Source organism: Peromyscus californicus, unplaced genomic scaffold, assembly GCF_007827085.1.
Source record: "Peromyscus californicus insignis strain IS unplaced genomic scaffold, ASM782708v3 Scaffold_5__1_contigs__length_169319896, whole genome shotgun sequence".
NCBI lineage: Eukaryota > Metazoa > Chordata > Mammalia > Rodentia > Cricetidae > Peromyscus > Peromyscus californicus.
This window is the reverse complement of record NW_026294573.1, coordinates 97541020-97613108: the sequence shown is the minus strand read 5'-3', so window position 1 is coordinate 97613108 and position 72089 is coordinate 97541020. Positions and strand designations below refer to the sequence as shown.

At 37.6% G+C, this 72089-nt stretch overlaps 1 pseudogene; it reads left to right on the top strand.

Annotated features, from left to right (window-relative positions):
- The first annotated feature begins 43673 nt into the window (after positions 1 to 43673).
- LOC128097026 (triosephosphate isomerase-like) lies at positions 43674 to 54904 on the top strand (annotated as a pseudogene).
- The last annotated feature ends 17185 nt before the right edge of the window (positions 54905 to 72089 follow it).

Sequence of the window (72089 nt, the reverse complement as noted above, 5' to 3'; positions counted from 1 at the left end):
TTTTGTTGAAGGCTTTTTCAGTATCTAATAGGATGATCATGTAGTTTTTCTCTTTCAGTTTGTTTTTATTGTGTATTTCATTGACAGATTTTCATATGTTGAACCATCCTTGCATCTCTGGGATGAAGCCTACTTGGTCACGGTGGATAATTTCTTTGGTGTGTTCTTGAATTCAGTTTGCCAGTATTTTCTTGAGTATTTTTGTATCAATGTTTGTGAGGAAGATTGGTCTCTAATTCTCTTTCTTTGTTGCATCTTTGTGTGGTTTGGGTATCAGGGTAGCTGTAGCCTCATAGAAATAGTTTGGTAATGTTCCTTCTGTTTCAATTGTGTGGAACAATGGGAAGAGTACTGGTATTAGCACTCCTTTGAAATTCTGGTAGAAGTCTCTGCTGACTCCCCATGGAAGACCTTGACTTGGAGGAAGTGGGAATGGGAGGAGGTTTGCGGGGGAACACTGGGGGGTGGGAAGAAGGAGGAGGGGTGATCTGTGGTTGGTATATAAATGAATAGAAAATTTCTTAATAATTAGGAAAAAGGGAAAAAAATTCTGGTAGAATTCTGAGCTGAAACCATCTGGTCCTGGCCTTTTTTTGGTTGGGAGACTTATAATGACTATTTCTATTTCCTTGGGGCTTATTAGTCTATTTAAATCATTTATCTGATCTTGGTTTAATTTTGCATGTGGTACCTATCCAGAAAATTGTTCATTTCTTTTACATTTTCCAATTTTGTGGAGTACAGGTTTTTTGAAGTATGACCTGATGATTCTCTGGATTCTTCATTGTCTGTTGTTATATCTCCCTTTTCGTTTCTGATTTTGTTAATTTGGATGTTCTCTCTCTTTGCCTTTTGGTTAGTTTGGAAAAGGGCTTGTCTATCTTGTTGATTTTCTCAAGGAACCACCTCTTTGTTTCATGATTCTTTGTATTGTTCTCCTTATTTCTATTTTATTGATTTCAACTCTCAATATAATTATTTCCCTGGCATTCATTCTTCCTGGTTGAGTTTACTTCTCTTTGTTCTAGAGCTTTCAGGTGTGCTGTTAAGTCACTAGTGTGAGATTTCTCCAACTTCTTTATGTGGGCATTTGGTGCTATAAATTTTCCTCTTAGCACTGCTTTCATAGTGTCCCATAAGTTTGGGTATGTTGTACATTCATTTCATTGAATTCCAGGAAGTCTTTAATTTCTTTCTTTATTTCTTTCTTGACTCATTGGTGATTCAGTTGACCATTATTCAGTTTCCATGAGATTGTAGGCTTTCTGTAATTTTTGCTGTTTTGAAATCTAACTTTAAGCCACAGTGGTCCAATAAAATACAGGAGGTTTTTCCATTTTTTAAACATATCTGTTGAGATTTGCTTTGTGACCAAGTATGTGGTTGTTTTTAGAGAAGGTTCCATAGGATGCTGAGAAGAAGGTATATTCTTTTGTGTTAGGGTGGAATGTTCTGTAAATAACTATTAAGTCCATTTGAGTCATAACATCTGTCAGTTCCCTTATTTCTCTTTTAAGTTTCTGTCTGTCAGATCTGTCCATTGGTGAGAGTGGGGTGTTGAAGTCTTCCACTGTTAATGTGTGGGGTTTGATGTGTGATTTATGCTTTAGTAATGTTTCTTTTACATATGTGGTTGTCCTTGTATGAATATGTAATGTCTCCCCTAATCTCTCTTGACTGATTTTAGTTTAAAGTCTATTTTGTTAGATATTAGGACAGCTACACCAGCTTGCTTCTTAAGTCCATTTGATTGGAAAGTCTTTTCCCAGCCTTCTACTCTAGTTAGTGTCTGTCTTTGAGATTGAGGTGTGTTTCTTGTATGCAGAAGAAGGCTGGATCCTGTTCTCATAACCATTCTGTTAGTCTATGTCTTTTTATAGATTAATTGAGTCCATTGATATCAAGGGATGTTAATGACCAGTGATTATTAATTCCTGTTATCTTTTGGTGGTAGTGTGTGCATTTCCCTTCCTTGGATTTGCTGCTATGGGGTTACCTCTTGCCTGTGTATTTGTGGGTACATCTGACTTTCTTAGGTTGGAGTTTTCCTTCTAGTGCTTTCTGTACTGCTGGATTTGTGAATATGTAATGTTTAAATCTGGTTTTGTCTTGTTCACTCTGTCTATGGTGATTGAAAGTTTTGCTGGGTATAGCAGTCTGGGCTGGCACCTGTGGTCTCTTAGTGTCTGCATTACATCTGCCCAGGACCTTCTGGCTTTCAGCGTCTCCACTGAGAAGTCAGGTGTTATTCTGTTGGGTCTGCCTTTATAAGTCACTTGGCTTTTTTCCTTTGCTGCTCTTAATATTCTTTTTTATTCTGTATGTTTAGTGCTTTAATTTTTATGTGGTGATTTTTTAAGCTTCTTGTATCTTCATAGATATTTCCTTCTTTAAGTTGGGAAAGTTTCCTTCCATGATTTTGTTGAATATATTTTCTGTTCCTTTGAGCTAGTATTCTTCTCCTCGTTCAATTCCTATTATTTTTAGGTTTGGCCTTTTCATGGTGTCCTGGACATTTTGTGTTATGTCTTTTTTGGCTTTGGTGTTTTCTTTGACTGATGAATCTATTTCCTCTATTTTATCCTCTATGCCAGAGATTCTCTCTTCCATCTCTTGTATTCTGTTGATTATGCTTGCATCTGTAGTTCCTGTTCACTTACTCAGATGTTCTATTTCCAGCATTCCCTCTGTTTGTGTCTTCTTCATTTTTTCTATTTCAATTTTCAGGTCTTGAAATCTTTCCTTCACATGTTTAATTGCTTTTCCATGGTTTTCTTGGCTTTCTTTAAGTGATTTATTGATTACTTCCAATTTTTCTTTATATTTTTCTCAATTTCTTTAAGTGAATTTTTCATTTCTTCTTTAAAGGCCTGTATCATCTTCATAAAGTTATTTTAAGGTCACTTTCTTCTGCTTCTTCTACATTGTGATGTTCATGTCTTGCTGTTGTAGAAGGGCTAGGTTCTGGTGATGCCATATTGCTCTTTATGCTGTTGTATTTATTTTTGCACTGGTGTCTACCCATCTCTTCCTTCAATAGGTGCAAGAGGTGCCTGTGTCTGGGCTAGCTTCTCTTGGTCCAATCTGTGCTTGCTGTGTCTTTGTCTTGGGGGTCCACTCTGGGTCCAATCTCAGCGCTTGGTCCAATTGGAAGGGACAGATTGATTCTGTGTCTCAAGGAGTTCCTCTTGGTCCAATCCGATCTGGCTGATTTTGTGTCTCAGGGAGCCACTCTTGGTCATATTAAGGCTCTTGGTCCAATCAGAGCTGGAGGATTCTGTGTCTCAGGATGCCGCTGGGGTCACAAGGGGATGGGTAGGCTTGAGGTAGGGCATGGGTCTTGTAGATTGCAGGGTTCGATGGGAAGTTTTGGTGGAGGAGCTTGCCTGCAGGAGTCCTTCTTGCTCGCCTGTAACTGGGGTAGAGGTGGGTGGTTGTTCCCCATGATTGGTTGTGTCCCAAGGTTTAGGTCCAGAGGCAGGACTCTCTCGGTGGAAGGAGTCACTCACCTCTCCGTTCAAACCTAGAAATATTTTTTATGATTTTTTTCTTTTTCTTTTTTTTTTTTTTGAGACAGAGTTTCTCTCTGTAGCTCTGCAGCTTGTCCTGGAACTCTCTGTGTAGCTCAGGCTGGTCCCGAACTCACAGAGTTCTCTGTCTCTGCCTCCTGAGTGCTGGGATTAAAAGTATGCACCTGTTCTATAAGAGAACTAATCCTTTAACAGGGATCTTCCTTTTAGACACAATCACCTCCCATGCATATGATGTGTGTGTGTGTGTGTGTGTGTGTGTGTGTGTGTGTGTGTGTGTGTATGAAATCATTCATTTCACTTTGAGGACCAAGAAGAAAAAAAACTTAACAAAATTAACAAGATATCATATAGCTTTGGATTAATGGCCAAATTTATAAAATGCATCTACATGGGTGAAGATTGACACAAATAAATGATTGCGATAAATGATGGAGGAGGAGACCAATCTTCCTCACAGTAGTCCATGTAATTTTTGGTGATATTTGACCTCCAGGGGATGAATTGACTCTCTCCTTCTTTGTCCATGCTCCCCAGTGAGAGCTGTCTTTAGTATCTTGTTTCCAAAGAATAGAGAATGAAATAAGTGAAATGAACTATTGAGAAACCTGGAAAATTCTACCTTTGCCATGTGAAAAAATTTAACACCATCATGTTAAGTCATGAGTTATCTCATACAATTTAACACATACTAAGTACAGTTACAACTACTAAACACATACCAGTGAATAGTACCTGAGTTTCTTGTGTGCTTAAATTCTGGTACAAGGAGACAAACAATGCTATTTTACTTAATTAACATTCTTTTACATTATTACTTATGAAAGGGAGAGAGGGGGGCTATCACTTTGCTTATGTGGAGGCCAGAGTACAGTCTCAAGTGTTGTTCTTCAGGTGCCTGCAACCTTTTAAGTTTTTGAGATGGGGGTCTCTCACTGATTACCAAAAAGATTGGAATGGCTGATCAGTGCACACCAGGTGTTCATCTGTCTCTGCCTTCTCAGTATCAGCATTACAGCTCAGCACCATCAGGCCCAGTTTGTCTGTTTGCTTGTGTTTTTTGGTATGTGCAGGTTCTGGAGATCAAAATCTTCCCCATGCTTGCAAATCAAGCAGCTTACTGACAGAGTCATGTCCCCAGCCTCTCTCTTGCTTTGTTCACCAAGTTTGAAGTGCTAAGTTATTGAAAATTTTAGTTTAACTTTTCAGAAGATTTATTTACTTATTTTTAACTATGTGTATGTGTGGGTAGATGTGCTCATGAGTGCAGGTGTCCATAGAGTCCAGAAGCATCAAGTCCCCCCCCTGCCAGAGGTAGAGTTACAGGTGGTTGTGAGATGTCTGTCAGAAACAAGGGAGGGGTGAGGACTGAAGTGGGGGGGTGAGGGAGGGCTGGAAACAAATATTGGATCCTCTGTAAGAGCAGTACATGTTCTTAACCAGTGAATCATGTCCCTAGTCCTCTTAAAATGTGTGTGTGTGTGTGTGTGTGTGTGTGTGTGTGTGTGTGTGTGTGTGTGTGTGTGTGTAACTTCTTGGCTATTTTTGAGGGGCTTATCAATCATTTATCTGTGCAATGCCTTGTCTTTTCTTTGATCCTAATAACTACTTATCTTTTATTATCTGATAATTACATGTAGAAAATCTCTTTTTTTGCTTACATCCCTTTATTCTTTATTTGGTGAGTTATTTTATTGTAAAAAACTATTTTCCTTTTACCTATCTTTAGAAAACCTATACATGAGAATTCTAGCGATGTAGGCTTTCTCACTAGGGAAGACTTGTGCTGGCTTCTGCCAATTACCTGACTTGAAAACTGCAGTTATTACCTTGCCACTTTTATAGTCATCATATTATCTCTATTTGTAACTCAAAAAAGCCTATGTCTAAACTAGTGTCTACAGAGTTTAGCAGAAGGGGGTGTCTTCATATAAGGGCCTTGAATGTCTAGCCCCTTTTTTTTCCTTTTTTGTGTTCCTATTTTCTCTAGTTCTTGCTATGACCTTGAATTATTCAGCCCACATTTCTAGTTTGTCTGCAGTTCTGAAGCATGGTAGTTGGAATCCTTCCTATTTTACAGTACTAGACATCTAACCAATTGCTTTTCTCCAGGGTTTCTCTGTGTCTTTAATGCCTCTTTCTTCCATGACTCTGTTTTTCACTTCATTCCCAACTTCCTTTATTTTCCCCAAATTTGTGTAGGGTAGTCGCATTCTTAAGAATCCCTCCCTAACCCTTTTAAATTTCAGCAAGAATTTTTAGGTGTTAGGGGCTTTATCACAATTTTTCTATTGCTGTGACAAAATACCATGACCAAGGCAATGTATAGAAGGAAGATTTTATTTGGTCTTAAGGTTCCAGAGCAATAAGAGTCCACCATGGCAGGGGAAGGGTTGGTAGTAGCAAGCTAAGAGATTACATCTTGAACCACAAGGACAAAGTGAAGAGAGTAAACTGGAAATAATACTGTCTTTAAATTCTCAAAACCAGTATTCAGTGACATACTTACTCCAGCAAGGATTCAGCTCCTAAATCTACCCAAACAGCACCACCAACTGGGGACCAAGTATTCAATTGCCCAAGACTTTGATGGACATTTATAATTTGAAAACATCTCAGGGATAGAACATATTTAGCACCTATATAGTGCCCAATAACCAATAAATGGAAGTACCATTTATTTTCCCCCAGTCATGTTTTAATAGAAATCTCAAACATTCAATAATAAAAAAGAAATCTTTTAAGGCAGGGAGCAGCAAAGCAGGTCCATTGGCCAGATTGAATTCACAGCTTTTTTTCATGTAGCTTGTGAAACAAGAATGATTTCAATATTTTAAAAGGTAACAACAGCAAAAAATCAAGGAATAATAACATTTACATTGTGAGAATTATGCTAAATTCAAAGTTCAGCACCCATAATGTTTTACTTGGACACATTCAAAGCTCTACTAGAATGCAGCCTAGCTTATTTCCTGACATGTCTATGGCTGCTTTGATGACATTTTGGTGGAACTATATGTTGATGTAACAAAGGCAGAGTGCTCCACCAAAAACTCAAAATGTTCACTATTTGGCCTTTATTGCGAAGACCTCTGACTTACAACAACATCTTCCAGGATTGCCCAAATGGGGAATGAAGAGAGACCATTGTTCAGAGAAGGCTATCTCCCTTGTAATTCAGAAGTGTAGATTTCTATTTTTCTGGTTTCAACCCTCTTCGGTCTCTTTTTGGCAGCAGTGATCAAGACTTTCATGCTGCAAAGCCCACGATTTTAAACTGCTTCCCCTCCATTTGTGTTTCTGAGATAACCTTTGCTATATCACAACCAGAAAGTCTTGAAATGTCTAACTCCACATGCATCTCCCATTTATGTTTGCCTTAAAACACACATATACACACACACACACACACACACACACACACACACACACAGACACACACAGACACAGACACAGACACAGACACACACACACACACACACACACACACACACACACACACACACACACATACACACACACCACAAACCCAGAAAGTGTTTTAATTCTGTATTGTGGAGTTTTCCACTTCCTGGCAGAAGCACATGGAATAAGAAGGAAATGAAGTCTGTAGCTAACACATGTAAATGCAGTTTTCTTGTTTCCAGATGTTTTGTCAAATGACTTAAAATAACCCCTCTTGTCTGGCTGAATGTCGATGTCCAGCAGCTGATGGCAAAGCTGTTATGAAGGGTAGGGCACACTGTGTGTTCACTGTGTGACTCACCATCATTAGCCCTTTTGCAAATGTGCCCTGGATCATATTCTATGTGCCATTGTTTTTACTCTCACTCAGCCCAGTGAGATTCCTAAGTCAACTTGTGTGAAGAAAGTTCAATTGGAAAAGTTAAATAACTTCTGATCTCACACATTTTGGCTTTTCCATTAAACTGTAGTTGTGGTAACTTTACCAGATCTTCTGCTGCTGAGACAAGATTTGTGGGGTTCTGAACTGCTGCTGATTAGTGAGGATCCCACCTTTCCCTGCACTTTGATTTAGAATCCTGTGAGAAAGGTTAGTTGGAAGAGGTTCATTTCTGGGGTGGATGAGAGATAGTTAGCAGTAGATCTATATTGCAAGAATCAAGGACGGTGATTTTTGCAAAACGTTGAGCAACATCACAGATCCATGTAAGAAGATTAAAACAAACAGACAAAAGCAAACAACAACAAAACCCCAAATCTTAACCTATGGATCTTCACTGGATTATGGGTAAAGGATGTCTATCTGGAATTGATATCTCTGAGATATTTTGTATGTGGGTGGGGTTCTCTTTTCTGATTTTTTGAGTCTGATTTAGGCAGAATATTGTTTTAGAACAGTATTAATAAAAAATGAAATATAATGGAACCTCTAGTAAAAGTTAGCTTCTCTCCCAGTACAGTTAGAGATTGAGCAGTGGAGTCTTTTTTTAAGGTAAAAGTGCAGTGAGAATTTCCTCTAATTGCAGTCATCTTTTCAATTTCTTTATTAAACTAGTTGGCTTTATTTAACAGTCCATTGCCTTAGCCATTTGGCCACCTTGTATACAAGTTAGTTTCATTTAAAGCAATGGTCCACAACCCTCAATGCACAGTACATTAGAATCAACTAGAGAAGTGTGTGTGTGTGTGTGTGTGTGTGTGTGTGTGTGTGTGTGTGTGTGTGTGTGTGTGTGTGTTCATGTGCATGCACAGGTCAAAACCCACTCAAGACTACTTAGTTCAAATTTTAGGACTGGTTGTTCCCAAAAATTGGCATTAAAAAATGTTTTCCATGTAATTCTGAAGTTCTACCAGAAATAAGAACTCCTGAGTAGATCCAATGCCACAACTGCATAGCTAGTGATATTTGGAGCAAATATTCTTTGTTCTAGACACTGTCCTGTGCACCAGTGGATGCTGACTGCTGGTTTTTTGTTGTTTTTGTTTTGTTTCTGTCCACTAGATGCAAGAAAGAAGTTCCATCTCCTGAGTTGTGTCCACCAAACAATTCTCCAGACATTCCCAAATTTTCACCAGTTTTCAGCAGTTTTGAGAACGACCGACCTAGGTTAAACAAACCTAGCAGCAACCATGTGGGCTAATGCTTTTAGTTAATTAGCTGTCTCTTCAACACTGTGACCTGTTGGTTTTGACAAGGGCCATATGTGTGACTGGGCTTTTGGAAGAAATTTTGCAACCTGGTGGGATCACCTGTGGCTGTACAACTGTCTTTCCTTCTGAAACCATCAGTAATTGATGGTTCAAGAGGAGGAAATAGAGCTCCATGAGACCCTCTCTAATCTGTAATTGATTATTGACAGATCTAGTCTTGAACAGACCCAGTGCTGACAACCACTAAACAACCAACTGCTAAAAATTGATCTACAAGATCCAACTATACCCCTCCTGAGCATACACTTAAGAGATTCTTCATTTTAACTATGGAGATGCTTGCTCATCCATGTTTATGATGCTCTATTCATAATAGCCCCAAATTGTGTCCATCAAATGACCAATGGGTAATGAAAATGTGATACACACATACAATGGAATATTGTTAGCTGTTAAGAAAAATGAAATTATGAAATTTGTAGGTAAATGGACAGAGTTCTACATAATGAGTGAGGTAACCAAGACTCCAAAGGACAAATATTACATGTTTCCTTTTATAAGTAGATGCTAACTTTTAAGCTTTACATATGTATGTTTCAATCCAAAGAGCCAAAGAAGTAAGGTAGCTAGAAAGGGACTGGTGGTGGGGAGGAGGATAGCTTTCAAAGAAGGATAAATAGGGTATAGTGTTATAAAGAGATAAAGGAAAAATTAGAATATAAGGATTAAGTGAGGAGGAGAATGGGAGGTTAGAGTGAAAGAAGGAATATAGGAAAGGACAATTAACAGTAAAAGCCTTTTGAAAAGCTATATGGGAACTACTATAGTAAAATATATACATGTATGAAATGAATTTAAATAAGGTAAACATATATGGGGGAGATAATGCTCAGATTGGACATCTTATGCTCCAAAATAAAACCTCCAGTTTCCAGGGATATCTTTCAACTTGTTGAGTCATTGACCAAAGTGGTCCTAATCATCACATGCCTTTGCTGGGATCATGTTTGAAATGATTTTGTCATGTCCTGAAGGTATCATTCCACAGACCTTCACCCTATTTTCCAGATCTCTGATGGCTATTCTTGTTTGTCAACTTGACTATATCTGGAATGAACTACAATCCAGAAATGGAGGGAACACTTATGATCTGGATCTTGAGGAGGGAAGATACAGACTTTTGATCTGCATCTTGAGGCAGGATGACACATGCCTTTACAGATCTTGAGGGGAGAAGACACATTTAATCTGGACCACACTTTCTGCTGGAAGTCTATATAAGGACAATGGAAGAAGGAAGGGTTGTTCATTAATTCTTCACTTGTTTGCCCTCACCTTGTCGGCACATCCATTCCTTTACTGGCATTGGAGTCTACTTCTTTTGGATTCTAGCCTGTACAGAATAGCTGACACACACACACACACACACACACACACACACACACACACACACACACACACACACACACACAGAGAGAGAGAGAGAGAGAGAGAGAGAGAGAGAGAGAGAGAGAGAGAGAGAGAGAGAGAGAGAGAGATTCAACCTATAAGTTCTCTGACTCTGGAGAACCCTGACTAATACAGACTCTTACCACTTTCTCTTTCATAATGCTCCCTGAGACTTAGGGGTTTGATACTGATGGACTCATAGGGTGAGCACACACCCCTCACTTCTTGTTAGAACCCTGAACACCCATGAATCTCTTCATTTACCATTGTTCAGTGCAAAGAGAATAATCTCTTCCATATATTTGTCAAAGTGATAAAATGTCTGAGTCTTGCATCCCCCTAGGCTTGAATTGTTTGATGTAGCATGGTAATAAGAGGTACATGAATATTTGGTAAAATAAATGAAATACTAAGATCAAATCATGAATTTTATTTTATTTCTGATATGTTGTATGGCATAAATATAGAATGAGAATTCCAACTTGTGTATCCTGTGGGTCAAAAGATTAACTTTGATATATTTTTAAAAAGAAAGCTTAGTAGAGAATGATTAATATAGGTATGGAAGGTAGACTTTCATACTCCACAGGATCAAAATGGAACATTGCAACAAAGATGAAGACAATGGCAGATGCTTTATGTGTGTCAAGCACTGTTTAAATTGTTTTTTTTTATGTTCTATATTTCAAAACTCTTCACAAGTAACCTGAGAATGGCTATTGACATGTATTAAACTAAGTTAACATTTGTAAGTAATTTGTCATGTTTAAAAGATACTATAGTGTAGTAAAGAGAAAACTTCCAAGTTAGAAAGACCTGGGCTGGAATCCTAATTACCCAAATTGCTAGACACATACCTTTGGATCAGTTATGCAATGGAGCTTTAGTTTCTCATCTTCAAGATGGAAGCATCACACCTCCTATGTGTGAGAATTAGTTATTATGCACAGAGGATTCATAACTAACATCTGGCTTAGTTGACATACAAGTAATAGATTTCTGTCTTCTTTGTTTGTACTAAGTGATGATTACATGTTCTATTATTTAATACTAACAACAGCTGGATGAAGAAAGAAAGTATTATCATTTTTCTATACTTGAGGAAACCAAGACTTAGAAAAATTATGTAAGTTTTCCAAAGACAAATACTAAATCACAAGGGCAGGATTTAAAGTCTGACAACCACTTGTGTGAGATGACTGTGTACTTAGAAGAGTGGCATCCTTTAGCCCCTTTAAACATACACAGATATTTTGCTTGATGTCCCCTTGCAGGTTGTTAAACAGAGAAAAACTGAGATAAGTATGGGAATTAAAGATGATTCCAAATTTCACATCTTAATCCATTACAGACTCCATATAATATCAAACTGAATTTTCTGTAGTCTCATTTCTTCACTGAATTCTTTTAGTATATTCACTGAAAAATCCACCAGATAAGTATTAATATAATTATTCTTGAAGAAGGCAGAAAGAACTCAACTTCTCCCCATTTTCATTTTTTTCCCACTAAATGTTTCTGGGTTCTCAAAGAGAGAATAATAAATATGAAATTAATTGCACTTAAGGACAGGTTCCATGTTTGATCAAAGGTCTACTTTTCTTTCAATTTCTGTGAGAGAAAGAATTAGTCCTGATGGGTCAATAACGGTGATCAAATTAGTCTAAGTCTTGAGAATAAATCAAGATGTTGCATAAAGAGAGAGAAATTCCCAAGCAATCATATCTCATTATTATGATATTTAATGATATAGTTCATGAAATGCATACCATAAAAGAAAAGGGAAGGCAGTCAAATATTTCCATAAAAATTCCAAACAAATGCTAAAGGAGAATAATTTACCAGAAACTACACACAGAAAGAGGGCTGAAAAGTAAGCAAATAGAAGGAGTTCAAAGATGCCATAACCTCATAGTTGATTCCATTGTAGTTTTATGAGATGCAACTTCATTTTAACCTGATAATCCAGATGTGACATCCTTGTCAACGACCCTGGACCTTTTCTGAGCTTTCTTAATAGGTATGAACTTACTTAAGTGATTACCACTAAGTCTTACACGTCCTCATTTCTTTTACTTTTATCAGAGGACTCTATATTTTGACCTAAGCACAGTGTCTTAGTTTAGTTTTTTATTGCTGTGAAGAGACACCATGACCATGGCAACTCTTATAAAGAAAACATTTAATTGAGTGGTTCACTTATACTTTCAGAGGTTAAGTCCATTATCATCTTGTCAGGGAGCATGGCAGTGTGCAGGCAGATGTGGTGCTGGAGTAGTAGCTGAGAGTCCTACATCTTGTGCCAACAGGAAGTTGACTGAGACATTGGGCAGTATCCTGAGCATAGGAAACATCAAAGCCCACTCCAACAGTGACCCACTTGCTCTAACAAGGCCATACCCACCCCAACAAAGCCACATCTCTTAATAGTGCCACTCCCTTTGAGATTATGGGGGCCAATTGCATTCAAACTACTACACATAGGTACTTGGCTTTTTGTGTTACTACACTATGTCTGTTCATTTTAACAATAATATCATGGAAAATAATTGAATTAAATTGAATTAGTGGTAGCAACCAGAATGTATATGATGATATAATATCTTTAAATTGTTTTAAAAATAATGAAAACATTTCACTAAAATTTAAGAAGAAAATTTCTTTATATCTCTGTCTAAATAGCTCTATCTCTTTTTCTAAGCATAAAAGGAAACTAATTATAATTACCTTTTGGGGGAAGCATTGAAAGCTTAGAATTTGAGGGAAGGGAAGAACAGAATGGTGCTTAAGGCTTTTGAACTTAACTTTACTCCTTGAAAATGTTTTACATTCATGGGTGAGTTAATTGCTTCTCATAAATCAACAAGACAGTGTAATTCTGAAACACTGTTTAGTCTCTAACTTTTTTTTTGTTAAAACAACTAATTAGTGTCGTCTTGGTATTATTTCATGGCTATACTCAAACAACCTTTAGAAATATTTCATTTGCATATAATAGAATCTGCCTGAAGTCATGAAATTTCATAGACTTTTGGTATGTTATACCTGTGGAAGAGATGGAATGCTTTGACAATAGTTACAATATCAAATGGAGAAATATCTGATGAGTTACTTAGGGCAGTGATCTCACATGTGGTACTAATCAGTTAGTCTTCATCTTGTTTAGTTGCAAGGAACTGACAGCTTCAGGAAACCATTCCTTTTGCCAGTACCAAAGCTGGCACCATCCTACCCATAGACATGCTAACATTCTCATAATTGAATCTGCTTGGCTCTGAGGGGAGTAAGCACTCTTATTAAACTTGTAATTCTCCTCTGGTAGGACATCAAATTCAAAAACACTAGATTAATACCAATATCTTCACACATACTTGTAGACATGGGTGTCTGGGGGAATAGTTTGAAAACCCACAAGGACACTGAAGCACAGTTTTATTCCATTTCTTTCCAAACCTTTTTAGGTCTATAAGGCTTTATCACAATTTTTCTATTGCTGTGACAAAATACCATGACCAAGGCAATGTATAGAAGGAAGATTTTATTTGGTCTTAAGGTTCCAGAGCAATAAGAGTCCACCATGGCAGGGGAAGGGTTGGTAGTAGCAAGCTAAGAGATTACATCTTGAACCACAAGGACAAAGTGAAGAGAGTAAACTGGAAATAATACTGTCTTTAAATTCTCAAAACCAGTATTCAGTGACATACTTACTCCAGCAAGGATTCAGCTCCTAAATCTACCCAAACAGCACCACCAACTGGGGACCAAGTATTCAATTGCCCAAGACTTTGATGGACATTTATAATTTGAAAACATCTCAGGGATAGAACATATTTAGCACCTATATAGTGCCCAATAACCAATAAATGGAAGTACCATTTATTTTCCCCCAGTCATGTTTTAATAGAAATCTCAAACATTCAATAATAAAAAAGAAATCTTTTAAGGCAGGGAGCAGCAAAGCAGGTCCATTGGCCAGATTGAATTCACAGCTTTTTTTCATGTAGCTTGTGAAACAAGAATGATTTCAATATTTTAAAAGGTAACAACAGCAAAAAATCAAGGAATAATAACATTTACATTGTGAGAATTATGCTAAATTCAAAGTTCAGCACCCATAATGTTTTACTTGGACACATTCAAAGCTCTACTAGAATGCAGCCTAGCTTATTTCCTGACATGTCTATGGCTGCTTTGATGACATTTTGGTGGAACTATATGTTGATGTAACAAAGGCAGAGTGCTCCACCAAAAACTCAAAATGTTCACTATTTGGCCTTTATTGCGAAGACCTCTGACTTACAACAACATCTTCCAGGATTGCCCAAATGGGGAATGAAGAGAGACCATTGTTCAGAGAAGGCTATCTCCCTTGTAATTCAGAAGTGTAGATTTCTATTTTTCTGGTTTCAACCCTCTTCGGTCTCTTTTTGGCAGCAGTGATCAAGACTTTCATGCTGCAAAGCCCACGATTTTAAACTGCTTCCCCTCCATTTGTGTTTCTGAGATAACCTTTGCTATATCACAACCAGAAAGTCTTGAAATGTCTAACTCCACATGCATCTCCCATTTATGTTTGCCTTAAAACACACATATACACACACACACACACACACACACACACACACACACACACAGACACACACAGACACAGACACAGACACAGACACACACACACACACACACACACACACACACACACACACACACACATACACACACACCACAAACCCAGAAAGTGTTTTAATTCTGTATTGTGGAGTTTTCCACTTCCTGGCAGAAGCACATGGAATAAGAAGGAAATGAAGTCTGTAGCTAACACATGTAAATGCAGTTTTCTTGTTTCCAGATGTTTTGTCAAATGACTTAAAATAACCCCTCTTGTCTGGCTGAATGTCGATGTCCAGCAGCTGATGGCAAAGCTGTTATGAAGGGTAGGGCACACTGTGTGTTCACTGTGTGACTCACCATCATTAGCCCTTTTGCAAATGTGCCCTGGATCATATTCTATGTGCCATTGTTTTTACTCTCACTCAGCCCAGTGAGATTCCTAAGTCAACTTGTGTGAAGAAAGTTCAATTGGAAAAGTTAAATAACTTCTGATCTCACACATTTTGGCTTTTCCATTAAACTGTAGTTGTGGTAACTTTACCAGATCTTCTGCTGCTGAGACAAGATTTGTGGGGTTCTGAACTGCTGCTGATTAGTGAGGATCCCACCTTTCCCTGCACTTTGATTTAGAATCCTGTGAGAAAGGTTAGTTGGAAGAGGTTCATTTCTGGGGTGGATGAGAGATAGTTAGCAGTAGATCTATATTGCAAGAATCAAGGACGGTGATTTTTGCAAAACGTTGAGCAACATCACAGATCCATGTAAGAAGATTAAAACAAACAGACAAAAGCAAACAACAACAAAACCCCAAATCTTAACCTATGGATCTTCACTGGATTATGGGTAAAGGATGTCTATCTGGAATTGATATCTCTGAGATATTTTGTATGTGGGTGGGGTTCTCTTTTCTGATTTTTTGAGTCTGATTTAGGCAGAATATTGTTTTAGAACAGTATTAATAAAAAATGAAATATAATGGAACCTCTAGTAAAAGTTAGCTTCTCTCCCAGTACAGTTAGAGATTGAGCAGTGGAGTCTTTTTTTAAGGTAAAAGTGCAGTGAGAATTTCCTCTAATTGCAGTCATCTTTTCAATTTCTTTATTAAACTAGTTGGCTTTATTTAACAGTCCATTGCCTTAGCCATTTGGCCACCTTGTATACAAGTTAGTTTCATTTAAAGCAATGGTCCACAACCCTCAATGCACAGTACATTAGAATCAACTAGAGAAGTGTGTGTGTGTGTGTGTGTGTGTGTGTGTGTGTGTGTGTGTGTGTGTGTGTGTTCATGTGCATGCACAGGTCAAAACCCACTCAAGACTACTTAGTTCAAATTTTAGGACTGGTTGTTCCCAAAAATTGGCATTAAAAAATGTTTTCCATGTAATTCTGAAGTTCTACCAGAAATAAGAACTCCTGAGTAGATCCAATGCCACAACTGCATAGCTAGTGATATTTGGAGCAAATATTCTTTGTTCTAGACACTGTCCTGTGCACCAGTGGATGCTGACTGCTGGTTTTTTGTTGTTTTTGTTTTGTTTCTGTCCACTAGATGCAAGAAAGAAGTTCCATCTCCTGAGTTGTGTCCACCAAACAATTCTCCAGACATTCCCAAATTTTCACCAGTTTTCAGCAGTTTTGAGAACGACCGACCTAGGTTAAACAAACCTAGCAGCAACCATGTGGGCTAATGCTTTTAGTTAATTAGCTGTCTCTTCAACACTGTGACCTGTTGGTTTTGACAAGGGCCATATGTGTGACTGGGCTTTTGGAAGAAATTTTGCAACCTGGTGGGATCACCTGTGGCTGTACAACTGTCTTTCCTTCTGAAACCATCAGTAATTGATGGTTCAAGAGGAGGAAATAGAGCTCCATGAGACCCTCTCTAATCTGTAATTGATTATTGACAGATCTAGTCTTGAACAGACCCAGTGCTGACAACCACTAAACAACCAACTGCTAAAAATTGATCTACAAGATCCAACTATACCCCTCCTGAGCATACACTTAAGAGATTCTTCATTTTAACTATGGAGATGCTTGCTCATCCATGTTTATGATGCTCTATTCATAATAGCCCCAAATTGTGTCCATCAAATGACCAATGGGTAATGAAAATGTGATACACACATACAATGGAATATTGTTAGCTGTTAAGAAAAATGAAATTATGAAATTTGTAGGTAAATGGACAGAGTTCTACATAATGAGTGAGGTAACCAAGACTCCAAAGGACAAATATTACATGTTTCCTTTTATAAGTAGATGCTAACTTTTAAGCTTTACATATGTATGTTTCAATCCAAAGAGCCAAAGAAGTAAGGTAGCTAGAAAGGGACTGGTGGTGGGGAGGAGGATAGCTTTCAAAGAAGGATAAATAGGGTATAGTGTTATAAAGAGATAAAGGAAAAATTAGAATATAAGGATTAAGTGAGGAGGAGAATGGGAGGTTAGAGTGAAAGAAGGAATATAGGAAAGGACAATTAACAGTAAAAGCCTTTTGAAAAGCTATATGGGAACTACTATAGTAAAATATATACATGTATGAAATGAATTTAAATAAGGTAAACATATATGGGGGAGATAATGCTCAGATTGGACATCTTATGCTCCAAAATAAAACCTCCAGTTTCCAGGGATATCTTTCAACTTGTTGAGTCATTGACCAAAGTGGTCCTAATCATCACATGCCTTTGCTGGGATCATGTTTGAAATGATTTTGTCATGTCCTGAAGGTATCATTCCACAGACCTTCACCCTATTTTCCAGATCTCTGATGGCTATTCTTGTTTGTCAACTTGACTATATCTGGAATGAACTACAATCCAGAAATGGAGGGAACACTTATGATCTGGATCTTGAGGAGGGAAGATACAGACTTTTGATCTGCATCTTGAGGCAGGATGACACATGCCTTTACAGATCTTGAGGGGAGAAGACACATTTAATCTGGACCACACTTTCTGCTGGAAGTCTATATAAGGACAATGGAAGAAGGAAGGGTTGTTCATTAATTCTTCACTTGTTTGCCCTCACCTTGTCGGCACATCCATTCCTTTACTGGCATTGGAGTCTACTTCTTTTGGATTCTAGCCTGTACAGAATAGCTGACACACACACACACACACACACACACACACACACACACACACACACACACACACACACACAGAGAGAGAGAGAGAGAGAGAGAGAGAGAGAGAGAGAGAGAGAGAGAGATTCAACCTATAAGTTCTCTGACTCTGGAGAACCCTGACTAATACAGACTCTTACCACTTTCTCTTTCATAATGCTCCCTGAGACTTAGGGGTTTGATACTGATGGACTCATAGGGTGAGCACACACCCCTCACTTCTTGTTAGAACCCTGAACACCCATGAATCTCTTCATTTACCATTGTTCAGTGCAAAGAGAATAATCTCTTCCATATATTTGTCAAAGTGATAAAATGTCTGAGTCTTGCATCCCCCTAGGCTTGAATTGTTTGATGTAGCATGGTAATAAGAGGTACATGAATATTTGGTAAAATAAATGAAATACTAAGATCAAATCATGAATTTTATTTTATTTCTGATATGTTGTATGGCATAAATATAGAATGAGAATTCCAACTTGTGTATCCTGTGGGTCAAAAGATTAACTTTGATATATTTTTAAAAAGAAAGCTTAGTAGAGAATGATTAATATAGGTATGGAAGGTAGACTTTCATACTCCACAGGATCAAAATGGAACATTGCAACAAAGATGAAGACAATGGCAGATGCTTTATGTGTGTCAAGCACTGTTTAAATTGTTTTTTTTTATGTTCTATATTTCAAAACTCTTCACAAGTAACCTGAGAATGGCTATTGACATGTATTAAACTAAGTTAACATTTGTAAGTAATTTGTCATGTTTAAAAGATACTATAGTGTAGTAAAGAGAAAACTTCCAAGTTAGAAAGACCTGGGCTGGAATCCTAATTACCCAAATTGCTAGACACATACCTTTGGATCAGTTATGCAATGGAGCTTTAGTTTCTCATCTTCAAGATGGAAGCATCACACCTCCTATGTGTGAGAATTAGTTATTATGCACAGAGGATTCATAACTAACATCTGGCTTAGTTGACATACAAGTAATAGATTTCTGTCTTCTTTGTTTGTACTAAGTGATGATTACATGTTCTATTATTTAATACTAACAACAGCTGGATGAAGAAAGAAAGTATTATCATTTTTCTATACTTGAGGAAACCAAGACTTAGAAAAATTATGTAAGTTTTCCAAAGACAAATACTAAATCACAAGGGCAGGATTTAAAGTCTGACAACCACTTGTGTGAGATGACTGTGTACTTAGAAGAGTGGCATCCTTTAGCCCCTTTAAACATACACAGATATTTTGCTTGATGTCCCCTTGCAGGTTGTTAAACAGAGAAAAACTGAGATAAGTATGGGAATTAAAGATGATTCCAAATTTCACATCTTAATCCATTACAGACTCCATATAATATCAAACTGAATTTTCTGTAGTCTCATTTCTTCACTGAATTCTTTTAGTATATTCACTGAAAAATCCACCAGATAAGTATTAATATAATTATTCTTGAAGAAGGCAGAAAGAACTCAACTTCTCCCCATTTTCATTTTTTTCCCACTAAATGTTTCTGGGTTCTCAAAGAGAGAATAATAAATATGAAATTAATTGCACTTAAGGACAGGTTCCATGTTTGATCAAAGGTCTACTTTTCTTTCAATTTCTGTGAGAGAAAGAATTAGTCCTGATGGGTCAATAACGGTGATCAAATTAGTCTAAGTCTTGAGAATAAATCAAGATGTTGCATAAAGAGAGAGAAATTCCCAAGCAATCATATCTCATTATTATGATATTTAATGATATAGTTCATGAAATGCATACCATAAAAGAAAAGGGAAGGCAGTCAAATATTTCCATAAAAATTCCAAACAAATGCTAAAGGAGAATAATTTACCAGAAACTACACACAGAAAGAGGGCTGAAAAGTAAGCAAATAGAAGGAGTTCAAAGATGCCATAACCTCATAGTTGATTCCATTGTAGTTTTATGAGATGCAACTTCATTTTAACCTGATAATCCAGATGTGACATCCTTGTCAACGACCCTGGACCTTTTCTGAGCTTTCTTAATAGGTATGAACTTACTTAAGTGATTACCACTAAGTCTTACACGTCCTCATTTCTTTTACTTTTATCAGAGGACTCTATATTTTGACCTAAGCACAGTGTCTTAGTTTAGTTTTTTATTGCTGTGAAGAGACACCATGACCATGGCAACTCTTATAAAGAAAACATTTAATTGAGTGGTTCACTTATACTTTCAGAGGTTAAGTCCATTATCATCTTGTCAGGGAGCATGGCAGTGTGCAGGCAGATGTGGTGCTGGAGTAGTAGCTGAGAGTCCTACATCTTGTGCCAACAGGAAGTTGACTGAGACATTGGGCAGTATCCTGAGCATAGGAAACATCAAAGCCCACTCCAACAGTGACCCACTTGCTCTAACAAGGCCATACCCACCCCAACAAAGCCACATCTCTTAATAGTGCCACTCCCTTTGAGATTATGGGGGCCAATTGCATTCAAACTACTACACATAGGTACTTGGCTTTTTGTGTTACTACACTATGTCTGTTCATTTTAACAATAATATCATGGAAAATAATTGAATTAAATTGAATTAGTGGTAGCAACCAGAATGTATATGATGATATAATATCTTTAAATTGTTTTAAAAATAATGAAAACATTTCACTAAAATTTAAGAAGAAAATTTCTTTATATCTCTGTCTAAATAGCTCTATCTCTTTTTCTAAGCATAAAAGGAAACTAATTATAATTACCTTTTGGGGGAAGCATTGAAAGCTTAGAATTTGAGGGAAGGGAAGAACAGAATGGTGCTTAAGGCTTTTGAACTTAACTTTACTCCTTGAAAATGTTTTACATTCATGGGTGAGTTAATTGCTTCTCATAAATCAACAAGACAGTGTAATTCTGAAACACTGTTTAGTCTCTAACTTTTTTTTTGTTAAAACAACTAATTAGTGTCGTCTTGGTATTATTTCATGGCTATACTCAAACAACCTTTAGAAATATTTCATTTGCATATAATAGAATCTGCCTGAAGTCATGAAATTTCATAGACTTTTGGTATGTTATACCTGTGGAAGAGATGGAATGCTTTGACAATAGTTACAATATCAAATGGAGAAATATCTGATGAGTTACTTAGGGCAGTGATCTCACATGTGGTACTAATCAGTTAGTCTTCATCTTGTTTAGTTGCAAGGAACTGACAGCTTCAGGAAACCATTCCTTTTGCCAGTACCAAAGCTGGCACCATCCTACCCATAGACATGCTAACATTCTCATAATTGAATCTGCTTGGCTCTGAGGGGAGTAAGCACTCTTATTAAACTTGTAATTCTCCTCTGGTAGGACATCAAATTCAAAAACACTAGATTAATACCAATATCTTCACACATACTTGTAGACATGGGTGTCTGGGGGAATAGTTTGAAAACCCACAAGGACACTGAAGCACAGTTTTATTCCATTTCTTTCCAAACCTTTTTAGGTCTATAAGGCTTTATCACAATTTTTCTATTGCTGTGACAAAATACCATGACCAAGGCAATGTATAGAAGGAAGATTTTATTTGGTCTTAAGGTTCCAGAGCAATAAGAGTCCACCATGGCAGGGGAAGGGTTGGTAGTAGCAAGCTAAGAGATTACATCTTGAACCACAAGGACAAAGTGAAGAGAGTAAACTGGAAATAATACTGTCTTTAAATTCTCAAAACCAGTATTCAGTGACATACTTACTCCAGCAAGGATTCAGCTCCTAAATCTACCCAAACAGCACCACCAACTGGGGACCAAGTATTCAATTGCCCAAGACTTTGATGGACATTTATAATTTGAAAACATCTCAGGGATAGAACATATTTAGCACCTATATAGTGCCCAATAACCAATAAATGGAAGTACCATTTATTTTCCCCCAGTCATGTTTTAATAGAAATCTCAAACATTCAATAATAAAAAAGAAATCTTTTAAGGCAGGGAGCAGCAAAGCAGGTCCATTGGCCAGATTGAATTCACAGCTTTTTTTCATGTAGCTTGTGAAACAAGAATGATTTCAATATTTTAAAAGGTAACAACAGCAAAAAATCAAGGAATAATAACATTTACATTGTGAGAATTATGCTAAATTCAAAGTTCAGCACCCATAATGTTTTACTTGGACACATTCAAAGCTCTACTAGAATGCAGCCTAGCTTATTTCCTGACATGTCTATGGCTGCTTTGATGACATTTTGGTGGAACTATATGTTGATGTAACAAAGGCAGAGTGCTCCACCAAAAACTCAAAATGTTCACTATTTGGCCTTTATTGCGAAGACCTCTGACTTACAACAACATCTTCCAGGATTGCCCAAATGGGGAATGAAGAGAGACCATTGTTCAGAGAAGGCTATCTCCCTTGTAATTCAGAAGTGTAGATTTCTATTTTTCTGGTTTCAACCCTCTTCGGTCTCTTTTTGGCAGCAGTGATCAAGACTTTCATGCTGCAAAGCCCACGATTTTAAACTGCTTCCCCTCCATTTGTGTTTCTGAGATAACCTTTGCTATATCACAACCAGAAAGTCTTGAAATGTCTAACTCCACATGCATCTCCCATTTATGTTTGCCTTAAAACACACATATACACACACACACACACACACACACACACACACACACACACAGACACACACAGACACAGACACAGACACAGACACACACACACACACACACACACACACACACACACACACACACACACACATACACACACACCACAAACCCAGAAAGTGTTTTAATTCTGTATTGTGGAGTTTTCCACTTCCTGGCAGAAGCACATGGAATAAGAAGGAAATGAAGTCTGTAGCTAACACATGTAAATGCAGTTTTCTTGTTTCCAGATGTTTTGTCAAATGACTTAAAATAACCCCTCTTGTCTGGCTGAATGTCGATGTCCAGCAGCTGATGGCAAAGCTGTTATGAAGGGTAGGGCACACTGTGTGTTCACTGTGTGACTCACCATCATTAGCCCTTTTGCAAATGTGCCCTGGATCATATTCTATGTGCCATTGTTTTTACTCTCACTCAGCCCAGTGAGATTCCTAAGTCAACTTGTGTGAAGAAAGTTCAATTGGAAAAGTTAAATAACTTCTGATCTCACACATTTTGGCTTTTCCATTAAACTGTAGTTGTGGTAACTTTACCAGATCTTCTGCTGCTGAGACAAGATTTGTGGGGTTCTGAACTGCTGCTGATTAGTGAGGATCCCACCTTTCCCTGCACTTTGATTTAGAATCCTGTGAGAAAGGTTAGTTGGAAGAGGTTCATTTCTGGGGTGGATGAGAGATAGTTAGCAGTAGATCTATATTGCAAGAATCAAGGACGGTGATTTTTGCAAAACGTTGAGCAACATCACAGATCCATGTAAGAAGATTAAAACAAACAGACAAAAGCAAACAACAACAAAACCCCAAATCTTAACCTATGGATCTTCACTGGATTATGGGTAAAGGATGTCTATCTGGAATTGATATCTCTGAGATATTTTGTATGTGGGTGGGGTTCTCTTTTCTGATTTTTTGAGTCTGATTTAGGCAGAATATTGTTTTAGAACAGTATTAATAAAAAATGAAATATAATGGAACCTCTAGTAAAAGTTAGCTTCTCTCCCAGTACAGTTAGAGATTGAGCAGTGGAGTCTTTTTTTAAGGTAAAAGTGCAGTGAGAATTTCCTCTAATTGCAGTCATCTTTTCAATTTCTTTATTAAACTAGTTGGCTTTATTTAACAGTCCATTGCCTTAGCCATTTGGCCACCTTGTATACAAGTTAGTTTCATTTAAAGCAATGGTCCACAACCCTCAATGCACAGTACATTAGAATCAACTAGAGAAGTGTGTGTGTGTGTGTGTGTGTGTGTGTGTGTGTGTGTGTGTGTGTGTGTGTGTGTGTGTGTGTTCATGTGCATGCACAGGTCAAAACCCACTCAAGACTACTTAGTTCAAATTTTAGGACTGGTTGTTCCCAAAAATTGGCATTAAAAAATGTTTTCCATGTAATTCTGAAGTTCTACCAGAAATAAGAACTCCTGAGTAGATCCAATGCCACAACTGCATAGCTAGTGATATTTGGAGCAAATATTCTTTGTTCTAGACACTGTCCTGTGCACCAGTGGATGCTGACTGCTGGTTTTTTGTTGTTTTTGTTTTGTTTCTGTCCACTAGATGCAAGAAAGAAGTTCCATCTCCTGAGTTGTGTCCACCAAACAATTCTCCAGACATTCCCAAATTTTCACCAGTTTTCAGCAGTTTTGAGAACGACCGACCTAGGTTAAACAAACCTAGCAGCAACCATGTGGGCTAATGCTTTTAGTTAATTAGCTGTCTCTTCAACACTGTGACCTGTTGGTTTTGACAAGGGCCATATGTGTGACTGGGCTTTTGGAAGAAATTTTGCAACCTGGTGGGATCACCTGTGGCTGTACAACTGTCTTTCCTTCTGAAACCATCAGTAATTGATGGTTCAAGAGGAGGAAATAGAGCTCCATGAGACCCTCTCTAATCTGTAATTGATTATTGACAGATCTAGTCTTGAACAGACCCAGTGCTGACAACCACTAAACAACCAACTGCTAAAAATTGATCTACAAGATCCAACTATACCCCTCCTGAGCATACACTTAAGAGATTCTTCATTTTAACTATGGAGATGCTTGCTCATCCATGTTTATGATGCTCTATTCATAATAGCCCCAAATTGTGTCCATCAAATGACCAATGGGTAATGAAAATGTGATACACACATACAATGGAATATTGTTAGCTGTTAAGAAAAATGAAATTATGAAATTTGTAGGTAAATGGACAGAGTTCTACATAATGAGTGAGGTAACCAAGACTCCAAAGGACAAATATTACATGTTTCCTTTTATAAGTAGATGCTAACTTTTAAGCTTTACATATGTATGTTTCAATCCAAAGAGCCAAAGAAGTAAGGTAGCTAGAAAGGGACTGGTGGTGGGGAGGAGGATAGCTTTCAAAGAAGGATAAATAGGGTATAGTGTTATAAAGAGATAAAGGAAAAATTAGAATATAAGGATTAAGTGAGGAGGAGAATGGGAGGTTAGAGTGAAAGAAGGAATATAGGAAAGGACAATTAACAGTAAAAGCCTTTTGAAAAGCTATATGGGAACTACTATAGTAAAATATATACATGTATGAAATGAATTTAAATAAGGTAAACATATATGGGGGAGATAATGCTCAGATTGGACATCTTATGCTCCAAAATAAAACCTCCAGTTTCCAGGGATATCTTTCAACTTGTTGAGTCATTGACCAAAGTGGTCCTAATCATCACATGCCTTTGCTGGGATCATGTTTGAAATGATTTTGTCATGTCCTGAAGGTATCATTCCACAGACCTTCACCCTATTTTCCAGATCTCTGATGGCTATTCTTGTTTGTCAACTTGACTATATCTGGAATGAACTACAATCCAGAAATGGAGGGAACACTTATGATCTGGATCTTGAGGAGGGAAGATACAGACTTTTGATCTGCATCTTGAGGCAGGATGACACATGCCTTTACAGATCTTGAGGGGAGAAGACACATTTAATCTGGACCACACTTTCTGCTGGAAGTCTATATAAGGACAATGGAAGAAGGAAGGGTTGTTCATTAATTCTTCACTTGTTTGCCCTCACCTTGTCGGCACATCCATTCCTTTACTGGCATTGGAGTCTACTTCTTTTGGATTCTAGCCTGTACAGAATAGCTGACACACACACACACACACACACACACACACACACACACACACACACACACACACACACACACACACAGAGAGAGAGAGAGAGAGAGAGAGAGAGAGAGAGAGAGAGAGAGAGAGAGAGAGAGATTCAACCTATAAGTTCTCTGACTCTGGAGAACCCTGACTAATACAGACTCTTACCACTTTCTCTTTCATAATGCTCCCTGAGACTTAGGGGTTTGATACTGATGGACTCATAGGGTGAGCACACACCCCTCACTTCTTGTTAGAACCCTGAACACCCATGAATCTCTTCATTTACCATTGTTCAGTGCAAAGAGAATAATCTCTTCCATATATTTGTCAAAGTGATAAAATGTCTGAGTCTTGCATCCCCCTAGGCTTGAATTGTTTGATGTAGCATGGTAATAAGAGGTACATGAATATTTGGTAAAATAAATGAAATACTAAGATCAAATCATGAATTTTATTTTATTTCTGATATGTTGTATGGCATAAATATAGAATGAGAATTCCAACTTGTGTATCCTGTGGGTCAAAAGATTAACTTTGATATATTTTTAAAAAGAAAGCTTAGTAGAGAATGATTAATATAGGTATGGAAGGTAGACTTTCATACTCCACAGGATCAAAATGGAACATTGCAACAAAGATGAAGACAATGGCAGATGCTTTATGTGTGTCAAGCACTGTTTAAATTGTTTTTTTTTATGTTCTATATTTCAAAACTCTTCACAAGTAACCTGAGAATGGCTATTGACATGTATTAAACTAAGTTAACATTTGTAAGTAATTTGTCATGTTTAAAAGATACTATAGTGTAGTAAAGAGAAAACTTCCAAGTTAGAAAGACCTGGGCTGGAATCCTAATTACCCAAATTGCTAGACACATACCTTTGGATCAGTTATGCAATGGAGCTTTAGTTTCTCATCTTCAAGATGGAAGCATCACACCTCCTATGTGTGAGAATTAGTTATTATGCACAGAGGATTCATAACTAACATCTGGCTTAGTTGACATACAAGTAATAGATTTCTGTCTTCTTTGTTTGTACTAAGTGATGATTACATGTTCTATTATTTAATACTAACAACAGCTGGATGAAGAAAGAAAGTATTATCATTTTTCTATACTTGAGGAAACCAAGACTTAGAAAAATTATGTAAGTTTTCCAAAGACAAATACTAAATCACAAGGGCAGGATTTAAAGTCTGACAACCACTTGTGTGAGATGACTGTGTACTTAGAAGAGTGGCATCCTTTAGCCCCTTTAAACATACACAGATATTTTGCTTGATGTCCCCTTGCAGGTTGTTAAACAGAGAAAAACTGAGATAAGTATGGGAATTAAAGATGATTCCAAATTTCACATCTTAATCCATTACAGACTCCATATAATATCAAACTGAATTTTCTGTAGTCTCATTTCTTCACTGAATTCTTTTAGTATATTCACTGAAAAATCCACCAGATAAGTATTAATATAATTATTCTTGAAGAAGGCAGAAAGAACTCAACTTCTCCCCATTTTCATTTTTTTCCCACTAAATGTTTCTGGGTTCTCAAAGAGAGAATAATAAATATGAAATTAATTGCACTTAAGGACAGGTTCCATGTTTGATCAAAGGTCTACTTTTCTTTCAATTTCTGTGAGAGAAAGAATTAGTCCTGATGGGTCAATAACGGTGATCAAATTAGTCTAAGTCTTGAGAATAAATCAAGATGTTGCATAAAGAGAGAGAAATTCCCAAGCAATCATATCTCATTATTATGATATTTAATGATATAGTTCATGAAATGCATACCATAAAAGAAAAGGGAAGGCAGTCAAATATTTCCATAAAAATTCCAAACAAATGCTAAAGGAGAATAATTTACCAGAAACTACACACAGAAAGAGGGCTGAAAAGTAAGCAAATAGAAGGAGTTCAAAGATGCCATAACCTCATAGTTGATTCCATTGTAGTTTTATGAGATGCAACTTCATTTTAACCTGATAATCCAGATGTGACATCCTTGTCAACGACCCTGGACCTTTTCTGAGCTTTCTTAATAGGTATGAACTTACTTAAGTGATTACCACTAAGTCTTACACGTCCTCATTTCTTTTACTTTTATCAGAGGACTCTATATTTTGACCTAAGCACAGTGTCTTAGTTTAGTTTTTTATTGCTGTGAAGAGACACCATGACCATGGCAACTCTTATAAAGAAAACATTTAATTGAGTGGTTCACTTATACTTTCAGAGGTTAAGTCCATTATCATCTTGTCAGGGAGCATGGCAGTGTGCAGGCAGATGTGGTGCTGGAGTAGTAGCTGAGAGTCCTACATCTTGTGCCAACAGGAAGTTGACTGAGACATTGGGCAGTATCCTGAGCATAGGAAACATCAAAGCCCACTCCAACAGTGACCCACTTGCTCTAACAAGGCCATACCCACCCCAACAAAGCCACATCTCTTAATAGTGCCACTCCCTTTGAGATTATGGGGGCCAATTGCATTCAAACTACTACACATAGGTACTTGGCTTTTTGTGTTACTACACTATGTCTGTTCATTTTAACAATAATATCATGGAAAATAATTGAATTAAATTGAATTAGTGGTAGCAACCAGAATGTATATGATGATATAATATCTTTAAATTGTTTTAAAAATAATGAAAACATTTCACTAAAATTTAAGAAGAAAATTTCTTTATATCTCTGTCTAAATAGCTCTATCTCTTTTTCTAAGCATAAAAGGAAACTAATTATAATTACCTTTTGGGGGAAGCATTGAAAGCTTAGAATTTGAGGGAAGGGAAGAACAGAATGGTGCTTAAGGCTTTTGAACTTAACTTTACTCCTTGAAAATGTTTTACATTCATGGGTGAGTTAATTGCTTCTCATAAATCAACAAGACAGTGTAATTCTGAAACACTGTTTAGTCTCTAACTTTTTTTTTGTTAAAACAACTAATTAGTGTCGTCTTGGTATTATTTCATGGCTATACTCAAACAACCTTTAGAAATATTTCATTTGCATATAATAGAATCTGCCTGAAGTCATGAAATTTCATAGACTTTTGGTATGTTATACCTGTGGAAGAGATGGAATGCTTTGACAATAGTTACAATATCAAATGGAGAAATATCTGATGAGTTACTTAGGGCAGTGATCTCACATGTGGTACTAATCAGTTAGTCTTCATCTTGTTTAGTTGCAAGGAACTGACAGCTTCAGGAAACCATTCCTTTTGCCAGTACCAAAGCTGGCACCATCCTACCCATAGACATGCTAACATTCTCATAATTGAATCTGCTTGGCTCTGAGGGGAGTAAGCACTCTTATTAAACTTGTAATTCTCCTCTGGTAGGACATCAAATTCAAAAACACTAGATTAATACCAATATCTTCACACATACTTGTAGACATGGGTGTCTGGGGGAATAGTTTGAAAACCCACAAGGACACTGAAGCACAGTTTTATTCCATTTCTTTCCAAACCTTTTTAGGTCTATAAGGCAAAGATGTTTTTCACAGTTGCTAACGAGTGGTTTGGCAGTGATATATGAAGGTTAAGAGATGTGGCTCTAGGGTTAGAAAGACCTTGGCTCCATTCTCTATCTAACACTTAGGAACTACTTAACCTTGAACAAATTTATTTAATCTCTCTGATCCTCAGATTCCCCATCCATAAAATGCAAATATTACCATACTTTATAGTGTTGAACTGATATTAAGTGGGCAATTAATTTAAAGCACTTATACTCAATTATTGTTGGCTGTTAATATTTTCATCCCCACATACTTTCTTTATAGTTATGAAAACTTAGTTCACAAAGTGAGAAAATTTGTATAAAAGTACAATCTAAATAATTCAAACCCTCAGTGTTCATAACAATGATAGATAAAAGTCATTGGATTATTTCTAAGCACTTTTTTTTTCAATATCTTATTTGATTTTGCACAATTGAACTTCTGGTCAAGATGGATAAAGAGAGACTTTTCTGTCTAAAATAATGAAACAAAACAAAAGCCAATAACAAAATCCAGAAATAATACATAAAGAATAGTTTTCATGATATTGTACATGAAGCCGTTAGAAGAGATATTAGATTGTTGGGGGTGAGCCCTATCACATTTCTTGTTTACTGAGGGACTTTCCATATCGGGATGAACAGAGTCCCATTGTACACACAAAGCTTCTTCTTCAGTTGAAACGTTACAGTTGAAGAGTAACTAAAAGGTTCATAGGGCAGAGCACCAGAGAGGATAGAGATGCCTAGAGAATCCAGGCAGTCCCCAGAGATCTCCCTTTGATCATGAATGTGCACTCTATAGGAGAAGTGACATTTTAGACACTGTATATGAAAATGCTAGTGAATTTGAAAACACAGAAACAGGAAAAGACATAATGATATACAATAATAATGATGAATAAATGGAGCTTTGGTGAGCTATAGAATTACTTCAAGTGATCTACTGTGTGTATTTGGAGTTATTGGAAAGAGAAAAACAGGGAAACATTTGAAGAAATAATGACTGAAAAATTTCCAAATTATATAAACCCACAAGTCCAAGAAATTCAATGAAGTTCAAACACACACACACACACACACACACACACACAAACACCAATACACTAAAGCATATCATAAACAAATATCTCAAAACCAGCAATAAAGATCTGTCAGAGGAAAAGTTCCACTATGGATAGAGCTGAGTGACATACAGAAAGACAGCAGCAGGTTTCTTATTGGAAGTGTCGCATTTGAGACGAGAACAGAATAACGTATGTTCTGGGAGAGAATGATTACCAACCTAGCATATATGTATTTGAAAACCAATTGTCCAAGAATATAAAAACAAATCCTTCAGGTAGAAGAAAAATTATAGCATATGGAAATATGGGGCTAAGTAGAAGAATATTTTAAATGTCCGATTAAAGTCAGAAACTGACATATTGGATAAAAAAACAAAATCCAAGAATATATTGTACAAATATTATGTACTTTAAACATGATGACATAAACAATTTAAAAATAAGAGGCTAGAATGTTAGAAACAAGCTAATAATATTCACAAGGAAACTGAATAGCTGCATTTAATATCCAACAAATTTCAGATAAAGGATTTTCACATTCTAATGAAGGTAAGTCATTATTAGGTTTCTTCAGAACATACATACATACACACACACACACACACACACACACACACACACACACACACACACATATATATATATATATATATATATATATATATATATATATATGTACCTGGCACTATAGCACTATAGTCTAGTTAAGTGTTACACAGAATTCATGATCATGTGATCACATCTAGGCAATAGCCAACTAAATAAAAATCAGGGCTCAGAGATTTTCACATGGTCGTACAATCAGTGGTTAGAACTGAGGCTGGCACATAAGGTGGCTGGCTGCCTGTGTTCAAAATACTCTTAATGTGTTTAGGTGATAAATGCAGATGCTGCAATATCAAATTACCTCTTAATTTTGATATAAATTTCTTTTGTCCAAACACATACATATATGTGTATATACTCATACATATAGAGTATATACTATAGCATATTCTCTTCATTGTATCTCAATGTGGCCACACTGAGGCTTTGAAGTATTTCTTAGTTTAAAGCTGTCAGGTGAGGTCAGATTCTTCTCTTCTCTTTACTTTCAGATTATTCTATATTTAGCCCATGGTGGCTGAGTGTAGCATTAAGGTGAACTGATGGTGATAAAACTATTGTGCATTTATTTTGTGACTGTTAAGAACAAGAATATTTTGATTATATTACATTATGTACTTTCAGAAATCAGAAGGTATTCTTCAAAATATTTCCATTATAACTTTGTAGCATCAAATGTTTTGAGTCAATGGTCATATTATTCAAAAAAGCATTCCTTTTAGCCAGGCAGTAGGGGCGCACTCCTTTAATCCCAGCACTCAGGAGGTAGAGGCAGGCAGATCTCTGTGAGTTGAGGCCAGCTTGATCTATAGAGCAAGTTCCAGGACAGCCAGGGTTACACAGAGAAAGCCTGTCTTGATAAACCAAAAACCAAAACCAACAACAACAATAAAAAAGCATTTCTTTTGATTTACTGTCTTGAATGATTTCTCTTCTGTATTTTTTCTTTCTTATTTTCTTTTATTTAATTTAGGATATGAAATACTAAGTTATCTTAAAACATACTTTACATAGATATGAACTATGAAAATGGAACCATAGTTTCTCAGTTGCTGTGGAATTCACAGAGATTTATTAGCAAATCACAGCTTTATATCACATTTGGTACTGGACCTTAAAGAGTTAAGTACCCAAACTCCTGAGCTAAATCATGCACCTAAAATGCTTAATAGCTGTTTGCACAGGAAGAATAGTGGTGACCTTGTTTCTTCTCAATGTATCCATTCTCAATTCAGAGCCAAACTTGAAGCTTCTCTTCCTGCCAAAAAGAAGTGGGATAACCCCCTGTCTATCATACAGCAGAGCAGAATACTGATGTTCTGCAGAGCTCAGGCAGTCAGCCAAAGACTGAGAATTAGACAGCAGAACCTGCCCAGCTGTATTAGGAGAAGCCAGGCAGACTCCCTGTGAGAAAAGTAATCTGCAGCACACAGTTTATTAGACGTTACTGGGAAGTTTATAGATACTCTTGCATAGGAAGTTAAGTCTATTGAGAAGAAAACCAGGATGAAGGCTTCCTGAAGTCAGTGATAGGTAACCTGATGCAAGGAAACATTCTGTTGCAGACTGGCATGAACCACAAATGAGTAAGACACAAGGACTAGAGTCGGCCAAGTGAATTGAAGAGCAAAATTAGCATAGATCAGAACAGGAAATGTTACCTTTTCAAATTAGGTGAAGAGTTTTCCTAGTAAACTGGGGATGACATGCATGCAACTTAATTTCCTTTATTTCTTTAGTCATTCAACACCTATCTGAGCGTCCCTGGGAGAGAAAGCTGGGAGGATAATGGTGCAAAGCAGACACTGCTCTGACCTCTTTGGAGATTATGGGAGGAGACAGATTAATAAAATAACCAAAAGACAAAGGTGATGTCATAGCTGTGAAAAGTCCTCCCAGTCTTCCATGTTCACTCCAGCTGCCTCCTTTGCCTGGAGCACACACACATAGTCAGATGTCTGGGTAATTCTTCCACCTTTCCAAAGCAGTCGATCTCAGTGGCACGGGCTCTACCCAGCTCTCTTTCTCAGCCTTCCCACCCACTGTGTCCCACACTGCATTTTGCTGGTGGGACAAAAACTAGACAACTCTTCAGGGCACTACTTGATTTAGTAATTTACAAGCATATTGGTACTGCCTATCTACTATAAGAATACAAATTTCTTAAAGAAAGTCATGTATTTTATTCATTAGATTTATATTTCCTGGTACCTACAATTGTACTCAACATATTGCAGGTATTCAGCATGTGTTAAATGTGTGAATTTGTGAGACTCTATAAAAACATCTTACTGTGGCCAAAATAGTCAAGTTGTTATAAATTACTATAAATGTAATTTATTTGTAAAATGTGTAAGTTGTTGTGGGACGGTCTCTCTGTATGCTATGAATAAATATTGCTCCCATTGGTTAACAAATAAAGCTGCTTTGACCTATGGTAAGGCAGGTAAGAGCCAGGTGGGAAATCCAAGCAGAAAGACAGGGAGAAGAAGGCAGAGTCAGAGAAGACACCATCCAGCTGCCCAAGGAACAAGATGTCAGAAGACCAGTAATGCAACGGCGATGTGGCAAAATATAGGTTAATAGAAATGTGTTAATTTAAGATGCCAGAGCTAGCTAGCAATAAGTCTGGGCCATAGACCAAACAGCTTGTAATTAATATAAGCCTCTGTCTGAGTGATTATTTTAAAAGGGACTGAGGGACACAGGACTGGGGCAGGATAGAGAAAAGTCTCTAGCTACAGTAAGTCATTCACTTTTTCAGTTTTCTTGATTTTTTTCTTTTCATGAAGTTAAAGAATTAAACAACATACCCTTAAATTTAAACCAAGGCTGAAACAATAAGACAGTCTCCATCTAACTCATCATTTCAATTCTGATACTCAGATTGTGAGTGTCAGAAAGTGGCTTCCTTGAAGAGTATTATCCTAACCTGATTTGCTTTTGCTTTAGAGAGTCACAAGGTATATAAACTCAACATTACATACATTAGAAAGATATGTTATAGGTTTCATGACATATATGTTGTCTCGGCCTCTGAATTTTCCCTTTTCTCTGGATCTGGCACATACCTTTTTTTCCCCATTGCTATTATATTTGCTTCTTTCCATTACTATTTTTCAAAGCTTTAATTTATGGAACGCTTTCATAATTTACAAAGAATATTTGAAATAAGAATTGTTATAGGAATTTTGGGTTACAGGGGTCCATCCCTCTACAGTGGTTCTCGACTTTCCTAATGTTGTGACCCTTTAATACAGCTCTTCATGCTGTGGTGACCACCAACCATAAAATTATTTCATTGCTACTTCATAACTGTAATTTTGCTACTGTTTTGAATCATACTGTAAGTATATGATATGCAGGCTATCTGATATGCGACTCTTGTTTAGGCAGCGACCCACAGGTTGAGAACCTCTGAGAGAGTCTGTTGAGTCCTCTGCATATTGTTAAGCATTGGTTACTTGCCAGTATCTGGGGATTTATAAATGGGAGGACACAGATCCTCAAGGAGTTGCTTGGCTCTATTAGCCTTGGAATTGAGCCATTAGAAATGCTTCATTGCAGCCTAAATTCTGGGCCAATCATGTATAAGTGTTGCCATAATTTAAAGAGGCTGGTGAAACTACCATTCTCTGGTTAATAATGATTTTCTCCTCCTTTTTCTCCAGTGGCCCCATTTACAATTGAAGAGTTCACTACTGAAATTGAATGTAGATGGGACGTTTTTGTCTTTCTCACACAACTAGAATGCAAGGACATGTTTTAGATTTTGGAAACATTCTTACTATATTGTAAGACTGTATCAGATACATAATAAAGACCTTTTGTAGTCTTAAATACTTCCTGTGCAGTATCAGCTACATGTAGAATTACAACTGTTCAAAGCCTTGTTTTTATCACTTTGTGTTGTTTTATTTAGAAAACCCCATACAATTTATTTTGACAATAATCTTACCCCTCCCCTAGCTGCTCTCTGATCTTCCCCCTACCCAACTTTGTGTTTTTTCTCCCTCAAACAAACAAAAATAAAACCAAAACACTTCCCTGCCCTTCAAAAAGAGCACAAAAGGAGCATGGAGTCTGTTTTGTGTTAGTCATCTATTTCTGGGCATGGGGCCTGCTCTGGAGTGTTGTTGATGTACCCAGTGCCACTCCATTGATGAAAGCTGATTTTCACTCTCCCAGCAGATAGCAATTGCAAACAGCTTCTTGGTTATGGATGGAACTGTGTGTCCATTTTCTTTTTTTGTGCTAGGATTTTGTCTGCCTTGAAATTGTGCAGCTCTTCTGTGTTTTCACAGCCTCTGTGACTTTGTATATGCATCAGCCCTGTTGTGATTGGAAAAACTCTGTTTTCTTAATGTTGGCAACCATCTTTGGCTCTTACAATCTTTCTTCATCCTCTTCCACATAGGGCACTGAGCCATGAGGGGAGTGATTTAATAAAGACATTGCATTTAGGGATAAGGACTCTAAGGCTCTCACCCTCTGAACAATGTCCAGATGTGGGTCTCTGAGCTAATTAACATCTATGGCAAGGAAAACTTTTCCAATGAGAGCTGAGCAATGCACTGATCTGTGGGTATAGCAATATGTCACTATGCTTTTGAAGTGTGCCAAAAAGTGGCTCATCATAGCCAAAAATCCCAAGCTTGAGGATAATGGGAGATACTTTTGGAGTTACTGAAGAGCCACTTTGGAAAAATATCTTAAATTTCATTGGGTTGTTAGAATTTTATCTTGAGTTTATGATGAGAAGTATTTAAAGCCTCTCTTTTTTTTTCATCAAGGAGATGATGTGGTCAAATGTATGTTTTGGCAGTCACTATGGGTTCGGCATGAAGAGTCTATTGGAGGGGTTATATCTGGGAATGAATGAGGACAGTCTGAATTAGATAAATAGTAAATATAGAGGAAAGAAGTACAGAGGCTGCTTTGAGGTGGATGTGCAGAGGAATTGAAGAAGAAGAAGGAGTAAAACACAACTCCTTTTTTCCAGCTTAAACTCTTAGGTCTCAGGGAAAAGCACTCATTTAATGAAGTCCACAGACAGCTAAATTCAGTATATGCATGAAGAACTTCATCTTCTTAAAAGACTAAGGACATAGAAGAATTTTATAACTGAGGCTGGCACAATGTAAAGGGCCAGGACAGAAACAGTGGGGAGTCATACCAAGTGAAAAGCAATACTAAGTATGATGGTAATAAAGGAAATAATATGGCCAGGCATCGGTGGCACACGCCTTTAATTCTAGCATTTGGGAGACAGAGCCAGGCTGATATCTGTGAGTTTCAGGCCAGCCTGGTCTACAGAGCAATATCCAGGACAGGTACCAAAACTACACAGAGAAAAACTGTCTCAAAAAAAAACAAAAACAAAAACAAAAAACCCCCCCAAAAAAACCAAAACCAAACCAACCAACCAAACAAACAAAAAACAAAAAGGGGGGTTGGATAATAGAAAGTCAGAAATACTTTCTTTGGGTGTTGTTTGAAGACAAAAGGGTCCCAAGTTTAATGAGGTAAAGTTGACAGTCAACTTTGGCCCCAGCCTGTTTATAGATGGATTTCCTGTGGTTTTCAGGGAGTTATCTTTGGCCAAAAGAATCCTACTTTTTGACAGATAAGTATAATCTAGATATGATAATACACGGCCCTCGGTTTGGACTAATTGTGTGAGCTGCATAAGTGGCTCCATTTTCTGCAGAGTGATCGTGCAATATTGAGTACTCCATGCCGACATTTGCACTCTATCTAACACTTCCCAACTCAAGGTCTGAAGCTTTCTTTATCCTTTGAGTCATAGTTATATGATCCCTTCAAGTATCATATAATTTCCCAATCAAAGTACATTTTCAAATATATTATTGCAAATTTATGTAGATACATCTCATACTGAGCTGCACTACTTAAATGACATACATTTTTCTTATCTGCTTGTGCATTTTCAGCAATTGGTACTGTAACTGAAATGTTTCCATTTATAACACATGCATGTGTATGCACACACGTGTATTTTTTTTTTTTTTTCGAGACAAGGTTTCTCTGTGTAGCTTTGCGCCTCTCCTGGAACTCACTTGGTAGCCCAGACTGGCCTCGAACTCACAGAGATCCGCCTGGCTCTGCCTCCCGAGTGCTGGGATTAAAGGCGTGCGCCCACCACCGCCCGGCGTATTTTTTAAAAACAGAAATGCCTGGGTGATCTGGAATTTAGTGCAGATATTGCTCTTTCTGTTTGCAGAACTATTCTGTGCCTGAGTTGTTCTGCATTAAGGTGGAATTTTCTGCCCTCAGTGTCAGCTAGATGAGTGGAGCAGAGGGGCTGAGTTACTTGTCAGTAACTCACACAGATCATGGCCAAAAGAGGGCAGCAGAGGGTCACTGACTGGATGTGTTTTGCCCTGGTACAGTGAGTCAATGCAAGAGGATCCCAGACAAGAATGAGAATTTGGAGTACCAAGGGCAAGGTGCTACTCTTTAAAGAAGCCAGTCCAAGATGATGTGGTGGTTTAGTTAGGTAAGAGCTTAGAGAGTCTAAGGTCTAAATAGAACACTCAAGGAAAACCAGAATCTTAACATAAAAAAATGAAGCAGGAAGTAGTTAGTTGGACATTTGATCTTTGGATAGGAGGTAATTTATGATTATTGCTGTCTTTGCTAAAAGGGATTTCTTTACTCAAGCTAAACTTTCACTTTGTTTTTTATGTCAAAGGTACCAGTGGTTGATGCTGAATAGGTGTGTTGGAAAGACAATCAAATGTAGAAGAGTAGAAGTTGGAGGATTCTGTCTCTTCCTATTGAATTAAAGTGAGAATTACTACTGATGAGTGGGAACAGCAAGAATGAATTATTAGTGTTGTTTTTGCCTGTTCTCTTCTTGTCTGCTCTTCCCTAGACACATTAGCCTCCTGTAGGTCTTCAAGCATGCTGTTTCCTGGAGCATCATGGTAAGCATGGTTGGATGCTTGTCATCCCTCAGGACTTGACTTAACTGTAATTTTGTGAGAAAATCTTTATATTAGTCTTTTGTTCTTCTCTATCATGGCCACATGCTTGTTTCATGTAGAGCACTCATTAGCATTTAGAATTGTGAACTTACAAAAAGAGATTCAATCTGACTCTCCTTGATTGCCAGGACCACATATGTTTTATTCTCCATGGTATACTGAGCAGGTACCATAACATTTTATTTGTAAGTGAGAAATATGGGCTGTCCTGGGAGGTAGGGAGTTGTCCATCAAGGATGGTGTTTAATGTTCACTGAATACCCACTTAACCAAGATGTTGTATCAGCTGAAGTGTTACTGAAATGACTCTTGTAGTCACCATTATCTTTTAAGTTTATTACTCAAGGAAATGAAGAATATTAACCCAGTGACTTTAAAGTGAGGACAGTAAGGAATCCATTGTTTATAAAAGTGGAACAAAAGAACAATGACCTGTGTGGCTGATTAGAATCATGAAGCTTTTGCTAAGCCACCAAGACAAGAAGAAAGTGTGATTTTAAGAAGCCTGGACCTTGGATGTGTGAGTGCATTGAAGTTAAGTTCTTAGAGGAAGGTTTAAAGACAAAGGCAGATCTGAACATGACTCTTGATTTTCTCTGTATCTTTACTAACTAAATAACATCTGGCACAGAGTAAATGAACAGTAAATATTTGCTGCATACAGAACCTTTAGGAGCTACAATAGCTCTTTCATAAATTTATCTTGTTGTGGAGTCTGCATTTTTTCAGTACTGTTTGACCATTTACAGCTTAACATCGTGTCACAGGTAATTTATGTACCACTTGTCATTGAAATGGAGATTAAATGATACAGTCATGAAGACAACCATGCTCTTCATTGACAAATATGGGCACAAGACCAAGTCACTGCTACAAATATTTTCAGTTTTCTGAAGGTGCCCGATAAGTTGTCATTATATCTTGTTAGAATTGTCATTCTTAAACATGTGTGATATCTAATATCCATTAAGAAGACATGCTTTAGGGCCGAGGAGGTGGATTGGTCAAGAAAGAGTTTGTTGCTCAAACAGGAGGACTTGAGTTTGATCCCCAGAAGTGATGAGAACCTGGCTGTGGTGGTATACCCTTGTGACATAAGTGCTAGAGACACGGAGATGGGCAAATGCTGGGGGCTCACTGGCAAGCTAGCTTAGCCCTTGTCGGAGATCCTTAGGCAAGTGAGAGGTTCTATTTTAATCTTTTCTTTTTCTTTTTTATGTGGAAGGGTGTCCTCCCTGTATGTGTGTTTGGGCACCACATTCATGTAGTGCTCTTGGAGGCCAGAAATGGCTGTCAGATCCCCTGTGACTGCAGTTACAGACGGCTGTGAGCTGCCGTGTGGGTGCTGGGAATTGAACGAGAGAGAGAGAGAGAGAGAGAGAGAGAGAGACAGAGAGAGAGAGAGAGAGAGAGAGAGAGAGAGACAGAGAGAGAGACAGAGAGAGAGACAGAGAGAGAGACAGAGAGAGAGACAGAGAGACAGAGAGAGAGAGACAGAGAGAGATTCTGTTTTAAAAACTAAGGTAGATGACATCTGATGATCTGGCTTCTAGATTTATACACACACAAGTACATGTGTACCCACACAAGCACTCTCACCTACAAATATGAACACATGCACACACACACACAACATGTTTTAGATAATTCACTTTCCTTATTTATGTCAACTATTAATAGCACTATTTATTTTAATAATTATAATCCATTCATAATATTAACACAATTTATTTTATCCTAGGTCCTTAAGGTGGAGGCTTTGGTTTATGAGAATGTACAATCATCCTTTCTTGAGTGTCCTAGGATGCCCATGATATGACTGCTCCTTTCTAACAGAATATGGCAACAGTAATACAATGTCATTGCTGTGATTATGTTCCTGTGTAAGGCCCTGCTAACTAGCTTGTTCTATCATCTTTCTTCCTTTCTAGCTTTGAATAAAAGCTTCTAAGAAGCTTCTATACTCAGAGGAAAATGAGTTCTACTAATAACCCGAAAGAGCTTGGAGGAAGTCTTCTCCTGTCCAGCCTCCATATGAGCTCCTATTTTGCTGATGGCCTGTTTTCAAAGGACTCACTAAGATAAATGTGCACTAGTTTCAGTCAGTAAGTTTGTAGTAATTTTCCATAAACTATTGAGAGTAATGTAGCTGTGAGCACATAGAGCAGAATACACGGCAAAACCCAGATGCTCTCCAGTGTATGTGTGTGCCACAGCAGCCAAGAGACAACCCTGCCTCTCATGTGACTGTGTGAAATGTGCAATTTAAATTCCCTAGTTATTTTTAAGTACTTCCTGTTCTCATATTTCAGGCTAAGTCATCTCTGAAGTGCAGCTTGATAATTTACTTCCTGGAGGTGTTTGTGTCTGATAGCCATCTCTCTCTCTTTTTCCCATTTAGTATTGTCTTTCCCCAAATTCATTTAAATTGTGAAAATTTATGGGAAGCTGATAATTCAACACATTCACTGCATAATGATCAAATCAGGGTAGTTGACATTTCCATCTTTTTAAATATTTATAAAAAGGATTTTGACTAACAGACAATAATTTAATTTAGTAGCTAAAATATGGAGTCAACATAGATGCCCATTTGTTATAGGTGAGATTTGGTTTCTCTCCAAACACCCGTGGGTTGAAGGTGTGGATAGAACTCTTAGGAGGTGGTATAGTCTTCAGGAGGAGGGTATAATGGGAGAAAGTTAGGTAATTGAGAGTGTATCCTTGAAAGGTATCATGGGACCCTGGGCCCCCCTTTGCTTGGTCACTGTGGGGTGAACAATTTCTTCTGCAGCATATTCCTTTTGTGATGAGTTGTGTTATCATAGGCTCAAGGTGACAGGGCTGAGGCTGCATGGTTTGGAACCCCTGAAGTCATGAATTAGAAAAAATATTTTTATTTCACATTGATTTTTCTCAAATACATTGTCATAGCTATAGAAACCTGATGAGCACAACCATCCATGAGTGGATTGAAAATGAAAAATAGACTGCATACACATATACAGATATTGCCCTGCTATTTTCAGCATAATGGATGACTCTAAGGGGGTATGATGTTCTATGCACAAACGGTTGCAGAAAGACACATTACTCATGTTTTCTCTCACATGTTGATGTTCAGAAAAAGTGCAGTGGATATATGACAGATTATTAAAGGCTGGGAAACGGGGGAGGGGAAGGAAAAGGGTGGTTAGATGAAGATACTCAAGTATACTTAGAGCTGGTGGTTTCTGGTGTTCTGGGTGACTGTAGTTTATAATAATGTACTGATATGTATTTTGTGCATAAGTAGAAGAGAGGGGTTTGAAACCTCATAATACAGGATAATGTTAAGGAGATGGGAAGCACTAACTGTCTCAGGTATGCTATTACAGACATCACCACTGGCAAAACTCAATTAATGGGACTCTATCACATTTATAAGTTTCTGTGTATGAAAGGGTTCATCTACAAAATGGCAACACAATCTACAATATCGGAGGAAATAGTTTAGAATTTTATATCTGACAAGGGGTTAATATTCAGAAAATATGAAGAATCCCACAATTCCATGAGACTCAAATGATAACTAAAGGTTTGAACAACCATTTCTCTGGGTAAATAGACAGCAAGCAAATGAATGATGCTCACCACTATTAGTCATCAGAGAGAAGTACAGCAATGAGGAAGTGAGGAAAAAGAGGAAAAACCTCCCTAGAATGGCACTATCAAACCCCCAGACAATAACAAGTGTTGGTGGGTATGTGAGAAACTGAGATTCTTGCACATCCTTGTCAAGATTGCAAAGCAGTATATCTAATATTGCAAAACTGTATGAATTTTCCTTATAAAATTAAAAATGCAATTTTCTCCAAAAGAATTGAAAGCAGAGTATCTAAGAGACCTGTGTATCAGTTCTTACAGCAACAGCAATATTGCAAGAACTGTGTGTGGTTATATATACAACTATAAACACGAGCTTCAGTCCTGGAGTTTTGACAAACCCAGCTGATTCAAGTCTACAGAGCAGAACTACAGTGCAGACAACTTCTCTGCCTGTGTACTGTTTGATTTTAATTAACATAGGACTCAGTGGTTATTCTTGAAACTATTCCTATACAACCAAGCCCACCCTTCCTCGACTTCTTCCTGTAACAGTTCCGATAAGTGAACACAGACTCAACTGAAAGTTTATTAAACATAAATGTGTTTTTACAGATATGCTCATGAACATACACATACACAGGAATCTATTTTTTTCTTTTATAATTTAATTTAATTTTACATATCAGCCACGGATTCCCTTGTCCTCCCCCCCCCTGCCTTCCCCCCAACCCACCCCCATTCCCATCTCCTCCAGGGCAAAGACTCCCCTGAGGATTCAGCTCAACCTGGTAGATTCAGTTCAGGCAGGTCCAGTCCCCTCCTCCCAGGCTGAGCTAAGTGTCCCTGCATAAGCCCCAGGTTCCAAACAGCCAGCACATGCACTGAGGACAGGTCCCGGTCCCAGTGCCTGGATGCCTCCCAAACAGATCAAGCTAATCAACTGTCTCACTTATCCAGAGGGCCTGATCCAGTTGGGGGCTCCTCAGCTATTGGTTCATAGTTCATGTGTTTCCATTAGTTTGGCTATTTGTCCCTGTGCTTTTTCCAATCTTGGTCTCAACAATTCTCACTAATAAAAACCCTCCTCTTTCTTGCCAATTGGACTCCTGGAGCTCCACCTGGGGCCTGGCCATGGATCTCTGCATCTGGTTCCCTCAGTCATAGGATGAGATTTCTAGCACGACAATTAGGGTGTTTGGCTATCCTATCACCAGAGTAGGTCAGTTCGGGCATACACAGGAATCTTAGTGTCACTGTGAATTTGGATTTTCTTGAAATACTTTTTCCTGAATTACAAAGAATACAAAGTTTCCTAATTTAAAGAATTGAACTTCATTAATACTAACTTGTTCAAATATGACTAGAGAGAAAAACGTAAGTGTATGAATGAGTAAAGCTGACTAGAAGACAGGGAAACCATCCTGAAGATGGAGAGGAAAGGTTCATTTCTTAGAACATTCACTATAGGGAATACATTTTATGTATTTCTCATGTGATTTCGGAGAAAGAGAAAGAGAGAGAAAGAGAGAGAGAGAGAGAGAGAGAGAGAGAGAGAGAGAGAGAGAGAGAGAGAGAGAGAGATCATCATCCCCAACTTAGAATAATTTCAATTGGTTGTCTCACACACATTCAAGGAGAAAATTTAAGTTTACCCTCCTATCACTGAAAGTTTTATATTGTTCTTCTTTTTCCTGTTAATATTGTATTGTTTAATGGATATAAAGACAAAATGACTATTTTTCTTTATTTCTATTTTTTATATATGAACCTCTGACCTTGTTCATGTCTCTGTGCTTCAGAATGAACATTGCTTCTGCCAGGACCTTAGTTCAGGTCTCAGCACCTGCATCTGGTAGCTTCTCACTGACTGTAACCCCAGCTCCAGGATCTGATACCTTCTTCTAGCCTCCATGGGAGCCTGTACTCATGAGCACATACCCACACACAGACACACATATACACATGCAATTAAAAAATTAAAAAAAACCAATTAGAGCCATTAGATGAAGAGAAAAATAAATGAAGTTAAGACTGTAACAGGAAAGCACAAATCATTGCTATGATCGTAAATAGGTTCATGTTTTAGTATTTGAAGACGAGGCTATTTAGCTTTTGCTTACATCTAACTCAGTGTCTTGAAGAATTTAACAATCATTTGTGGAAGGAAATAACTTAAGCAAGTACTTATTTGAAAAACATCAGAGAAAAATGTCATGGACTGATTTAATAAACAACAAGCATTTTGGGTATATATGGGTTCACGTGGGTCTGCAGATCAGTGCGTGCGTACGTGCGTACGTGCGTGTGTGCGTGCGTGTAGGCCAGATGTCGACGGTGGTGTCTTCTTCGTTTGCTCCCTACAGGGTCCTAACTGAGTCTGGTCCTCACCAATTGGCTAAACTAGCTTCCCAGGGAGCTTTAGGGATACTCTTGTCTCTGCATCGCCAAGCATGTGCTGCTATGCCCAACTATAACACGGTCTTCATGCTTACTGAACAAGCAATGTACTTGCTGAGCTTTCTCCTTAGTTTCATAGAAGGTAAACTTTGTGAGCACAGAGAATTTATTTTCCATTCCACTTTCAGTAAAAATGTTCTGTATTAAGTTATGAAAACTTCATTTAACTTTTCCAAGAACTGTAAGAACATATTACTTGACTTTAATGTGCTAAACCTTGAAACTATTTCTGTAATCTCCATATACTACCTAAACATATGTGTGTGGAATTTTGTGAAAGCATTGTCAGTAAGTATTGGGCAAAATTAAAATCAATGGATAGTTAAAAACTACTGTCAAAATCACTTTAAAAATGTCTTTAGGTAGGTGTCATGTTAAGAGTTAAAAATGATGTTATTTGCCTGATGGCCATAGATTAACCAAGCAAAGCATAGGGTCAGACCATAGAGTATGTTACTGTTGTATCTGACTGAAAAGGAAAATCGTAAGTGCTCTTAGCCCAAAGGCTCAGCAACGATAAAAGGGGAAATTAATAGTTACTTACAATGCACCTATTGAATGGACATGTCATTAGCATTCAAATGAGTGGACTCATTACTATTTGAATAACTGACAAGCTTTTTTGAAGATGGGACTGTTTAGCTTTTGTAAACAATGACATTTTACTAAAAATAACTGAGCAATAAAATACATCCTTATTATTCTCCTATAGCATTTCATGGAAGAGCGTTTAGTATCCTTAACATAAACCAAGTGCTAAGAATCAATACAAGAAAGACAAATACTCTAATAGGAGAATAAGCTAAGAAGATGAGCAAATAATTCACAGGAATAAAACTAGCAAGAAAAACAGGAAAAAAAAAACCATATTCAACCCCAGCACTTATCAAAGTGTAAAAATATAAACACTTATCAGTTATAAGCTTTCAAGCTTCTATTCTTGAAAAAAATGGTGATATATAATTTAAATGAGGTTACATTATTGATATTCTAGAGGGAGGTTTTGTGATACTGCTTGCTACAAGAGTCCCCCAAAAAATCTTGTAACTTTGTGTAATTTCTCCCCTAGGAATATATTCTTTGGTCATTTTAAGGGCTCTGCTGCAGAACTAATGGTCAGTAATTTCCACAGAGGCATTATTTATATTATATTGAAATACAAACATCCAGTTAATAAAATTGGTTATAAAATAAAGCTTAATAATAATGTCCAATGATGTATTTGAACGCTAAGATACATTGTTATTGAGGAATAGAGGTCATGGTAGAATTTTTACTGCATGTTCAATTTGGAAGGAAAAGTATCTACTACTTTTAAAGACTGCAGTCTGAATGATATTATTTGTGATTATCTTTGAGTTTTGCAGACACATTTGAGAGACTGTAAACACTGTTTTTCTTTATCTTTCAAATTTAGTAAACCAATGTAAATTGTTCATATATGAAAATGGGAAATGGCCATATGCATTTTGTATAGAACTAGGCTTCACACAGGTTACATGAGATAATTAGGGTACTCAAGAAGATAGTTTGAAAACAATTTGTTTCTTGTTTAACTGTTGATTGCAGTCTAAAGAATCTAACAGCCATTGGAAGGTGAATTTGAGCAGAGACTGTTACTTGGTGAAGAACTACAAATTAAGAATGTTACTAATCACAGTTACACAATGACTTTTCAATAAGGGGTTTTGCTTTGAGAACCATATAGGTATTTATTATTTAAATAACCCTCTAAAAACTTCAGCTGTGGGGTCTTAGAAAATACTAGACAGACAGAGAATGAAGGAACCTTGGGTTATTTGACACAATTTTTTTCATTTCACATCTCAGAATATAGGAATATCCTTAATGAAACAAGACAAAGGCAAATGATTGCCTCTGATTGTCCCCCCTCTCTATGATATGCTGTGTCTATTTATATGAAAGCTATTTGACAAACTTCTTTAATTGCTCTTACAGTTAATAGGAAAATTCCTTATGGTTTGAACATACTATTGCTCATCTTTGCTCAATGGTTTATATGAAAATGGACCTGTAAAAGTGGACATCTACTTATCCACTTGCTTAACATAAAATGCTCTGGTCTACCTGGACATAGACATACTTTTAGATAGGGTTGTGTGAATTACATCTTAATATTGTACTAATTGCAGAGAATGTCCAGTCTTTCGCTATGATTTTTCCCAATTACAAGGTTCTGAGTATAGTTCACATCAATTCTTTATTTTACTCTTTTATTTTTTAAGTTAGAAATTTGAGGTGGTTAATTTTCCTTTGATGTGAACTTTGAAAATATCATGCTGTGGCTACCTTTGATTTAGGGTGCATTCTGTTTCATCTACAGTGTTGAAGCAAGATCTTACATGCTGTGACAATTTTTGATTAAGTAAAAATGATGTCCAGGTTAAGTAGTAGAAAACATTTGCATATGGTGCAAAAGTGTTGGCTTCATGTTCCTTCTTATTTCATTAAATATCAACCTCAACCTTGGAAATATTTGGTATTTATCTTAAATTTTGCATGTGTGCACATTAGTCTTTTATGAACATTTCATTACTTATTAATTATATGTGACTCTTCATTATTAAAATGGTAAATATTTTCAGTAAGTATATAGAATAAAAAATTAAGAAAGCAAACAAATGGCATTTAGAAAGCAAGGGTTATTTTTTTTCCTTTTAGCTTTGTGATACTGGAATTATCCCCAGAGATCCTGGCTGCAGATTACTAGGGCCATTTAGGGACACAACCAGTAATTTAGTCAGTGTATTTCAGAGTCTGGTCCTCATCCTTGCAGGGCTAGGAATTTGGTCTTATCAGATCTCGGATAATTAGGCCCTGGGAAATCACTTCGTTTCAATGAATAGAGATATATATAAACTAGAATATCAATTTACTCTCTTGTAATGAGAAATATAACTGTAGCTAGGACTGAATTACTGCTATCAGCAGATCAGCATATTCTTTCCCTGTAGGCAATTTACAAAGTTTATAACATTTAATCAGAAAACTCATCTAATGAATATAGGTGTATGTATATATTTTAATTTTAGGGAGTGACTCTCCGAAATTAAGGTAAGACTAAATTAAGACCACAGAAAATGGTCTTAATCATTAGAGGACAGATATTGGCTTACTGTTGAATCTATAGGCTTCTAATCTCTGTTCACTGACTGTACATGAATAATAATCCTTCTCTACTTGTAGGATGCTACTTATTATAACTCTATATTATATATTTTAAACTTTTAAAATTATTTTAAATAGAAATCCAGTGGTTTGGATTCTAGTGTTATATACACTTCATCTGGTTTTCTCCCTGATCAGTATCCTATAAGTTGTGTAGGTAAATGTTTTTGAACTCAGTCTTTTAGGAGATTCCACTGTATTCATCACATTATCTTTATATAAAACCACAAATGACATGTTCTGGGTTAAATCAATCTAAGGATCAAACTTGATTCCCAGATGACATCATACAAAGAGTTTTGTGTTTTCTTGGGATAGATACTGGCAACAGACCAATATTATGATTCTACCCAAGCCCTACTTGGTGAGCCAGTAAGTTTATTGGATTTACAAGAGAATGGATGAAGGACAATTTACAGAAGTATGGATGATTCCCTAAACAGTATCATCATTGAAAAGGAACCTCCAGTAATGGTTGATAATAAAGAAGATGTAACAAAAAGTTCCAACTTCAATTAATCTACTACCCCTTATATACTCTTGTACCCCTCAACAGTAAATGCTGTTCAGGAAAGTATGGTGAAATGCCAGGTGAGGTCCTTCTAATATGGCATATAAATCACCTCATCACCATAAAACTACTGATAGATATTACTTACTCATTTCATTTTAATAACTAATGTTATGAGTCAAAGTAACCTCTGCTTCATGATGGCTAATTGTCATGTCAGGCCCCAAGGAAACCATATTACTCCAAAACTTTCATTTACTTATAAGTTTTCCCTTCTTATTTTTATATGGATCCCTGCAACTATTTTGAGAAGTCTCTGGAGGTATTCCACTCTCAGTTTCCCAATGGTCATGAAGGAATGTTGCATTCTGGGAATGTATACCTATGTGAACACTGCAGCTGTCCCTTCTTGTCATCATTAGCACTGGCTCCTGCCTTTAGGCTACAGTCTTGCACCTACTGCATGTGTTGTCTTTCACTGCAAGCAGGGCAGAATCCCATTTTCATAAGAGCTACTGTTAATAAGTCATGTCACTTTGGAAGCAGCTGGAAAGGAACATGATGAAATAATGAGATTTGCATATATGAAAGTAATGGTCAACAATGAAATTAGAGATTTCTGGATAAAGTCAGATCCTAAGGAAATGGATCAGCAGAGACAAAGTAAGAGAGTTAGTGATAACTTAGAGTGTGCCTCAGAATAGAAGAGGACTTTGGAGATAGAGAAAGCAGCTCATCATTGCAGGAGGTTAGTTGTAGCTAGAGTTTTATTTTGGTCCCGACTGGCCCACAGTAGGGACAGATCTCTCTCATCCACCAGTTTCACAACCACTCAGACCCAACCAAGAAAACACACAGAGACTTACATTATTTATAAACTATATGGCTGTGGCAGGCTTTTTGTTAACTGTTTTTATATCTTAAGTTAACCCATTTCTATTAACTTGTAAGTTGTCATGTAGCTCGTGGCTTACCAGTATCTTAACATCTGTTTCTTATCATGGCAGCTGGCAGCGTCTCTCTGCCTCAGGCTTCCACTTTTCAGAATTCTCCTCTCTCCTTGTCCCGCCTATAATTCCTGCCTGGCTACTGGCCAATCAGCTTTATTTATCAATCAATCATCCACAGCACTTTTTCTTTCTTTCTTCTTTTTTTTTTAAAAAAAGGAAGGTTTTAACTTTTACATAGTCCAGTTACATACAACAAAACAGTGATCAAGCAAGAATTACAGTTTTAATATCTAGTCTATTTGTATTTGGCAAAATTAAAGAAAATAGTCTATCTGTCTTATATTTTTGAGTTTAATGTTTTATATCTAACTTTTAAAATCATAACTAAGGAAAATTATAACTATCTAGTCTTTAACTACATCAAAGGACCCAGAAGGATATAATATTATCTGAGAAATGGAAGAAGGACACAAGTAACTTTTGGGAGTCTTGCAACAGTAGACAGGAACAGCTGGCAGCCTGGACAGTCATCTAAAGTTTCTCTGTAAAGCTGGGACATCTGTCTTTAGCCCACAGGGCTAGAGTTTCTTAGTTACTTTTTTGTGTGTCCTGTAGAATGTTTGGCAGTTTCCTCTGAGAAGCAGGAATCTGAAAGATCATTTTGTCAAGCAAAGTTTAGTGGTCACCTTTTTATGGGTCCTGTATGTCCAGTCGATCAAGCAGTCCAGGCAAGAACAGTTTCTTGCCCAAATGGCTATTTTTGTCAAGGTGAAGATAAACTCCATATGGAGTGTCTTCGATGCCCATCCTCCTCTCTGAAGTAAATTGGTGCTGCCAGGAGCAGACATGTCTCACTATCCAGAAAGTCTAAATTTTAAAAAAGATTTTAAATGCCATATTTTGTAGGTCTTTGAAGTGTTTGAAGATTACCTGTCTATCTGAAATATATCTATGTATATCTAGAAAACTTAACTAACATGTTACAAGTTTGACTATCATAGAAGACTAATTATTAATCTGTATTTTTAATTATCTATGTTAATCTAAATGAGTTACATAAATATAACACCTTAAATGATAATAGAAATATATATACAGTATAACAAAATTAAGTTTAAACTTGTATCAATAGACTAAAATCTATAGCAATGTAAAACATTTTAAACAAGTTGCTCTTTAAAAGTAGATTCAATAATCTACCCTTTTATCCTATCTTATCTATATCAGTTAGTGTAGAACCAATAGTAGTATTAGGCTAGTACATAACTATCAGGCTTGGAGGTCCATTGGCGATGGGCCATTTCCTCCTAATTGGTAGCTTTTAAAAGCAAGTGTTGAATTTTAGGACCCTGATTATTAGTCAAAAGAATGGGATCTGTTGGGCTGGTGAGATGGCTCAAATGATAAAGGCTCTTGCTGCCAAGCTGACAACTGAGTTGGATTCTCACGGACCCACATTTTCAACTTGTCGTTTGATGTCCACACATGTGTCATGGCAGGGGTACTTTCCATGCCACCTCTTATTCATAGAAAACATGATTAATTTTTCGGTCCTTGGTCCACTTTATTTATGCAGAGCACAAACTATACGGCTTTAAAAAAACTGGAGACATTTAGAAAGAATATTAGAGACATGTAATTAAAGGAGACTATACCTCCACGAATGAAAGTGGTTCTGGTGTTTACCATAGAATAAGACTTATCAAGTAGTAAGGAGTTCTATTTTAATGTCTTCAAAGGTAAGAATGGAAGTTTACGAGTTTATCAAATAGTAAGTAATTCTCCTTGGTTGGAGAACAAGAGTGGAAGTTAATTTTTCTATTCTAAATATAGACTCAACTGTAGTTGTCTGCTTTATGTTGTATTAGTCTGCTGATTTCATCCTCAAGAGAATCAGAGCGTGAGGTTGACTGCACAGCTTCTTTCAGAGAATACTGTCTTGTCACATTTCATCATACTTGGTTTCCAAAATTATGATCAAATTTGTCATTCACCCACCTCCAACTTTTGTTCTTAGACTACAGGTATACATCACCATGCTTGGCTACTGTGTTTGGTTTCTTAGTAGCAGAAAATATTCCTGTGTGATACTGCTTTTCCAACATTTGTGTATGGTACTAATAGAAAATTACTTTAAATTGTGGTACGCCCTTGAAATGTTCTCAAGTAGACATGTACACACATGTATACACACACATGATTATGTTTATAAATTCTCACTTGACTTACAATATAATTTTGTTCCAGTAAAAACACTGAAATATGAAAACTTAACAACTTGAAAATAAACTTATTTACTGTTCTGTTGCTGTGGAGAGACACCATGACCAAGGCAGCTTATGGAAGAAAGCATTTAATTGGTGACTTTTACAGTTTCAGTATTAGTCTACGATCATCATGGTGGGGAATGTGGGGACAGGCAGGCAGGCATGGGGCTGGAGCAGTAGGTGAGAGCTCACATCCGATTCATAAGTTGCAGGCAGATAGAGCAAGCCGGGACCTGGCTTGGGCTTTTGAAATCTGAAAGCCCATCCCCTGTGACACAACAAGGCCACACCCTCTCTAACAAGCCCACACCTCCCAATCCTTTCCAAACAATCCATAAACTTGGAAGAAAGCATTCAAATATATGAGCATAATGGGGCCATTCTCGTTCAAGCCATCTCATATACTTAACACACTTTCTACATGGTGTTGCTTAGCTTAGTCTACCTTTTACTTCCTTGCCCAGAACAACTGGTATTTCATTTCCTCAGATGGAGGCAATCATGCATATTCTTTTCAATAAATTGATTTTGTTCTTGTTCCTCCCTGTTTTCCTACTTCTGGAGCTAGCCTTCAAGAGCAGTGATGTCTATTTTGAAGAGGATGGGAAAACAAAACCAAAAAACTACAAGCTTGCACACCTAAAGCTGTGGGAAACATATTTTTAACTCATCATTTTAACATCTATGAAGTACAGTCACAAGTTTGCACTTTCCTCACTGATGCCATTTCTGTCTTCTCAACACATTAAAAAATATGACACAATAATTGAGATTCAACTTTAAGTTGCTTATTTCTGTAGCACCAAATTGCTTGAGTTATACACCCACACTGAAATGAAGCATTAGACATTTTTCCTCCCTCTTCCTCTTCCTCTGACTGTGAAATTTTGTTCCACTAGGCTCAAACCAATCTGTATCTTTCATTAACAATTTATAAAGTTACAACTTTTGTTACATACGCTTCAGCAATAAAATACTAGCTAAGGGTATTTTACTATTTCCTTATTTCCTTATTAATAAGGGTGAACGATCTATATGAGAACTATGACTTTATAAAAGTGTCACAATGATTATATGATAGTATTTGAAGTACAAAATGGTCTTTGTCTATTGCTCTCCTTTAGGAAGTTAAAATGAAGTCCAGAGACTTAAAAGCCCACCATGAGTCAAATAGTAGTTGTTATTCTCTGGTATTAAATACTATATGAGAATTAGCAGGGAGAATAAATTAATGCTTGATGAATGGTGAGAAGTTAGTGACAAGGATGGCTTTATAGTTTTCCAAAACTCATGGAGAAAAGGTCAATGAATCCCAGTTTCAGCAAATTGACAGCAAAGTTATCCATCTGCTCACTGTCCTGGGGAGATAGCCATGGCCAGAGATTTTGTCATAACTTTGCTGAAGCTTATTGGCAACTCTTAGGAATGAAACGCCCAGTTCTCTGACTTCCATTCTTAAAACATTTTATTAAGCTACACTGGTTGTAATCTTTTCTCTTTTCTTTCCTTTTAATTTAATTTAATTTAATTTTACAATATAATTTAATTCTACATATCAGCCACAGATTCCCTTGTTCTCCCCCCTCCCGCCACCCTCCCCTTCCTCCCAGCCCACCCCCCATTCCCATCTCCTCCAAGGCAAAGATTCCTCTGAGGATTGAGTTCAACCTGGTAGACTCAGTCCAGGCAGGTCCAGTCCCCTCCTCCCAGGCTGAGCCAAGTGTCCCTGCATAAGCCCCAGGTTTCAAACAGCCAGCACATGCACTGAGCACAGGACCTGGTCCCACTGCCTGGATGCCTCCCAAACAGATCAAGTCAATCAACTGTCTCACCCATTCAGAGAGCCTGATCCAGTTGGGGGCCCCTCAGCCATTGGTTCACAGTTCATGTGTTTCAATTCGTTTGGCTATTTGTCCCTGTGCTTTATCCAACCTTGGTCTCAACAATTCTCGCTCATATAAACCCTCCTCTTTCTTGCCAATTGGACTCCTGGGGCTCCACCCGGGGCCTAGCTGTGGATCTCTGCATCCAGTTCCCTCAGTCATTGGATGGGGTTTCTAGCAGACAGTTAGGGTGTTTGGCCATCCTATCACCAGAGTAGGTCTGTTCGGGCTGTCTCTTGACCATTGCCAGCAGTCTATTGTGGGGGCATCTTTGTGGATTTCTGTGGGCCTGTCTATCACTTTGCTTCTTCCTATTCTCATGTGGTCTTCATTTACCATGGTCTCCTATTTCTTGTTCTCCCTCTCTGTTCTTGATCCAGCTGGGATCTCCTGCTCCCCCAAGCTCTCTTTCCCTCGATCCTCACCCTTCATTACCCCCACTCACGTCCAGGCTATTCATGTAGATCTCATCCATTTCTCCGTCATTGGGCGATCCCCATGTCTTTCTTGGGGTCCTGTTTTCCAGACATTTAAGGAATTGCTCAACATCCCTAATCATCAGGGAAATGCAAATCAAAACAACTCTGAGATACCACCTTACACCTGTCAGAATGGCTAAGATCAAAAACACTGAAGACACCTTATGCTGGAGAGGATGTGGAGCTAGGGGAACTCTCCTCCACTGCTGGTGGGAATGCAAGCTTGTACAACCACTTTGGAAATCAATATGGCGCTTTCTTAGAAAATTGGGAATCCATCTCCCCCAAGATCCAGCTATACCACTCTTGGTTATATACCCAAGGAATGCTCAATCATACCACAAGGGCACTTGCTCAGCTATGTTCATATCAGCATTGTTTGTAATAGCCAGAACCTGGAAACAACCTAGATGCCCTTCAACTGAAGAATGGATAAACAAAATGTGGTACATATACACAATGGAATACTACTCAGCAGAGAAAAACAATGGCATCATGAGGTTTGCAGGCAAATGGATGGATCTAGAAAAAATCATCCTGAGTGAGGTAACCCAGACTCAGAAAGACAAACATGATATGTACTCACTCATAGGAGGATACTAGATGTGGAACAAGGATGACTGGACTGCTACTTTTCTTTCTTTTCTAAACAAGGTTTCTCTGTGTAGTTTTCGATCTTGCTCTGTAGACCAGGCTGGCCTTGAACTCACAGAGATCAGCCTGGCTCTGCCTCCCAAGTGCTGGGATTAAAGGCCTGCGCCACCGCCGCCTGGCGCTGGTTTTAATCTTTATCCCACTATGTCTAAGCATCTCTGTCAATCTCAACATCGTTACCATGATGCAGTTCTCTAGGTAGTGAATTGCAATCACTTAGAAAATAGAGTTTTGCTAGTGGTGGTGGTGCACACCTTTAATCCCAGTACTCGGGAGGTCAGCCTGGTCTACAAAGTGAATTCCAAGACAGCCAGGGCTGTTACACAGAGAAACCCTGTCTTGGGGGAAAAAAATAAGAAAAAAAAAGGGAAAAAAAAAAGAAAATAGAGTTTTGCAGCTTACATACTGACCTTACTGAGTCAGTCTCTGTGCAAAGGAGCCTTCCAGGGGGCAAACTGGAAGATGAATGGGAGGAAGAAGTGCCTGAGAGAACTCATCTTCACTCTGAACATGGCCAAGGTGCCAGCAGACAACGAGGTGGTTTGTGAACTCCCACTGCCTACATTGACTTCTCCAGGCAGAAGCTAGATCCAAGACTGTTGTGGCTATTCAGAACTGCTACCAAGTGATCAATGGGATCTTCACTGGGGAGATCAGCCCTGGCATGACCAAAGACTAAGGAGCCAGGTGAGTAGTGCTAGGGCACTCAGAGAGAAGGCGTATCTTCTGGGAGTCAGAGGAATTGATTGGGCAGAAAGTGATGCATGCCCTAGCAGGGAGGCTTGGAGTGCTCACCTGCATTGGGAAGAAATTAGATGAAAGGGAAACAGGTACCACTGAGAATGTTGTTTTCTAGCAAATCAAGGTTATTGCAGATATTGAGAAGGAGTAGAACAAAGCTGTCCTGGCCTATGAACCTGCACAGACCATTGGTATTGGCAAGACTGCAACACTTTCACAGGACCAAGAAGTAAGAGAAGCTCTGGGGATGACTGAAATCCAACATCTCTGATGCGGTGGCTCAAAGCACTCAAATCATTTACAAAGGTTCCATGACTGGAACCACCTGCGAAGAGCTGGCAAGCCAGCCTGGTGTGGATGGCTTCCTTGTGGGTGGTACTTCTCTCAAGCTTGAATTTGTGGACATCATCAATGCCAAACAATAAGCACTATCCATCTCCCTTACCCTTCTGCTAAGCCAGGACTGGGTTGCCAAGAAGCTTAGTAACTACTCCCATCAGTCACATGCTGCTGATGTTGTGGTCTGCCCCATCTTGTGGCCTAATCTGCACTGTACCTTCTGAACCTTTTATATCCCCATAATGATTGGGACTAGGCCAATCCCTTTACCACTTACTACAATGGTTAGAATAAAATGTCACCAAGGTGGCTTCCTGGCTGAGAGGTGGAAGGAGTGGAACTGACTCTGTCCCTTTAGGTCCTAGCAAGGGCAGGAGAGTGAAATCACCTTCCTGTCCCTTCTCAGTGTACACTAAGGCCAAGATCCTCTTATCCTAGGAGGTCAGGGATGCTCCCTTCTCCCACAGTGATGAAGCCCTAGTATTGTGTTTGTGAACCATCCTACATGTAAGGAAAATAAACATCTGCTCCTCCTTCAAAAAAAAAAAAAGAAATAGTTTTTCATTACATACTTAAATACCTTAAAGAGAATCTTATTTCATTTATATTTTTGTTATTTCCATATACACATATCCTTTTTTTCTTTTTATTTTTTTCTTTTCTTTTTTTTTTTTTACAATTTACAAAAAGTCTTCAAGACATCATTTCTGCTGTATGTATGATTTGTCTCATCTTATTCCACATTGTTTGAGACAAGTTTCTCAGGGCATTTCATGTGAGTATTGTGTTAGAGAGGGCCAGACTTTTATTTTCAAATTGCACATTGGAAGAGATACTTTTTCATTGATTATTATGTTTTTGTTTTCAGCGATTGCCATTAACTGAGGCTGACTCCAGTGTATGCCTTGTCCTATTGTTGAAAAATTGCTGAAGGACACCATTATATCAACGTTTGGGTAGCAGTTTGGTTGATATGTCACTATCAATCAATGTGTCCATATCTGTAACAATTCAGCCAATGTCATTCTGAGCCAGAAGGAAAGAGCATTCTCTGTAGATGTTATTGCAATGTGTGTCAGGAATACATCTATTTATAAGTGATGAGAAGCATTCTTCACATTTATAGTCACTTAATTGTTGTTTTAATGGTGAGATTAGCCTTGGCTATGAATTGGATCCCTTGAGAGGCTTATGTCCAAAGACAAGGTCTCTTTTTCAAGGATTTAGAGATATCAGCATACAGCTTTGAGTGTTCTCCAATTGAAGACTAAATATTAAAGAAAGAAATTGCTTCCATTGAAATGTGGAAATGGCCAACCATAACATTTAGTATTGTGGAGTTTTCCCATTTCCTTTCCCTACAAAGAGTCTCATCATGGGATTAAAATGCACACCCAAAATAACATAGCTTAGTCATGATTTCCACAGTAAATTATTATTATTGTTGTTGTTGCTAGTTTATTTCCTTCTTCTAGTTCCTGGTGGTAGCTAGATCCAGTTAAAAAGGCAGCATGACTTAACCATGAATACAAATATTTGACAAAGCTTCACATTTCTTTAATTCTCTACTTCTAGGCACAATAAAGTTATTGAATAAAAATGCTATGATGTATGGAGGGTGATATTAATCCAGCTATCTCTCAGATTCAAATAAAGAAAATCTGGTTCGATTTTTATAATGGAAAAGTGAATACCTCATTGAAGCCAGCATTTGCGCTTCTTATTACACAGAATAAAAGAATTAATTCATGATAGGCTCTTGGCAGTTCACCTCGGTTGATTTTAAACCCTGAGTTTTATGGTTTAAAGCAAATGAACAAAAGGGAAATATCCATATTTATCAACTGGCATTAAGGTTAGAGGCGCATCAAAATCATACTTCTTTTCTTATGTAAACACATCCTTTATTTTTACTTAATTCAAGGTCATTTTTGAAGTCATTTCTAATTGCTGTTTTAATTTTCATTGATCTTCAGGAAACTTTATCAAATTGATGTCATTTTCTAGTTTTATAAATCTAGTAGTACACCTAGTATTTCTATAGTGTTGTGCCAGGCACTCAAGAATGCAATGGCATAGAGTATAGGACCTCTGTCTTGAAGGATATGACAATTTATCTGATGGAACAAGCAGTGTGTTGCCAAAAGTTTGATAGCAAATTAGTAATTAAAAACAATAGAATTACTGTGACATCTATATTTATACATAGAGATGCAGGTTCACTTGGATTTATATTTATGGAATGTACAATGGAAGGTGAGTAATCTGATTTAGATTCCAGTTTTTCATTTTGGGATTTCCGAGATATCATAGTAGATGGATTCATTTGATCTTTCCAAAGATGATAAATTTGGTGTTTGTGAATATAAACAAATAGTCAGAAATGATTAGAGTCCAAAATATATTTGGACCAGAAGAGTCTCTGGTTCATTCCCATAATAGATGCTCTTTAGGGAAATTAGCCTTAAGGTTTTGTCTCTTCATCTTCAAATATAATGGAAACAACAGCCCATGCTTGTGTTGGATTGATCACTTTAGGGACTGTAATTAACGTTATCTCCATTAGCAACATCTTTCCTCTTACACTGAAACTCCAGTGTTGGTCATGGAAGAAATGGCCGCAAATCTGAGGGAATCTGGGACGTGAAAAAGTGCCTGCTGTTTCCTTTACTCGCCTCTCTTCCTCAAGAAAACACACTTAGACCAGGAGATGAAGTAGATGGAGTGCAGTCCAGAAATGCAGTTTTTCCAGCAAGGCCAAAGGCACATGAAAAAGCCCAGTTAAGGTAAACAAAAATGCCTAGTGATCTGCCTATGATCTCAGTTGATGAAGAACCCTGCTGAACTCAGCTGAATTGTTCACACTGTGTAACAATGCAGGAGGAAACATGCATGATTTTTGCATTATTCTCCTGAGGTCTTTTACTGCTTTAGCACGAATCTTAGAAGGTCTTATTAATAAAAACAAACCTGGAACCGGGTATTGGGGTGAATGCTGGAAGATCAGAGAAGCAGAACAAACCACAGCCACCTCACCTCATCAATTCCTCAGGTGACCCTGTTTCCTCAGACTGGATGCCTCTCAGCTGAACTGTGCTGCTCAAAAGCCTAAAAGCTTAACCAGCCTAGTTCCTGGTTTTCACACCTTATATACCTTTCTGCTTTCTGCTCTCACTTCCTGGGATTAAAGGTTCACTTCTTGGGATTAAAGGCATGAGTCACCATGCCTCATGCCTGCCTGTTTCCAGGGTGGCTTTAAACTCACAGAGATACAGATGGATCTCTGCCTCCCAAATGATAGGAATAAAGTCGTGTGTGCCATCATTTTCTGGCCTCTATATCTAGTGGCTGTTCTGTTCTCTGACCCCAGGTAAGTTTATTAGGGTACACAGTATTTTGGGGAACACAATACCACCACATACTGCTTTATTACAGAGTGGTAGAAAACTGATAAAATCCTTCATTGTTCCTGTAGCAATCATCATAATGTGTTTTGTAAATGTAAAATGCTGTACAAATTGGGCTTTAGAGTTCCATAGGATCAATGGGTTATGGCAGGTGAGGGTACAAAATAGTTTCAAGATGTTGCTTCTAGTTATTTCTTGCATCCATCTACATGTCCAGATTATCCTGTTTATTTTACTACACACACACACACACACACACACACACACACACACACACGCATCTGATACACCAACATATATACACATATATACTGACTGGTAAGTTTATTTTATCTAAATGGCTTAGATTTTATTATTATTTACAAATGATTACTAAAAATTAAAATAAAAGTAAAATAGAGAAAAAACTCAATGCTAAAAACTAGGCATGGAAAAAGTTCATCAGATCATGTTAACTTATATCATTTACATGCAAACATATTTTCAAGCCAATCAAATTGCTTAACTTAGAAAATTAGTAATAATCTGTCTTGATCAAAGTCAGTATTGTGGAAAATGATGAATTTGACAAAATTTGACATTAATTTATGGAATATTTTTACATTGCTGAGAAAAATATAAAAAAGCCAGATGCTGCCAACATAAATAAAAAAATACTGAATTGTATATTTCAGTGTAGACTATGCTCTATAACTTAATTTTTAAAGTGGGTCCTTTGAATTTGGAACCATACTCCCCCAGTAGCAATGAAAATCTGTTCTGAGGATGGGCTACAAAGGTACAATAACTTAATGAGCACTTTTGAAATATTACATGGTCTAGACTCTGCTCTAGGGGGTCATGCTACACTATGGAACATAACAGAGTGCCCATGTCCTCAGGAAAAATGATAAAGATAGGTAGGTGAATATGTAGCATGAGATCCGCAGTAAATGTTATAGAGAAAAGCAAGTCAGGGAAGAGATATGGACTGCAATTTTAACTTGTTGAATTTTACTGCTGTGGTTGAAGAAATGGGCCTGGAGCTGTGAGCAGAGATTAAAAAAAGCAAAGCTTTGTAGGAATATTTTTGGTAGTTTGACATTTCATCTAATTTTTCATTTGCCCTTCATAAGGCCATAGTTTGCACTCTGGATTTTTTTGAGATTAAAAAATAGAAGCAAGGTGGGAATGCATTGAAGGTACAGAGGCATGCTGAAGATGCTAAGACAGAAATGGAAAAGAGATGAGAGGGAAATAGAGAGCGATGGGTACTGGTCCACTTCCTGAGATGGAGGCTTACACCAGGGTAAGTGATAGGAAATGGTGCCTTGAGTTTTCTATCTCAATGAACTTTTTCCTTTTCAAAGCTTATATTAGTCAAAGAAGGGAAATGCAAGTATGTGCTGGAGGAGAGAATAAAGGAAGTCTGTAGGGAACTTGACTAATTCTCTAGGTATCTTGAGGGTGTGATCTTGTATGAGGTGATATGTAGCCTTTTGTACCCAGTGCCTGTTGTTAAAGCACAATGCCCTAAAACAGCAATTTTAGATTACTCCTGGTTTTGTAGGTCAATCATGAAGCTCCATTGGGAATCCTATTTAGGACCACTCATTCACATGACTGGATGATGGTATTGCTTGTTGTCTGCAGTTCAGTGGGACATTGGTTTTCCTCTGTGGTGCTGTTTCCATGGGGCTGCTTGGTCTTCTTCACAACACTGGCCATTTTGGTTGATCTACATCCCCAGCCTTGAATGTCACTCCTGTACCATTTCTGCTCATTAAAATGATTACACAATGTATGCAACATTGAGGGGAAAGGACAAATACCTCTATGTCTCCATAATCAAATAAAACTTAAATTTAAAAAATGTGGCATTTCTATAAGTATGTAAAGAATTTTTTGAGTTTAACAATTTAAATTTGTTCATTTTATTTTATGAATGTTTTCTCTGTATGTATGTATGTGTGCATGTACGTGCAACACCTGTGTCCTTTTTGCCCTTGAAGGTTAGAAGAAGGCATATGATCCCCTGGAACTGGAGCTACAGACAGCTGTGAGCCCCCATGTAAGTGCTGAGAATTGAACCTGAGTCCTCTGCCAAGAGCAACAGGTGCTCTTAACCACTGAGCCATCTTTCTAGCCTCAAATTTTTGAGTTTTAGATCTATTTGATTTAGAATATCTAACACAATGCTTTCAGTCATCCTCATTAAAGTTTATTTATTGACTCGGACAATGATTTCTTATTACTCAATAGTTGAGGAAATGTGAAAGACATTACTCTCTAATTGAGAGAGAATAAAACCAAGATTTTTCTTATGTTCATTGTTTTTCTCCAAGCAGTCCCTCTTACTCCCTCAAAGCCATTCTCCCTTCATTCCAGACATGGTTGGCTGACCAAGTAGGCACTAGCTATAAAAGTCAGAGTGAAGGGAATTGTTTTAGTAGATTCAAAGGAAAGAACGCTTCCTGCATTATGAACCACTAAGCTGCAGGTGCTGAGAACTGTGGCTTTCTGGGGATCCCTGAGCAAATTGGACAGCCTATAAAGACAAGACAGCTTAAGGCCAAGCTACAGGGTACCACTGTCTTAGGGATTTTAGAAGAGCCACACAGTGTTGACTTTAACTCAGTGTTGTGCTTACATATGGAAAAAAACATTCATCATTACTTCATTGACAAAACTCTGCTCAGGATTGAGCAGGAGTACAACCTTATTAAGCTCACAGGGAGAGAGATTCTCATGAGGCAGAAGAGGAAATATTCTAGGAAGAGACGCACGTGCCCCTCTCTGGTTCTCAGACAGTTAAAACAATGGGTATTTCAAATTGACATTTTCTCAGGATTTACATTTGTCAGCCAGAGGAGGGACTTGCATCTCAGAATGAGATTTCATGCCATTCTGAGAACTTACTGAACCATCTTGCAGGACAATCTGGAGCTGAGACAATAATGGGTCAGAGATGAGTAGAACCACACCTCCAGTGGGATTGCTTAATCATGCATTTCTTTTGTCCCTCGTTGAAGTCCAAACCTCATGCCAGTCCTCCCTGTTTTCCCCAAAGTATAGTAGGGGTTACTAGACCTCTTCAACCTCTTCTAATTGTGGCCACATTGAATAAATCTATTTCTGATTTTTCACTATTCATTGCCTCTTTAATTGGCATTTAGGAATGGGTGACCAAGCCCACCTTGGGGTTTTCAGAGCCCAGGATTTGACCTCCTAAACTCTGGCAACAACAGAAATCTTGCCATTGGTTTTCATCTGTATTGGTTAGTGATATACTGAAAAGGCTTTCAGAAATTAATAACAGTAATAACAACAGCAACCAAGTTGATCTCTGAAAACAAAACAGGATGGGTACCCCATGAATGTCTTGATGGAGTTCAGTATTCCTTGCAGCATGTGGTAATTTTTTTGTGATTCATTAAGTCAAGTATACTTTTTGGAGGCTAAGCTACCCCAAAAAATGTTCCTAAATCTGGGGACAGGATCAGGAAAGTCTTGTCTCTGGGAATTTAAGGGATAGTTGTACTCTCAAAACATTTTTTTTAAAACTGGATCAGAAATTATGGTGGCAAGTGAGATGATTTAGAATGAGCTGTTTTCTATAAAGGGTTTTTTTTTTTGTTCTACTAACAAATCATGTTGGAAGTCTGTGGCAGATAGTGTCTTTGAGACTGAAGTTAAAAATCATGAAATCTAAAGAGATGCAGAGAGGTGCTGCCTTGTCACTTCATCTTCACCCTCTAGATTTCCTAGTCTAAAGACTAAAGTCTTTTAGTTTTTCATGCACTGCCTCCCCTACACCTACTCTGAAGTGGTTATTTCACAGCCCTAACTTCGTGGTCCTGTGTCTGGAAACTATACTTCCCCTATGCCAGCTACTGTTTCTTAGGCATAATTACCATGGGTATGTAGAGAAAAATCAGGAGGTTGAAGGAGGAAAAGGGGTTTGTTTATCTGTTCTATTTTCTGATCCTGGATCTTCCAAGGGTTACTCTTTTCAATGGTCTCCAGCAGCTGCTCTAGCTCCAATTTCCCTTTTCATATTCCAAATAATTAACAGTGAAATCAGTTAGTTAATACTTGTAGTTTTATGATATAAAGTATCAATTCTGCTTCAAAGTAACACCCCCATCTTAACTTGGGGAACCCTTACTTGGAGACAGTGACGTCTCCTATGAGAGTAAGAAAACAGAGACATGATAACCCTCTCCCTTCTACCCAGTAGAATCAGGTAATAAAATCATGATATAACTGTGGTCAACAAGAGTTCTATGGGACTTCGAGTCTTGTGATGACATCTTTTGGAAGTGTATGCCATTCCTTGGCTGTGTTGTGAACAGCCCTTCAGAGTTTACTCAGTACCTGCTATGGTTTCAAGCTGTTCCTCCAGCCATTTAATATCATTTCAATACATTCTCTTTCATTTTGGCTTCAGATAATATATGTCATTTCCTGCTGTTTGCAACCAGCTTCTTCTATGATAGAAATGTGTTTAAAATATATGAAATCACAGCATTTTATGCTCACTAAAACCCAAACATTATAAAGAAGCTCAAACACTATAAAGTTGAATATTGACCCACAAAAAGAGCATTTCAGTCTTTAATTTCAACCATCTGTGATGAATTTCCCATGGGATGCAATGATTTTGACAAGTGTTATGAATGTCTGAAAGACATATACTCTTGTGTGGATGGGGATTGCAGGTTCTCCCCTGTGCATATGAGGAACTGTCCAGATGGTGCCTTGATAGCCATTCAGCAAAGTCCTTTAACGATTACGATTAACAGCTAATTACATTTAATGCCTTGAAAGGATTCCAGTTGCATTTGACTGATCAGAAATCCATCCCTGAGTAGATCCAGAAGAGAGAAAGGAGTTCCAGCACGGCCATCTGGATGTTCTTTTCCTACTCTTGCACTGAAGAGGGTTTAACTGCGTCCACAGCTCCTATTACAGTAAGGATTCAGTTTCTGCAAGCTGAAATAAAAAGAGAAAAATTGTTTGATTTTTTTTTTCTTCAATACAAGAATACAGCTGGATGAAAGTTCTGTTTGGATGGAGAGAATAAGAGAGAAGAACCCACCCTACACATTTGCCACGGATCTAAGAATTAGAACTAAAAAAAAAAAGAAGAATCAAAGTAAAGCTGGAATGCCATGGGTACTACTGACACATTCTAAGAAACACATGCTGATTCTTACCATAGTTTTTATGCAGAGCATGTTCATGCAAAATTAATATAATAATAAAATATGATTGATGTATAGACTCTTAGTTTAGAACATTTGATGATTCTTAGAGACCATAGGATTAAGAGAATAGGCTCCACGGCATAGTATTTATTTTCCTATTCAACTGTTAATAATACCCACCTGTCATGTATATATGGTGCCAAGTTCATCCTCATCAGTGAAGACCACTGAGATAGAGAGATTTTCCATCCAGAAACCGCATCTTGGCCTCACTGTTAATGGAGTCCAATCTCTGGGAAGTCGAGTCATAAACAGCAGATGGTCTAGGAGGGAAATGTACTAAAATTCCATTTACTCTCCTCTAAAAGTGGCTTCAAAACGTAGTGAAGGGCTCCCAAAACTCAGTAAGTTGCAGCCATATTGTTGAATCTCATAGTGTTATGCAAGTAATTGTGGTAAATTGGGCTTGTTGGATTTTAATGTTTGGAAATCTCTGAATCTTGGAAAAAGGAGTCTAAAGGACTGAGTGACAGGTCATACTAATGGCAACACTTTAAAAGGGAGGTGTTTATATACTTTCATGTCTTAAAATATGTCTTCATAGCTTCTGAAATACAGTATTCTAAGTTCGTATGTAGAAACTCTTTAGTTTCAGTCCTGCTGTCTTTTCCTATTTAAGGGGTTGTATCACTTCATTCAGGACAGGCTAATATGATGTCATGTTTATGGCACATTTTCATTGGGGTCAGTTGGGGCCTGTGCTCCATTAATCCTCACACGAAGCCACGTGGAATATGGCCAGCCATTGCAGCACTGCTTCCAGTATTTCTGCTCACATTCCACTGATTAATTCAACTCACATCAGCTTGGACTTGATTCTGGAGGAGAATGTGATCTTATAGTGTCCTGAAATGATAAAAAGAAGGAACATTGAACATGGTGTCCCTATGATGCATTGGTTGCAGGATTTTATAACTTGGTTTAGTTATAATCAGAGAATATCGATTGTTTACTATTATTAGAGCAGGACATATTTTTAAGTACTGATTGGATTATTGATTCATTTGCAATGCTTTGGACTGATAGTGGATCTTGCATATGTTTGGTGAATGCTTTACTCACCAAGCATATGCAACTGAGCTACATCTCCAGCATAGGTTTGTTCAGTGTATCATCAACTATTATCAATTTGAGATACTCTAAGGAGCAATATTTTTACAAGCACCAATTTCAAAGGACTAAAGTTTGAACATCTTAGCTGTCATTTCCCAATATATTTCTTCTTTACACATGAGCTACATTTGTGCTTGAGAAAGCACTGAATATGTCTAGTATGTAGACCGAGGCAGTTATAATCTAGGCACAGCTATAAATTCTTTTGATCTTCTCTAATGTATTTTTTATTACTTGCATTGGGGAGGTAAGAGCATTGGTGTTTGAATTTGAGCTGTGGTGCAAAAATAAACAAAGCCCTTTAGTCTACTATGCTTCCCAGAATCATTTAGATAAGGTAAAAGAGATTCTTTACAAGGTCATGCTGGATATGTAAAATTCTCTGTTGGAGTGTGGAAGAACAGTCACCCAGGAATGACATGTTCCTTTCCTTGACTTAATTTCTAACCTGTTTCAACCTCCCTGAAGATGGGATTCCAGGCCTGCCCCACCACACCTGGTTCAGTTATCAGCAGTTCTTAGTGTTTTTCTTGTCTGTTAACTCACTTGGGCTTGATCACGGGAAATATTCTGGCCAAGTGTTATCCTGTCGATTTTACAGTCAATGTTGCTAGGATCAAGAGTTGTTAAACTACTTGCTCGAGGTCATAATCAAAGGTTCTTTGTACATCTTAAATTGTGAAACCAAAGTGCTCCATGCTTCTCATTCACTGCTTCCATCTAGTTGGTCAGGTTGAAAATTCAGAAGCAGAATGGAGCAAAGCTTCCACAGGTTCTGTTGTTTCTACTTTGACAGCAACAGAACAGAGTTTAATCCACTGAATTGTCATTTCTGAAAGTTCATGGGAAATTAATGTACTTAACAGACTTGAGATGAAATATTTCCTCACGTCTTTTCTACAACAAACATACAGTATGAACAACTTGTGAGGTACAAGGGATGGATTAATAAACACAGAGGAATGAATTGCCTGCTTGGAATGGTTATAGGCTCCTAGGGATTTTCACACTTCTGTCTATACTCTAGTGAGACACACAGAACACTTTTTGGACTTTCATCATTCTGTTAATGCTGTTAGTGATTACACACCGTTGGTGTCAGGGCAACACTTTTTTTTTCAACAGGAGTTTTAAAAGAGAGCAGAGTGCAGAAATATGCAGACAAGTTTAAATGAGAACTTCTCATCTGCACTGACAGTGTTCTCTCCAAGACCCAAAGACCATATGACAAAAAAACCCAAAGAAGCCCTCTTCTGAGTTATTGGTTAGGAATGTCCAAGAAACTCTCAAAACATTACAGGCTATTGTTATTGCTCTTGGTTGACCCCAGAGTTGGAAGGTAACTCCCTATTGCACCATACACTTCAGACAGGGAACCCAGAGGCCCCTCAGCTGGAACTGACATGAACGTATCCTCCTTGAGAACTAGCTTTTATGGAACCAGAAGAAGTCTATCAAGCTATGATGCCTATGAACCACAACAACAATCAGTGTGGTATGATAACCCCAATGGTGCAGTAGTGGTAGGTATACCTTGAAAGTAACCAACTTTTCTGTACTTGGACTTAAGATTCATTCAACAAGAGTAAAATCATACCTGGTACTGAAAACCTAGCCAACTACCCAGAACTAGTGAAATCACTAGATACTGGATACATGCAACCACCACTTTACTAAATAAGCATAATCCCTAGCTATATTATTTTGTCCTTATACCTAGAGATAGTTGTAGCCTTCACCCCTCATCAAGAAATCTTCTGTTTGCAACAGATGGAGACCATTACAGAAACCCAAATAGCCAACACAACTAATCAAAATCAGAGTTGTGAAGCCCAGTCCTAACTGATATATCTAAAAACAACTCCTATACCTAAGGTTCATTTAACATTGTGGAAGAGGGTGCATAAAGTTCTAAGAGCCACAGGTTCAGGGAGTTTGCTGTGAGATTGTTTCTCATTCAAATGTCTGAAACTGTATCTACAAGGTCTCACCAGCATGACCGCTAAACATGAGGTGAACAAAGACAACAACAATAGCCATGCTGAAGTGGACAAGGTGGAGGCCACAAGGCCTCAACTCTTCACAAAGAACTACATAAAACTGGGGAATGCTGAGGATGGGAGAAATAATCTTCCACAGGGAAGAGCACACCAACTGATTACCAATACCAAATGGTTATTCCTGAAAATATACATATCAGTAACATTATACATATATAGATTGTATTTATGTATTTAGGAATATATATGTATACAGGTATACAGAATTGTATGTAAAAACAATTATTGAAAAAGAGGCAATGAATTTGAAAGAGAGCAAGAAGGGGTATATGGGAGGACTTGAAAGAAGGAAAGAGAAAGGGGAAATGATGTGATTATATTATAATCTCAAAATCAAAAGAAGTAATAAACATGTAAATCATAAAAGGGGGAATAGGGAAAATAGTTTGCTACTTTAGGCTTAGGATTTCTGTGTTGTTTCTTCTTGTGGATGTTATTGCTTCAGATTCTTTAAACTATTGGGTTCTATTCCTTTCCAACCTTCAAGAATCTTTTCATCTCTTCAGCTTTGTCTACAAACACAGGCTCATCCATTTCCTGCTGTCTCCTGACCTTAACTTCCTGTTTTAAGATTCTCAATTTGTAGAACTTGTTGGATTCCTGAATTTACATTTCTATCTGAATGCTTAAAACTGTTTACTTATAATGATCCCTGGCCTTATCAACACTTTAGTTTGATTATTCTATAGGTGTGTTAATTCTTCATGGATGTCTTCCAGAGTTATGTAAGTTAGTCAACAAAGAATATGAAATACACAATAAAACCCAAAATAGTTGGAACCATGGGAAGCGTGTGATGATTGTGATGATCTTTTGTCCAGAAGAAGCATAAGATACTTTTGCTTTTCTCATAAGTTTTCCACATGGAGCCTGTGCCATGCTTAACACAAAAGAATATATCTATTTATCAAAATTAGGCAGAAGATTTTATAATTGTTGATGTCACACTGAAATCCTGGTAGGGGATAAAACACTTTAAAGAGAGACACCTTTCTTGTTATGATCAGATTGTTGCATTTTTCACATTAGTGTGTTTGACAGAAACCATGAGCTCCATCTTGAAGATAACTTCCAAAGAAAAGGTACAAAAGACTTAAGCATGTTAAAGGAATGGACCTAAGGACACGGACTCCTCCAGGCCTGTAAACAGTTTCAAACTATTTCTCATCACCTACTTAGTAGTTAATGAAATTGAAGATCCCAGACAATTTGAATAGGAGAGGCAAGAGTCATTGCTTCAGCTCCTAGTGATGGCAAAGTTAGTTTTCGTTAAATACATTTTACAAATCTAGATGTTTTTGAGTTGGGATGTTGAAGTTTTGCTAACTATACTAATAACTAAGTGCTTTATTAGCTTGGAAATCTGGAATTTTTAACAATTGATGCTGAGGCACAAGACCAAAGGGTTGATGCTTAAGAACCACTACACAGTAATAGGATAACAATTATGCAGATCATAATTGAGATCGAGAGACATCTTGTAAGATGCAGTTGACAAAGACTCTATATTTAACTCAGTTTGACAAAAGAGCAATTGGAGGCAGCAGAGAATTCTCTGTAATTTATTATTAAAGTCCTTGACACAAGAATCTGAACAACTTCCAAGTTTCTCAGGCTTTGAAACTTGGAGGAAGAAGATGAGAGTATCATTATGGAAAGGAAAATAGTCTATAGATTATAAGAAGAGGCATTTCCTTATTAGGTCTTAGAGAGTCCTGACATCTGACTAGATTGTTCCAGATCTCTATGACAATGGCTTGAAAGTTCTTTTGAGTTATCCTGTGATTTAGAGTTTTTGTTATTATGCTTCAGTTATGTCTTCATACATCTTTCCTTATTGTACAAATTTAATTTATTTGGGGTCAAGGTATTATTTTATCATGAATATCTTCCTTTTAAAACTGTGATGCTTTCCCATTTAAATACACCTCAGCTCTTCTAATTGGCAGGCAATGTTAAGTAGTGGTGTGGTCAAAACCTGATAGTCTCAGTCGAAAATACTAAAAGAAACTTCTCTTAAGTTAAAAACTATAACTTGAGACATGCTTCTATCTGGGTAAGATTAAGGGGGGAAAAGATGTAACAGCTGGAATGATATAAATTAATGAATTTATAAATTTATTAATGGATAAATAAAAATTGCATTTATTCTCTAAATAATAATTTGTATGTGTAAGAACACAAATATTATAGTCAGTTGTTTTCCTGGTGCCATACATAATAATAATGAATATTTTATTGTTATTACTATTTTTTTTAAATGTAGTGTTAGATATAGCTTGGGTTGGCCTTCCATTTGGTATGTAGTCAAGGATGGTCATAAACTCCTGATTCTTCTATCTCCTAAGCCCTGGGACTATAGGCCTTGCCTAGCAGTGGTATGAATTATTAATTCAGTGTAATACGTTAAAATATTTTATTACTTTTGTTTATGTGTGTCTGTGTGAGTGTATTCCATGTGTATGCAGGTGCCAGAAGTGATCATTGGATGCCCTGGAGCTTGAGTTACAGGATACTGTGAGCCACCTAGCAATGGTTCTGGGAATTGAATGTGGGTCCTGTGGAAAAGTAGAAAGTACTCTTAACTTCTGAGCCACCAATCCATTCCCTCAATAGAATATATTTTAAATCAATGGCTGATTTGTTAAGAAGTCAGTAACTTGATTTTGTTTACCATGAGGATAACTTGAGTATGCTGCTCCTGCCAGAATCACGATCTAATGCTACAGACCACAGAATGCTAGCTAGCCCAGTGACTTGATTAAACTAAAGAATAGTAGGTTCTTAGCACCTGTGCTTCTGTATGTTGGGGGTGGTTGGCTGTTCTCCCCCATGTTCATATCTGGTAAGCCTGCATTTCAGTAGTAATGATAATGGTGTGGCTAGTGCCACTGCTGCTGCCATTTCCTCTGTCATGTTGCCCTTGTGATGCTCAGAAATAGTAGGTGTGACCTGATGTGCCATTGTCACTGTGGCTGCAAGCCCTTTGATTTACTCAGCAGACATCAGGTGTTGTCCATATCTGAATCAACAAGTTTCACAGGCTCAGTTTCCTGCCTTTGTTGGTGTTGATGTCTTCCTTTATGCAAAGTCATTAGGTAGAGTTTGTTTCAGCAGCTTAGGTGAAAGAATTTCATCTTTCATAAGGCCTGGTGTATTGTTGTAAACTGGTTGAATAGTAGTTCTAAGCATTGGACTGAAGTTCAGTTATAACAACAGGTAGCTTCAACATGCTAGTGAGTTAATTTTCTCATTTGTTGATTTAATTTAATTTGCATGTAATTATATAATTTACCTTCTATTTTTTCTTTCCAACTCCTCCAATTTCCTCCCATATTGCACTTAAATTCATGGCCTCCCTTTTCTTTAAGTATTATTGTTACATATATATGTGAATAAATATATAAATATAGCCTGCTGAGTCTGTTTAGTGTTGCTTAAATGTATATTATGTTTTTAGCCTGCCTTCTTGGTATTGGATAACCATTTATTAAGCAGGTGAGAGACTGGAAATTATGTGAATGAGAATTCACCAAACTTTTTTGCATATTATAGTTGAACTAACTGATCAGCCCAAGGGTTAGTCCTAGATTAAGTGGATATTCCTGGCCCAATACAACTAGCTGTCTTTCTTTTGCCAATGTTACAAAAGTCCCTGAATATGTCTTAAGAACTGTCCTACTACTAATACATCCTATGAGAAAGTAGAGCAGTTCAGTACAAGAACAATGACCCATTAGATGGCTAGTTCACAATCTAGGTCCATTTTAATGTGATGTTTTGGTATTCTTGATATTCTGTTAATGACTCAAAGTAACTTTTCAAATCCTCTTAATCATATTATGTTCCAAGTGTCAAGAAGGACGAGTATAGAGGGAAGAAAAGTGATGTCTTCCTCTATAAAGAATTAATGTAATAAACCATAGAAATATGTTTGTTAGCTTAGCACTTAGGTACAGTTCCATGTTGGACTAGAAATCAAGGGAGACTGAGAATATGGTTCTTGGGCTAGCATCTCAAGTCTCAAGGTGGTAGTAAAGCCTGAAGGTTGCAGACAACGTTAACACTGCCATAGCACACTGTGATGAATCCCCAAGTTTTCTTAAGGGTTGTAGAAAAAAGAATAAAGACATGGTTGGAACACCCATTCCAGTTTTTGTCTGAACATAAGTGGGTCCTGGCTTCTGAGGTTTGAAACCATATATGCAAAACAGCTTGCTTCCATCAGTGTTCACACATTACACACCCAACAACCCTTCCCTCTCAGAGCCTCTGGACCTGAACTTGACACAATTATAGCAATAACATCTTTAGTGTGAGTTTTTTCAGGCTTTGGGGAAGGAGAGATGCTCACTTCTGGATATTCCTAAACATGGTTGGTGCTTGTAAGAAAACCAAACTGGGATTAAGTACACAGAATTGTTGAACTGAAGCCATTAATAAAGCTGCACACACTTGTAAAGGATTTATGAATAGAAACTACATTTTTACAAGATCTTTAGTGTGGTAAGGAAGGGTGGCAAGGATCAATTCAGACATATCATGTCAGATGTTTGCAAGAAGGCCCCTGACTGAAGGGTTTTAATCATTTCCTAGTCACTCTGTTGGTGAGGAGTGGATCCTCACCCTAGGGTTATGGGATTACTGGCCACAAGGCATATGACACTGAAGGAACAAAATCATCAGCAACCTATACTCATAGCTTGAGAAAGGCTGGCCTCAGGTGTCATGCAGGGTAACATAAAGGTTGTACTCAGAATGAACAGCCAGAGTCTGCAGGAGGCAGACTTTGTAGAGTCCAGAGGGTGAAGCATCCCTTAGTTCCTTTGAGAGGATGTGATTGGCTTTGAATAACTCTGTAGGCTGGCAGGAAATTGAAACTCCATCCTCAGATGCAGGAATTGTGCCTGGTGCCTTTGATAAGGAGGAGTGTTTGGCTAGAAGACCTTATCTGTGAGGCCAGGACTAAAAGGTAACATGACATTTGATTATTTAAGGCTCTTCTGATTTTGCCAGATATCAGGGCAGCACATAGCATTGAACTTCAGTTTTAGGCTTATACCATGTCACATTCTGAAGACTTCATTGGGTTGAGCTTTTCTGTTTCCCATTGAAGGTATATTTAATTAAGGAGAATTGAATCTTGGTTAATTTTACCCATGACTTTTCATTTATAGTGAATGTTCAGAAATTTGGTAATTTTCATTCTCTAAAAAAATACTTTTATGTAATTCATGTTGTAGGGTTTATAGGCTTTATACTCTAACAGGAAGCTGGTAAGCATATGGCTTTTTCCCTATTTTCTCAAAGGATGTATTAGTAGTAGGACAGTTCTTAAGACATATTCAGGGACTTTTGTGACATTTGTCTCTGGCAAAAGAAAGACAGCTAGTTGTGTTGGGCCAGGAATATCCACTTAATCTAGGACTAACCCATGGGCTG